Here is a 72,089-nt window from a genome sequence, read left to right on the forward strand (position 1 = left end):
GAGTAGCTAGAAAAGTGCTATAAAAGTGTAAGTAATTAATCAATTAACTGAACTTGGGTGGAAGCTTTATGGTGATCTTAACCAAAATTAAATATCTGCGGGTATCAGGAGCCTGTTCTTGTTGCATCAGGCACCAATTTAGAATCACCCCTAGAAAGTGGAAATTCATTCTAAAATCTGTTAGAATTCCAAAGTTATTAATATATTGAAGTTGTCAAAATCATCTGTTGCTTAGACCATGTTCCAGATCTCCACTTCTCTTTTTCATAGTCTGCTGTTTAGAATAGCTTTATTCAGTCGATTATATGGATTCCCTTTGCAAGCTTCAAATAAACTAAAAAGAACAAATATAAATATGCACAACTCAAAAATTCAGTGTTTATTCCTATACATGGCTGTGTTGCCATTTAATCTAACCAAACATACAGGCACTGTTTGACTCCCAGGACTGAGTTATTCGAGTTATTCTGTACTCCAACTCTCTACTTCCTTCAGAATTTATATTGTCTGATCCTTTCACTCCTTTCTGTACACATCCTTTTAAGCCATGAATATCTGTTTTACATTATGGAGATTACAATAGATTTTTCTTTGCAGAGCATCAACATTTTATTCTCAGACTAGCAAAATACCAGCGCTTCACAGCGGAGAAGCAGTGTGTTAAAGAGGTTATGAAAAAGAAAAGGAAACATTTTAAAATAACATAACATGATTGTCAATGTAATTGTGTTGTCATTGTTATGAGTGTTGCTGTCTTTTATATATATAATATACACACACCACACATAAACATATATATACATATATACATATATATACATATCTACATATACACATATCTACATATATATATACATATACACATCCACATATATATATACACATATCAACATATATATACACACATACATAAACACACACATATACATAGACACATACATACATACACACAAACATACATACATACACACCACACACATATATATATATAAACAGACACATATATATACATAAATATTTACATATCTACATATATACACATCTACATTATATATACACATATATATACATATCTACATATATAAATATATATCTAGACATACATACATACATAGATTGACACATATATATATATACATATCTACATATATATATATGTAATTGTGTTGTCATTGTTATAGTGTTGCTGTCATATATATATATATATATATACTGTATATAGCAAAATACCCGCGCTTCGCAGCGGAGAAGTAGTGTGTTAAAGAGGTTATGTAAACATATATTTATACATATACATATATACATATATATACATATCTACATATACAGATATCTACATATAGCAAAAAACCCGCGCTTCGCAGCGGAGAAGTAGTGTGTTAAAGAGGTTATGTAACCATATATATATACATAAACATATATACATATATATACATATCTACATAAACACATATCTACATATACAGTATATACATATACACATCCACGTATACATATATATATATACATATACAAATTTACATATCTACATATATACATATATATATAGATATAAATATAGACATACATATATACATACATACATTCACATATATATATATATATTGTGATTGACTAGAGGTCTCCGTGACCCCTTGAACCCTTGGATCAGACGTCAGACACCAGGTAAAAGTCCAAATATAATATTTATTAATATAAATAAGTGCACAAAGCACCCTCCTCTCCACAATACTCAATAATAAACAATAATCAATAATCCTCCACACTCCCAGACACTTTGCCACCCTTCCTCCCAGCTCAGCTCAAATGTCTGGGCTCACCCAGAGTCCTTTTAAAGCCCCTGACCCGGAAGTGGCTCTAAGCCAAACCCACAAGTCCGTTTTCCTTCCGGGTCAGGGCAAAGTCCTTTTCTTCATCCCGGGAGCACATCGCTTCTTCCAGTCACGTGACTGGGATGCACTCCCGGGTTATAGGGCACACAAGAGCTTACTAGCCCCCCTACAGCGACTCCTGGCGGCCCCCAAGGTATCCAGCAGGGCTGTGTCAAAACACTACAAAGTCCATGAGGCCCTGCTGGAACTCGGGGCGCAAATATGCTGTCCGGAGGGCTCCTCCTAGCGGCCTGGGGTTGACGACCGGAGTCCATAGGCGGTCGTCTGTCACAGTCCCTCCCCCTTAGCGACGACCAGTGGGGCGGAGCGTTGATTCCCGCGAGGGACGTCTTCCTCCAGGAGAACGCGAGATCCGGGCCGTGGTTCTGCTGTCTAGATCCCCCAGCGAACCTTGGGGGAACGGTGTATCTGATGTCTCTTCGCTCCCCTGTCCTCTGGGGAGAACTCCTCCACACGTGGCCCGGTTGCCGGCAGTTATAGCACCGCCGACGTCCTCCTGGTGGCCTCTCTTCCCGAGACCTGAAGCACCTCGGGAATTCTGTCAGCTCCACCCTGTCCTCCGCCAAGGAGGGGTTAACAGCCGCTTTGCTGCTCTTTGCCCTTGTCTTTTCCCTGTTAGGAGACCCGCATTTCTGTGTGGGGATCTCCTGCTTTCTCTGGGGCTTGTGCACAACGTGAGGCTCTCTATGGAAGAGAGAGAGCCTCTTTGCTGTTTGCACGCCCGTTGTCCTATATAAATTCGGAGGCGGCGTCATTAGTACCGTATCGCTCCGGGTAACAGCACTATTCAGCTGCCCCGGGACGATCGGTGCTTCCCCCGCCTCTTCATTAACCAACGGCAACCCCTTTATCACGCGGGTCGGGCTTTTAACGTCCGCCTTAGTCCCGAGCAGCGTCTGATACCGCTGCTCCGGTTCTAACGGACAATTACCCGACCACTCCGTCATCGTGCCACATTCCCTTGTCGGAGACACAGCGCTTTGACAACCGCAACTTATTAAACACGGTGCCGATTCACACTGCGTCCCCTTATTATATACGGCGCAGATATCCCTCACCTGCACCGCCGAATCAATCGAGGCCTGGGCTTCACGGCCTAACCGCCGAAGGTATTCATCCACCTTTTTTACCGGCGCTTCGGCCGTCGCTCCTAGGTCTCCGATGATCTTCTTTATCGCCTGTAGCATCTGTAAAATACTACGTACGGGTTCGATTAATTTTCGAGGTCCCGCACGTCTATAAAGTTATTTATTTCGGCCGGCGGTAAGCCCACTCCCTTGTTAGTCTTACCAGCCAGTCGGGAGCCAATGAGCACGTCCGCTGTCGGCACGTGCTCTGACGGGTCTCGCGGAGGCTTCTGGGAATTGGAGTCTTTTTTGTCTGAGGGCCGGGTTGCCTTCTTTGGCGAACTGCCGTCTGTCTTTATTAATTTCTCAACATCGGGAGCAGTCACTACTCGGCCCTCCTTACCTTTTTGCGGGGTGAGCGGTGCTTCGCTCGCCTCCCCCTTCCCTTTTGGAAAGTCCATGTCCGTTTTTTCTTCGGAGAAGGAGCAAACAGCGGGACGAGGACCACGTCCTTCCCGGAAAGCTTCGGGTTGGGTCACGTGTCCCTTATCGGCTGCCGACATGCGGAAGTCAGTCATCTCTCTCCCCGGCTCGAACAAGAGCTTGCCACCGTTTACAGGAGTCTCGTCTGCATCCCGCTGAGCCTCCGGATGATCTAGTCCGAGGTAGGTGCAAGGTACAAGATGCGTTATTATCAATTTATCCGCAATTATTTCCCCGGCACCTACCTCGTTGCAGTCTTCTTCCATAGGCTTCTCCCGCTCTGTGTGGTCGCTCCTACGCTCCTCCCGAGCGTCGGCCATTACGAAAAGAGCTTCTCCGCTGGCGCTGCCGCTCTGCTTGCCTCTCTTCTTCCCCATAACGGACCTGGTAAAGGTAGGTTCAGGCGATGTTTCTGCGTGTCTGGACGTTATCCTCTTAGGGTTCTGTCCACAATAAAATTTTGTAAATACAGGTCCTCTGCCAAATCGACAGCCAGAGAATCCTGCCGACTACGCCAATTGTGATTGACTAGAGGTCTCCGTGACCCCTTGAACCCTTGGATCAGACGTCAGACACCAGGTAAAAGTCCAAATATAATATTTATTAATATAAATAAGTGCACAAAGCACCCTCCTCTCCACAATACTCAATAATAAACAATAATCAATAATCCTCCACACTCCCAGACACTTTGCCACCCTTCCTCCCAGCTCAGCTCAAATGTCTGGGCTCACCCAGAGTCCTTTTAAAGCCCCTGACCCGGAAGTGGCTCTAAGCCAAACCCACAAGTCTGTTTTCCTTCCGGGTCAGGGCAAAGTCCTTTTCTTCATCCCGGGAGCACATCGCTTCTTCCAGTCACGTGACTGGGATGCACTCCCGGGTTATAGGGCACACAAGAGCTTACTAGCCCCCCTACAGCGACTCCTGGCGGCCCCCAAGGTATCCAGCAGGGCTGTGTCAAAACACTACAAAGTCCATGAGGCCCTGCTGGAACTCGGGGCGCAAATATGCTGTCCGGAGGGCTCCTCCTAGCGGCCTGAGGTTGACGACCGGAGTCCATAGGCGGTCGTCTGTCACAGTATATATATATATATATATATATATATATATATATATATATATATATATATATATATATATTATATATATATATATATATATATACTGTACTGCGGTGGGTTGGCACCCTGCCCGGGATTGGTTCCTGCCTTGTGCCCTGTGTTGGCTGGGTTTGGCTCCAGCAGACCCCCGTGACCCTGTGTTCGGATTCAGCGGGTTGGAGAATGGATGGATGGATATATACTGTATATATACATATCTACTTATTGGCTCCTATATTTAGGATATAGCGGGTTGGATAATGGATGGATGGACATCTGCATGCATAGCCCTATTTGCCCGTTTTCATTTTTTTTCTTTCTTCAGTAATATTTCAGTAAACCCGGAGCTTGTCAGTTCAAATCCTGGTACTGACACCACTGTGTGACTCTGAGGAAGTCACTTCAGGTGCCTGTGCTGCAAAAAACAAAAGAAATGTAAGAAATTGTACCTCAGATGTTGCAAGTTGCTGGAATAAAGGCATAAGTAAAATAGATAAATATGTACTGTATTATACACATAGGAACTATTCATTTATTTTCAGTTACGTCATCTGCAGCAAACTTTTATAAATGAGGGTTTCTCATTTTTAGATAGTGCAAACTGTTTCTTCTTCATTGACGTTTTCTCTTGGAGAGGTTTTTTCATTTCATTGAAAATTAAAGCAGCAGCTGCCAAAATATGTAGCTTTCTTATTAATTTTTCAACATTGTGTAAAATAAATTTATAAAGTAACATAAAAGGTTTAAATACTGGTTATCCTTTAACAGTAAAATATTACTAAAGAGATACAAAAAAAGTAAAACGGATATGTTCTTTTTCTTTAAGGAGATTAAATATTACTGAAGAAAGAAAAAAAAAAAAAACCAGCCAAATGGGGCTATGCATACGAACTTAAAAGATTTAAATAAAACAGAAATATATATTTTATTTTTACTTGCTTAACTTGTGGAGGGTGTATCCTGTAGCAAAGCCCTAACTTTTTTCGTGAAAGCCCGTTTCAGTCAATAAGTCTTAAAAAAAGGTGTAAAGATATTGACAATAAGCTAAGCAAACCCAGGAAGACATGGAATCGTTTAAATCAAGTATCATTACATCTTCCTTTCTTAAAGAGAAACAAGGCAGTACTTACAAGCTTACATATTTATATATAGACATACATACATATATATATATATCTATATCCGAAGCCGTGCAAGCACACTCTTGAGAATGCAACGTATAGTTGTACAGAAGAAAAGCAATCTTGCCTCAAATGAGTGGCAACCTTTTGTAGGTCTATGAACTTAATTTAAACTTTAGGTTTACACGGTGCTTTCTTTCCGAAGTACCTGCACTCATGAATATGTCTGTACAGTATGTGTCAGTCGGTCAAATCCACGCGCTTCGCACCGGCGAAGTACCGCTTTTAAATTTTTATTAAGAAGAAAAGAAAACCTTTTTAAATTGAGGGAAAATATACTAATAACAGTTTGTTAAGGATCTGTTTTTTTGTGAAGCTGCCTTCACTCGAGTGATCACTTCGAGCTGACTTGCTGGCCAACTATAAGCGTTACCTGGTAGGTAACCACCCATACAATCAGATTGTGAATCAGACTACGAATGCCGTGAATGTAATTACCCCAATCTACATGTTGTCAAATAAACGAACCACACGCCGTGGCGCAATTTTAGGGGCTTCGCTGTAGCGCTGACGTCCGAGGTTCGATTCCCATAAGGGAGTGAAGTGAGTGGCTGGTTACCTACCAGGTAACGCTTATGGTTGGCCAGCAAGTGAGGTAACATCAGCCACGGTGCCTTCAGTTGTGAGAAGCAGATCATAGAATGGTTGAAAATAGTTTACTGTCAAATAATGCAAAGAGTACGCGACACGTCTTTCCCCCTTATTCTTGGCTCATCAGGCGTACACACTCACTGCACTCGCTTACAGTAATCGAACCTCGGACGTCAGCGCTAGAGGGGCTTCGCAGCGGTGAAGTATTGCTTTTAAATTTTAATTAAGAAGAAAAGAAAACCTCCGAGGTTTGATTCCCGTAAGGGAGTGAAGTGAGTGGCTGGTTACCTACCAGGTAACGCTTATGGTTGGGCAGCAAGTGAGGTAACATCAGCTACGGTGCCTTCAGTTGTGAGAAGCAGATCATGGAATGATTGAGAATAGTTTACTGTCAAATAATGCAAAGAGTACGCGACACGTCTTTCCCCCTTATTCTTGGCTCATCAGGCGTACACGCTCACTGCACTCGCTTACGGTAATCGAACCTTGAACATCAGTGCTAGAGGGGCTTCGCAGCGGTGAAGTATTGCTTTTAAATTTTAATTAAGAAGAAAAGAAAACCTTTTTAAATTAAGTCTTAAAAAGAGGTGTAAAGATATTGACAATAAGCTACGCAAACCCACCAAGTAATGCAATCGTTTAAATCAAGGCGCGAGTCGAAAAACACCATCCCATAATATTAGTTAACGATTAACACATTTCTATATGTATTGTAAGCATACAATACAACTGATAATATGTTGCGCTTATTTATCTGGTGTACCGACATTTTTGCGCGTTTAACGTCTGAAATCTAACGTGGTTTGTGCCCTTCAGAATGAAAACAGTTTGCATTTACCTTTTTAATAAAAGGCGAGCTTTTAAGCCTGAGAAATCATCCCGTAAATGCACATGTTTAATTGCACATGTGTTAATATGTATGCTTACACAGTATTAAAAGACACTGAAGAACGTCATTTACCTTTGTTCCCGCGTTTGATAAAAGGCGAGCTTTTAAGCCTGGGAAATCACCCCGTAAATGCACACGTTTAATTGCACATGTGTTAATATGTATGCTTACACAGTATTAAAAGACAATCAAAAATTAACGTCATTTACCTTCGTTCCTGCATTTGACTCGTGCTGTAAATCTCTTCCTTGTTTTTAGTTCACGTGATTACGTAGGAGGCGTGATGACGCGATACGTGACTCCGCTTCCTCCATTAGAGTATATGGACAAAAAACAGGTTCCAGTTATGACCATTACGCATAGAATTTCGAAATGAAACCTGCCTAACTTTTGTAAGTAAGCTGTAAGGAATGACCCTGCCAAATTTCAGCCTTCCACCTACACGGGAAGTTCGAGAATTAGTGATGAGTGAGTGAGTGAGTGAGTCAGTCAGTCAGTCAGTCAGTCAGTCAGTCAGTGAGGGCTTTGCCTTTTATTAATGTATAGATATAGATTTTCATTTTCATGATCTTGCCTTCTATTGTACATTTAAAAGGCCTTGCCACCCTGCCATGACTGGAACTGTATCTACTTGTTTATTTTCATAAGGAGACACTTCAATGCCATTTGCTTCATTTTAGAAAAAAAATCTTTTCCATGGCTAAGACTACAATATCTGGACTCTTCTTGGTTGTAACTGTTGATGCTAGACAGGAAGTGGCTCCCAATGACAGAGTACTGAAAATGGACTGTTTAAAAATTAGATGGATGGACCAATGGCTCATCGGGCACATTCAAGGATGAAAACACTGTACAGTTTTCTCAATATCGTTCACTTTGTGCACAATATATTAGATTTCTGCTTGTAGTTTCTTTTTGACAGGTTCATACTTTTAAAAAGTTAGGTCAGGTTGGGGAGCATGCACTGGTACAGTTCATTGCCACACCCACCACACGACGAAACAGCTTGGGATCCTGGTTGGCAACCCACAGGCAGACACGCGGTCCAGTCCCACCCTCCGGAAATGACCCTCTATCTGCCACAGCCAGGTGTTACATGAGCGTCTCCTTGGCCTGGTCCACCCACTCGGGTCCCCAACAATGAGGATCCTGCGAGGCGGATCACCCTCGGGAATCGTGCCACATGGCCGTAGTGCCGTAACTGATGCTTCTTCACAATGCAGGTAATGTGCCTCATTCGGGACTTCATGAGCAACCGCTCATTCGACAAAACGTCAAACCAGCAGTACCCAAGGACTCTCCGAAGAGACACAGGACCAAAGGAGTCCAGTCTTCATCGCAGGTCACTGGATAAGCGTCCATGTCTCACAACCATATAGCAAGACAGGAAGCACCAGGACTCTAAAGACTTGGACCTTTGTCCTTTTGCAAAGATATCCACACACCCTTTTCCAGCGACCTCATGACCCCCCATGCTCTCGCAGTCCGTCTACTGATTTCATAGGAAGAGTCACCAGAGACATGAATGTCACTGCTGAGGTAAGTAAACCTCTCGACAAGGTCAACACTTTCTCCGCAGACAGAGACACTGCTAATGGCTGTGCTTAAGAGGTCATTAAAGGCCTGGATCTTGGTTTTTATCCAGGACACTCGCAAGCCCAGACACTCAGACTCCTTGCTCAGTCTCCCAAGCGCCCCGATCAGAGCCTCCATTGACTCCACAAAGAAAGTGAAATGAGTGTCTATTTAAAACATAGCCTTGTGTGTTTTATGTTTAGTTAAAGAAAGCTTCCTGAAATGTAATTATTACACATTAGACATTGCATAGTCTGAAATTTAGTTATCTTATTACAAAATGAAGAATTCAAGAGAAGGCAAGAAAATGCCATTGATCTCAACATATGCCATAATCACTCAGATTCAATGTATTTTTATAATGTGCACACCCAAATGAGGCTCAGGGTGCAGCACACATTTACTTAAAAAAGAGTAAAATCACATACAATAAAATTTCAAAAAAGCCTGCATGATGTGCAGCTATATTCAGTATATTTTTTAAAACACCTAATTGAAATAGATTAATTGTAAGTAAATAGAAATGTATAAACATATCATACTAAAGTCAGATGGCAACAGAGAATGGAAATCAAATCTTCTGTATACAAGGACTCTAGAGAAATAAACTCACGGGCCAGTAGTCATTTAGAGAGGTGACTTCTCATATCTTCCCAGTACATTGTACAATGTACCAAAAGGCATGGAAGGGTCTATGATTTATGAAAAACACGCACACATAACAAAGGTCTGATGTTTGTTCTGTCACTGATGCTGCTGAAGCCTTGTGAATTTCCCATCGGGATTAATAAAGTATCTATCTATCTATCTATCTATCTATCTATCTATCTATCTATCTATCTATCTATCTATCTATCTATCTATCTATCTATCTATCTATCTATCTATCTATCTATCTATCTATCTATCTATCTATCTATCTATCTATCTATCTATCTATCTAATATTGACTCTCAGATTCAATTTCAATGGCAGTAGAGGTATCTGGTTAAGGTGACAGCAATTGTAAGCATTACAGAAGGTCAATGACAGAACCAGGAACAGCTGATCACAACAAAAGCCAAAATTATGAAAACGCGATATGAAAAGCCACACTAATATGAGTAAACCATGCTAAAATAATTAATCTTTATCCTGGACTAAAAACTGAGACAGATTGGGACATCTCTTTAATTGACAATGAGATTAACAAAGTGAGCCAGAGAAAGGCTAACAAAAAGAGAGACAGCTGGAGAAATCTTCTCAGAACAAGACAGGAAGGGCATTTCAGTAAAAGAAATTTCTGACATTCAACCTGTAGAAATGTCCTGATTTCTTCAGGGCTCATGGAGACATTTTCACTGGCACATGTGGAAGGGTGCAGAGACTGCTTTGTATTTCATTGCCAGGTGCATTTTTCACTTTCTTAGATTTGGTCATACCGTCTGCTGTGGACAACCATTTTTCTATTATAGTCTTCAGGTTTCACACAGTGCTTCTTTTTAATAGCAATAATATGTCTGCTGAGAGTTGCTGATCAATCAACTTTTTGCTTCAGCAAGATGACTACATTGCTTTTATATATGGCCTCTACTGCTTGTGCAACTAGCTGTCCTTAAGCGAGGCTCAACTCAGTGTGGCACCAAAGTCCAAATCTTTTGCAGGCCAAGTTGTTCTGCTAAGCATTGCTCTTACGAATAGAAGGGTCTCGCCAACTCTTTGCTGTGGGCCACACCCTAAGCAATAAAAAATGTTTTTCTTCAGTCTGAGGAAAGGAAGAGCAAAGTTATTTACAAAATAAGGTATTAACTACAGGTCATAATTTGATTTGCACCATTTAAAAATTCAGCAGAGACAAACTAAGATCTTATCAATTAATGCTTTATAATGTATGTACTGCATATGTTACTGTCTAACATATGCTTAAGAGGACAAATATGCTGTAGCATTATCAAGCAAAAAAAAAAATTAGTAGCAACAAAACACAATTCCCCATGATAAACCTAACCCAAATGCATGCCTACATAAAGGTAAAACCAGCTTTGACAAAATCCAGTTTGGGCAAGAAGGTATCAATAATGTATTTATTTCTTACAGTAAAACATAATTTGTTACAGTTTTAAAATCCACACTTACTTTACAGCTTTACCGCAGGAGTATAAACGTGAGTCTTAAAGGTCATTTAATGCTAATTCCTAAACATTGATATTAGATAATGCGATCAATAATTCATCCAGAGTTCTGAGCTCACAGCCTGCCTTAGTCTGTTTATCTTTTTCTCCTTACAAATGTCAAAAATTGCAGCTTAGGTTATGAATGACCTAAAATTATCCCTGTATCAGTGTGCCCTGCTGTAGACAGTGTGCCCCTCTGTGGTGAACCTTGTGCTGCTGGGACAGGTTCTTATATTGGAATAAATAGGTTTTAGAAAATGAATGAATGAAAGAAAGAATGAATGAATGAATGTATAACTATAGCATTTATAGTCAACACAAATCTAGACATACTATACACAACAGTAGTCTGAATTCTTCAGTACCCTATTACACCAAACAGCCTGAAGAAAACTGAAGGAGTCTGACAGGTTACTATAGCATCAGCATGAAGGTAAAAACTTGAATTTTTAAAGGATTATACAATACTATTGATTTAACTGTGAAACACTACTACTGAGGGATTACACATGAAATTATCATGAATGAGGATATGTGTCCATTAGTAACAACAGCCAGAAATCAATCAAGAACAGTAACTTTTAACCCACCTTGCTACCCTAGAGCTCAGACCAATTCTAAACTTTTAATAAGTCAATAATCAGTGTTTCCTGATTTCAAAGACCTGAGCAATAACATTGAATACAAATGCAGCTGTGATAATAGAACTATGATGGGATGAAATGCCCAGCTTGGAATTGATTAAAAATGTTAAAACATGTACAGATACTCCAATTATGAATTGCCAGTCAAGCCAAGCACCACATCATTTGGGAATATGAGGGAAAAACTGAAGTACTACTGTATTTGGCAGTTTGTTTTTCCAGTATCCTTATGTTTTTTCAACATCCCAAAAATGTGCATGTTAGGTTAATTAGTGTCTTTGTTTGTTTTTTACCTTGTGCCTATTAAGCTCTGTGCCCCACAACCAAATACAGTAAGTGGATTTTGAAAATGCATAGATAAAAACCTAATTGCATATGAAGCAGCATATTCATACTACTGAATAACAACTTCAGGATACTATGTCAGAATCCCTGTATAGTCCCTGTCTGTGTGGACTTTGCAGGCTCTTCCTGTGTTTGATTGGATTTTTCATAAAAAGTTATGCTAGGATAAATGGCAGCCCAGTAAGAGTGAGTGTGGGGTGGATTCCTTTTAGTAAGACAGAAGACCATTAACATGCCATTCTTTGGATTCATTCAAAAACAAGCTGCTCACCTTGAATTATCTTTTTCTCTACTACAGTAGTTTTGATTCTCTCTGAGGGCTACAGGGTTTGCAGATTTTTGCTCGAACAAATCTCCACATTAGAACCCAGTTGCTGCTGTTAATTTTAATGCAAATTATTTAATTCTATGCCTCATTGACACACTCAGCCTGCCTTGCCTGGCATTCTTGACATTGTAGAATTTGCTATTCTGAGGATGGAATTAACATGAGGGCCACAGAGCCAGCTGGTTTTGATTACAGTTAATTTCTTTATTAGAAGCCAGTAACTGCTGAAAAATTTTACTTCACTTACCAAGATTCACAATTTTTCATTGCTTCTTTAACACTTAAATCTGATGAAATGTGCATCATGAAATGAGCTTTTCATTAGGGCAACTGAAAACAAAAAAGAAAACAAATAAATGAAGGACTGGGAAGTACTAATCTGCTTTATTAACAACATCCTCATATGCATTGGTGTGTCTAATGCCATAGACATAGAATTACTAGATGCTGCATGACCAGTAGCATCGTACGTCAATGTCGCCACCATATTGTGAGTGGCACTGCTGTGGAGTGAAGTAATGGATAAAGATGCCTCACGCATGTGTTGTTTGGGATCGTACAAACTGCTGTACGCTTCAAACCAGATCACAGGGATTACATTTCTTAGGTAAAGCTGAACAATTGTTTTGGTTATACTATATTTGGCCATTAGAAATCCCGTTTTATAATCTTAACTTTAGCTACGCCAGGCTAAGCTAACAAAGCTATGCATTTATGTGTTCAAGTGAGCCTCCAAACAGCGTTTTGGCTAAACATATTTAGTCAATAAATATGTAGATTGTTGTTAGCTGTTAACATTTCTCAAACTTTGAAGGTTTCCCAAAGAAATCCACCTCAGGAAGCAGTGGGAGGTAACCCTTAGACAGGATTTTGAGAAAGATGTCCTGTGATGTGTGCCGTGCTAGTTTGGTAACAGATGCTGTACCAACATCATATGATCAAAGCTACCACTTGCTCACATTAAAAAACAAAGGAGGTTTGATGATTCCTTCTGAGGGTACAGTCAAGGTGGTCAAAGTAGCTGAGCATGTTATCCAACAGTCGACATTAGGGCAAGCTGTCAGTGTATCTTTGATCAATCAGTTTGTTCGGGCTGAGATTGGTTCAGATGATGTGTTTTTTCTCAAGGAGCACATTGAGGAAACACAGTTTGAAATTGACAACCATCATTTTATGCTCATGTCTTTAGTTGTGTCTGTCTTCCACAAACTAAGGCTGCACCATATTGCCAGACTGAATACTCTTAAATTACAGAGTGGCAACACACGGAAAAAGCTATTTAAGACAGTTCTGTTTCAAGGATTTTAGATCCTATCCTGTATATATTTAAGTAACCACATTGTGTGTGTTTGCGCGTGTGTGTGAGAGAGAGAGAGATTGACAGAGGAATGAGTGAAATGTTTTCAGAAATTATTAAGCCAATTTGTATACAATAAAATTGCTTATTTTTGTCATTGAGTGTATCATTTCACTATTAAAAGAAAGACAAACAAAGATAACTGGCAGTAACAGTGCAAAATTCACAATTGGTATGCCAGATTGAAAAGATAAGTTTTGAGGGTAGTTTTAAAATGTGTTATTGAATCGAGCTGACGTATATGAGAGGAAAGAGAATTCCAGAGTTGAGGAGCACTATGAGAGACGCTCGCGCTCCCATAGAACAGAGTTTGATGTGTGGTACAGAAAGTAGAGCTGCAGATGAGGATCTGAGTGAGCGAGAGGGAGTGAAAGTCTGGAGGAGATCAGTGAGGTTGTGGAGAGCTTTAAATGTTAAGAGCAGTATTTTGTATTGCATTCTGTAGTTAACAGGGAGCCAGTAAAGTTGAGAGAGAATGCAATAGGTGCAAAATGTTCAGTGGATTTAGAACAGCAGGTTATTATCCTGGCAGCAGAATTTTGAAGAAGTTGTAAGTGATGGATACGTTTTTGTGGGATGCCAGATAGAATAGCATTACAGTAATTTATACGTGAGGTGACTAGGGCATTAACCAATACTTCAGTACTGTGTTGCATAAGAAATGTTTCGGAGATGGAAGAAGGCAGTCCGAGAAATGTTACTTATATGGGAGGAATTATTTCATAATATTATTATTATTTCATAATTGTCATTATTAGTGTATAAATGGATATAAATAATTGCATTTAAACAATTCACCAAAATCTGTTGTATGTAAACGATACTGTTTTAAACGTTATTGTTATTTCACCAGAAAACCCGGTTTCCAAATTTACCTGTATTAGTTTAAATGGCACTTTTGCCACTCGCAATATGGTGTACGCGCTGATGTATCGTGTCGACTGGGCAACACAGTGAATGCGGCGTCTATCTATATATGTCTATGGGCACAACCACTGTCACCAGGTAGTGACACACACCGCATGCACGTAATGAAAAAAACAAAAAAAATCCACTTTACAGCATGGCTCGATCTGAACTGTGCATGCCGATTCACACTTTGACATTACGGTATATACATTTTAGTTCCACATTAGTTTACCATAATGAAAATATTCATCCTGCAAAATGAACAAAGCAGCTTTTGTGGCGTAACGTTGACGTCCAAGGTTTGATCGCAGTAAGGGGAAGCATAGCTGTGCACACCTGATGAGCCCCAATTAGGGCGAAACACGTTGTGTACTCCTTGTATTATTTGGCAGGTACTGTGTGTGTGTATATATAAGTATGTAGTGTTTTTATTTTTCCACTCACGTAATAAATTATATAAAGTCCCCTTTCCGTTTTGATCTATTGTTGCAATTTCCTTCTATTGACAAATTGTATTTGTTTAAAAATATCTTTAGATATCAATTATTATTAATAAAATTGCCATTTGTCTTGAGGCATCAGGTTTACAAAACCTAATGTTGCCAACCAGTTTTATAGAAAGAAATGGTCCTTTTTCAACAAAAAGAATTAACACTGTGTTGCATTGCTTTGTGCTGACTGCCCCCCTTAGTGTTAACTGTGACAGTCCACTTGTTCAGTTTCTTTAATTCATTCTCAGTTGTGCAATCAGGTCAGATGCTGAAGGAATCAAGAGTATAAAGCCACTGGTTCAAATCCTCATTTATTCCAACGGCTATTAATCTTACAAAGAAGTTTAATTTTACATCCACAGACATAAGTGAGTGAGCTGTTATCACTTCAATTTTTTTACAGTAAGTTCTTGCTGCTGTAGTTCATATTTGTAATAAATTTGTTCTTAGTGGTGTTTTTAATATTATTTCAAGGTGTCTCTGTAAAAAACCCCTGAGAAACCAATCTTACCTATTAAGACAATAAAACTGAACTGAATTTAACAGCTGTAAAATAAAATATTCTGCAGTAACTAAGCAGAATTTAAACAGCATGAAATAGTTCAGTTTATGATGAACACCATGTGGACAGAGTGCAGTGACATTCTTTCTTACAAGTTTAATCAACATAACACACCATTGTCTGTGTGCAGATTCATCTCATGTGAATGGTTTTATTCACCCATATTGATACAGAGCCAGTTCATTTTTATAACTTTAAAAAAGGAAATACACTTTTTCATACATTTTTAATTGAATAAATATGTTTAAAAATACTGCGGTGGGTTGGCACCCTGCCCAGGATTGTTTCCTGCCTTGTGCCCTGTGTTGGCTGGGATTGGCTCCAGCAGACCCCCGTGACCCTGTGTTTGGATTCAGCGGGTTGGAAAATGGATGGATGGATGGATGTTTAAAAATAACAAAAGTGAAATATCTGTGAACAATGTTTGTCAAAATAAAAATTACACACAGAAATTACATTTTTATATATATATATATATATATATATTTAGTATATATATATATATATATATATATATATATATATATATATATATATATATACAGTATATATATATATATATATACAGTATATATATATATATATATACAGTATATATATATATATATATATATATATATATATATATATATATATATATATATATACACACACACACACACACACACACACACACACATACACACACACACACAGAGTACTGTGCAAAAGTTTTAGGCAGGTGTGAAAAAATGCTGTAAACAAAGAATGCTTTCAGAAATATAAATAATGATTGTTTATTGTTATCAATTTACAAAATGCAAAGTGAGGGAATAAAAGAAAAATCTAAATTAAATCAATATTTGGTGTTACTACCTTTTGCCTTCAAACCAGCATCAGTTCTTATAGGTACACTTGCACAAAGTCAGGGATTTTGTAGGATTATAGTCAGGTGTATGATCAACCAATTATACTATACAGGTGCTAATGATCATCAATGTCAAACGTAGGTTGAAACACAGTCATTAACTGAAACAGAAACAGCTGTGTAGGAGGCTTAACACTGGGTGAGGAATAGCCAAACTCTGCTACCAAGGTGAGGTTGTGGAAGACAGTTTCATGTCATGGCAAGATTGAGCACAGCAGCAAGACACAAGGTAGTTATACTGCATCAGCAAGGTCTCTCCCAGACAAAGATTTGAAAGCAGACTGGGGTTTCAAGATGTGCTGTTCAAGCTCTTTTGAAGAAGCACAAAGAAACGGGCATTGCGGATTGTAGACGCAGTGGTCGGCCAAGGAAACTTAGTGCAGCAGATGAAAGACACGTCAAGCTTATTACCCTTCGAAATCGGAAGATGTCCAGCAGTGCCATCAGCTCAGAACTGGCAGAAACCAGTGGGACCCAGGTACACCCATCTACTGTCCGGAGAAGTCTGGTCAGAAGTGGTCTTCATGGAAGAGTTGCAGCCAAAAAGCCATACCTCCGACGTGGAAACAAGGCCAAGCGACTCAAGTATGCACGAAAACATAGGAACTGGGGTGCAGAAAAATGGCAGCAGGTGCTCTGGACTGATGAGTCAAAATTTGAAATATTTGGCTGTAGCAGAAGGCAGTTTGTTCATCGAAGGGCTGGAGAGTGGTACAATAATGAGTGTCTGCAGGCAACAGTGAAGCATGGTGGAGGCTCCCTGAATGTTTGGGGCTGCATTTCTGCAAATGGAGTTGGAGATTTGGTTAGAATTAATGGTGTTCTGAATGCTGAGAAATACAGGCAGATACTTATCCATCATGCAATACCATCAGGGAGGCGTATGATTGCCCCAAATTTATTCTGCAGCAGGACAACGACCCCAAACATACAGTCAAAGACATTAAGAACTATCTTCAGCGTAAAGAAGAACAAGAAGTCCTGGAAATGATGGTATGGCCCCCACAGAGCCCTGATCTCAACATCATCAAGTGTGTCTGGGATTACATGAAGAGACAGAAGGATGCGAGGAAGCCTATATCCACAGAAGATCTGTGGTTAGTTCTCCAAGATGTTTGGAACAACCTACCAGCCGAGTTCCTTCAAAAACTGTGTGCAAGTGTACCTAGAATTGATGCTGTTTTGAAGGCAAAGGGTGGTCACACCAAATATTGATTTGATTTAGATTTCTCTTTTGTTCATTCACTGCATTTTGTTGATTGATGAAAATAAATGATTAACACTTCCATTTTTGAAAGCATTCTTTGTTTACAGCATTTTTTCACACCTGCCTAAAACTTTCGCACAGTACTGTATATATTAGTAGAAAATTCAGTAATCATAAAGATGTATAAATGGTAAATGCATTTTACTAGAACACAAATACAATGAAAATGGCCAACAATGGGGAGGTGTTAAAAACTATTAGAGAAAGGGAACACAAACATATTTACAGATTTTTACCTTGGTATTATAAAAATTTATTCTATTTAAACTGACATTTTTTCTGATCTGTCCCTTAACATTTATTCTATATCACCTTTGCTTACAAGTGTTGCTAAATTGCTCTACAAAAATATACAGTTACAAAGAAAACTGAAGGTATTATCAAAGTAAATAAGAAGAAAATTGATGGGTCCTTGCTTTGTGTAATAAATACACTGCATGAAGACAAACTTGCAGCTTTCAAGGTTGCCAGAGATAATAAACCTGTGGGGGTCCCAAGCCAAAGCCTGCACATCCCCCTCTGCATATTCCAGCATACATAATTGTGGTCATCTCAGTCCAATCACAATTCCATTCCAAGACGTCTTGTGAACTTTTCTTCTCTCCGGCATCACAGGCAGTTTCAGTTGATGTAACGGACAGTGGAGATGCAGGGGGCACCATTGCAATAAACTGGAAAAAGACAACAGAGAAACACAGCATAAGTTACTGCCCAGTGCAGATCTTACAAACTGTACACAGTACCATTTCTAATCTATTACAACCAATGCAAGTAATTAAGAAAAAGCCAAATTAGAAATTTTGAAATTATCAACATTTGTGGCCTGGCACTTCTCTATTGGGAAAGAATTCCAGATTTTGTTGCATGAGTACAGAAAGCTGCCAGTTTTTATGGTTGATCTTGGAATAAAAAGAAAAGCAACGTTTGAGAAAAGAAATGTTGGGAGCAGACACTCCAAAATACAGGCAGGATCTAAAATAATCAAAGCCTTCTAATTATTTAATAGAACCTTGAAATCAATTCTGTGTGAGACAGGCAGCCAGTGTAATGAGACTGAGACAGTTTTCAGAAGAAAAAAACCCCAAAATAGTCCAATACCTCGTGATCACTTGGCAAAGGCACAGCAGATCAGAGCAGAGGTTGAGATGGAGGATTCTAGAAGTGCGGGCAGGAGGACCAGCCACTACTTCAACAGGGCACAAATCTCTCCTTCCTTCTTCTTTAACTGCTGCCCCATAACACGGCCAGACTCTTCTACTTCACTGTAACTGTTAAAACATAAACACAGTAGATATTCACTCAAGGAGTTCAAACATTAATAAAGTGTAACCTTACTTCTTGTTCTGCCTCCTTCCTTGGTACAACTGCAGATCAATTATTACCAAACCATCACAATAGATAAAGTTCTGCTTACAGTGAAGTCCAACTAATAATAATTACTGTGGTTTTTTGTTGGATTTTGAAGGAATACCAACTTAACTGTCATTATATGTAGCATCATTTTTTTTTTTACATTATGCATACGGTAGACATCGTGTTACAATCTCTGTATATCTGAACTTCTAATGTGATGTGCTCAGGTGTCATTACTTACATGAAAACATCTTTGTTTTTCTCTCCTGCCTTAGTTTTGTTTTAATTTAAAAATTAACTCTCAGCTCTTCAAAATCCAACAACAAAGCACAGTAACTTAAGAAAATACATGTTATTTTGCAAAACGGAACAATATCCCTGTTCAGTGACTACTGGTACTGATGTGCCTCAGTCTCTGTGTTTGTGAGGATTCACACTCTGAGGCTTTACTGTCTAAAATTAAAAAGCCAGTGTTAATTACTAGACAGAGTGAGCAAGCATACAGTATTCAAGGCAGCAAAATATTACAGATCAAGTAATAAATATGGGGAGGCTTTGCAGGAATTGTGCACAAATTACTTCTGAAACTGAAAGCATCAGTAGTCTTACCTGTAGAAATAGCAAATCTAACATGAACTGCACATCATCTCGAATTGGAAATCTTAAAAGCAGAAGAAAAGAACATCCAGTTGTGTCTCAGAATTCAGGTACACTGGAATCTGTTCAGCCACTTGGAAGGCTGGTTACCACCAGGCATCCTGTAGGGTCAAGAAAAAAAAAATACAATGAAGGGGCATTGTATTTCTAACTACAGCAATAAGAAATGTTATTTCTTGTCCTCACAGGTGGTGCAGTGGTAGTGCTGCTGCTTTGCAGTAAGGAGACTGTGGAAGATTGTGGGTTCGCTTCCCAGTTCCTCCCTGTGTGGATAGCGCTTTGAGTACTGAGAAAAGCGCTATATAAATGTAATGAATTATTATGATTATTAAGGAGCAAGCCTTCTCCATTGTATTCAGTTAAAGGTACGTGTGTGTGTACTCCTCCTAAACCAACAGCTTAAATGATAAGCTAATGACAAATGACAACAGTAGGTGCCCAGCCTGACACACACCACACTTCTTTGATGGCTTTGGATATAAATTTTAAAATTGCCCGTTTTTCTGCCATATAATTTTTTTCTACCAAACAAGATTAAAGAAATCAATTTCAAAATTATGAATAGTAGTCAACTAACAAATTAATTCATAAGTATGACATTAATATATCGCCAAAATGTAGTTTATGTACAAATGAAGACAAATCCCCTCTCACATTTCTTTTACTTCTGCTCCTATTCCAAAATGTTTTATAAAGATTTATTTCTGTTACTGTCTTGAATGACAAACAAACATCTCACTGTTTAAGTATTGTTCTTCTTCTGTATACAGTTTTGAAGATTAAATATTAGAAAATGCAGTAACTGTGGTTTCCTTGCTTCATAAATTTCCGATACATAAGTGTAAAGTTCAGAACGTTAGACCCTCTGTTACAACTTTCTGTATGTACATTAATATGCTAGAAATAGCTTTTAAAAACTGAAAACACACTAAAATAATTAAAACGTGTAAGATTCTGATCTGCTTCATTAACAATTTGTAATGCTATTATCTGCATCTCGCTTTCTTGTAACAACTTAGTTGTTGCTACTCTGGTATGTAATTTAGCCTTCATTATTACAGTATATACTAGACAAAGAGCCCGTTTCGACAACGTAAGATGAAACGGGCACGAGTTTGTGTCAGCAGTGTATGAAGAACAAATGATAAGTAACAAAGAAGTTGTTTTGTAATGATTGTAGTCCGCTTTACTCATTACTGTGCAGGCTTGTACTGTTAGTTGTTGAATTTTCCAGGCCTATAGTATAATATTGAATAATGAATATTCCAGTATAATATGGAATAGTAATAAGTATAAGCACCACCAACCTGATATAGGTGTATTGAATGAATGCGTAATTGAATCAGAATGCGTAATTAGGCCTCGAGCTGTAGTCGAAATCGCCTTTCAGGCCTCTAGAGCTTTAATCGAAGTCGCCTTTCTCTTTGATTTTTTGCAGCCGTAAATCTGCTGCCTGCCGCGATGTTGGGGTTGGATGTCGGTCTCATAAGGTTTTTCGGGCAGCTGCCCAGAAGGCGACTGCGCATTCGGGTTCGGACGTGCGCAGAAGGTGACTGCGCATTCGGCTTCGGACAGACGTGAGTGAGTGAGTGAGGAGGTAGGCGAATTATGAATTAAGATTTGTTAACTTTATTATGGAAAAACTATTGTATTGATGTAATCGGATATCAACATAAAAAATACCGATGGCTTTGGAGGGCACACTTTATACCCGTCGAGTGTCAGTTGTGGATGAAGGTTCGAGGCAAACAGCAGGCAGACAGCAGATATAGAGTAAAAAAGCAATTTCTTTATTCTTGGTAAGCAGAGAGACCACTGCCAGCCCCTGTCAACTTTTGTCACTGACAGTTACCAGCAAATAGCCCAATCTTGGGGGGTGAGCTTCCTTTTTATAAAAGAGTCATACATCTCACAGAGACAGCTTGTCATGGGATAAGGTTACACAATTCTTTGGGGGAATTTAGTAATATTACAACACAAGTGTTCAAAACGATTGAAGAAGAAGTGAAAGAACCTATTACTGTTGATTAAACAAAAATCACAGACGTTTGGAAAATAAAAAAGATTAGATAGATAGATAGATAGATAGATAGATAGATAGATAGATAGATAGATAGATAGATAGATAGATAGATAGATAGATAGATAGATAGATAGATAGATAGATAGATAGATAGATAGATACTTTATTAATCCCAAGGGGAAATTCACATTCTTCAGTAGCAGCATACTGATACAATAAATAATATTAAATTAAAGAATGATAATAATGCAGGTGAAAAACAGACAATAACTATGTATAATGTTAAATGTTAACGTTTACCCCCCCGGGTGGAATTGAAGAGTCGCATAGTTTGGGGGAGGAACGATCTCCTCAATCTGTTAGTGGAGCAGGACAGTGACAGCAGTCTGTCGCTGAAGCTGCTCTTCTGTCTGGAGATGATACTATTAAGTGGATGCAGTGGATTCTCCATAATTGATAGGAGCCTGCTGAGCGCCCTTTGCTCTGCCACAGATGTTAAACTGTCCAGCTCCATGCCAACAATAGAGCTTGCCTTCCTCACCAGTCTGTCCAGACGTGAGGCGTCTTTCCTCTTAATGCTGCCTCCCCAGCACACCACTGCGTAGAAGAGGGCGCTCGCCACAACTGTTTGATAGAACATCTGCAGCATCTTATTGCAGATGTTGAAGGACGCCAGCCTTCTAAGGTAGTATAACCGGCTCTGTCCTTTCTTGCACAGCGCATCAGTATTGGCAGTCCAGTCTAATTTATCATCCAGCTGCACTCCCAGATATTTATAGGTCTGCACCATCTGCACACAGTCACCTTTGATGATCACTGGGTCTATGAGGGGTCTGGGCCTTCTGAAATCCACCACCAGCTCTTTGGTTTTGCTGGTGTTCAGGTGTAGGTGGTTTGAGTCGCACCATTTAACAAAGTCATTGATTAGGTCCCTATACTCCTCCTCCAGCCCATTCTTGATGTAGCCCACGATAGCAGTGTCATCAGCGAACTTTTGCACATGGCAGGACTCCGAGGTGTATTGGAAGTCCGATGTATATAGGCTGAACAGGACCGGAGAAAGTACAGTCCCCTGTGGCGCTCCTGTGTTGCTGACCACAATGTCAGACGTGCAGTTCCCAAGACGCACTTACTTAGATTAGCAGTTTTCCTGAGTACAGTCTAAGAGTCAGCAGTTTGACAGAAGTGTTGCAAGTTTGTTCTTTCAGCTTTCCGTACACAATAATCAATTAATCTTTAGTTCATTAGTTTAAGTAAGTCATATTATTAAACAATTAATCCATAGCTCATTAATACAAACTAGTAATATACTTATACTGTTAAAATGATTATACAGGTAATGGTTTTCCTCTTTTAACAATTTTAATGCATTCATATGGTTAACACAAAGAATTCTTATACTTGCAAATATACTGTATATACATATACATTTTCTTAGCATCAGCTGGTTTGCATAATAATATATTTTCCATCCACCCAAATGCACACAGATAATAATCATCAAGGCATTTTAGATTTGTTTATCTAAGTACAAAAATAGGTCAAAAGTTCCTCAGTCCAAGATTCTTTGTTCAACTATTATTTAATATATTGATTTTAAATTTTTTATTATTCCACACAGTCATGCACTCCTAATTCTATTCCTAATTCGACACCTCGATTACATTGTTTTGCTTAATTATTAGCATGCCGTTCACTCTTTAAGATAAAAAAATGTGAACAAATGTTAAAAGAAACACACTACCAAATGCTAATAGGGTGTTACAAAATAAATTAAATACATCCATTAACCCAAATACAGAAAAAGCTGCGACTTTCACATTTCACACGCACAAGATTACGAATGTCATATTGCAACTAAAAATGAAAGTCCTTATTGCCTTTTTCATCAATACGATGTACTTACAAAAAGCTATACGTATCCATTATAAAGTTCACAGATATACTTCGCATTTCATTTCTCTCACTTTCGTTCGAAAGGAGTTAAAATTGACTTTTTCCAGTTTATTGCAATGGTGCCCCCCTGCATCTCCACTGTATGTTACATCAACTCAAACTGCCTGTGTTGCGGGAGAGAAGAAAAGTTCACAAGACGTCCTGGAATGGAACTGTAATTGGACTGAGATGGCCACAATTATGTATGCTGGGATGTGCAGAGGGGCTGTGCAGGCTTTGGCTTGGGACCCCCAGAGGTTTATTGTCTCCGGCAACCTTGAAAGCTGCAAGTTTGTCTTTGTCCCTGGCCATTTGACCATGCAGTGTATTTATTACACTATTATTTGGATGGCATTAAATTTTCTAAATTTTAATGAGAACAAAACAGAAGTAATGCAATTTAGACCTAATAGCACCAGAGGGACCCCCTGCATCGACCTTTCCACTGTGGCTCAATTTGAGAAATCCATGATCACAAATTTAGGTGTGAAAATGGATTCCACTTTAAAACTTGATAGCCATGTGAACGCAGTGGTAAAATCTTGCTTTTTTCATATCTGTAAATATGTTTGTGTTCCCTTTCTCTAATAGTTTTTAACACCTCCCCATTGTTGACCATTTTCATTGTATTTGTGTTCTAGTTAAATCCATTTACCATTTATACTTCTTTATGATTACTGAATTTTCTACTCATATATATATTTGTGTGCAATTTTTTTTGACATTGTTCACAGATATTTCACTTTTGTTATTTTTAAACATACCATTTATTTATTCAATATATATATATATATATATATATATATATATTCCTCCACCAAAGCAACAATGCCATATATATTATATATATATATATATATATATACACACACACAATAAACCCTCCCTAGCCCTTGTAACATATAACAAACAACACAAATAACAAAAACCGAATGAGATACGGAACTGAATGGTCGTGAACTTGAGTCCAATAAATAATTGTCCTGAAATGCAGCTGACTGGTTAACCGATACGTGGAGTGTTTGTATTTCCCAGAACAAAATGGAGCAGCCTCACCGTGAATCCTCGGCGCGTGGCGGATGATGAAGTCCGACCCCGGGGTCTCTCGTGATGAGGGTATTGAAGTAAGTCCGGCGGATTGAAAAACAAACTGGATGAAAATGCGCGATGTGGAATACAGCAGGTACAGATGGCTCATGGTCGTGAAAATGAAAAGTCTCCTTCTCTCCTCTCCTTCCTCTTTTTTCTGTTCCCTCCTGATTACTTAAATATTCCTGTGATGGATGTAATTGATTAATAGCAAACAGGTGTTTTCCAGGATTGAGGCTGCGGTCTCCTCCCATTATCCGTCCCCCTTTAAAGGTGTCATTTTGCTTGGCTTTTCTCTCTATTCATAAGTGTAAAGTTCAGAACGTTAGACCCTCTGTTACATCTTTCTGTATGGACATTAATATGCTAGAAACAGCTTTTAAAAATGAAAAAAAAACTAAAATGATTAAAACGTGTAAGATTCTGATCTGCTTCATTAACAATTTGTAAAGCTATCATCTGCGTCTCGCTTTCTTTAAATAACTTAGCTGTTGCTACTCTTGTATGTAATTTAGCCTTCATTATTATATGTTAACTTTATTATGGAAAAACTATTGCAATGATGTAATCTGATATCAACATAATAAAAAATACCGATGCCTTTGGAGGGCACACTTTACACCCGTCGAGTGTCACACGTGCACTCCTAATTCTATTCCTAATTCGACACTTTGATTACATTGTTTTGCTTAATTATTAGCATGCCGTTCATTCTTTAAGATGAAAAATACGAACAAATGTTAAAAGAAACATACCACCAAATGCTAATAGGGTGTTATGAAATAAATGAAATGCATCCATTAACCCAAATACGGAAAATGCTGCGACTTTCACATTTAAACCACGAGATTACGAATGTCGTATTGCAACTAAAAATGAAAATCCTTATTGCCTTTTCATCAATACGATGTACTTACAAAAAGCTATATGTATCCATTATAAAGTTGACAGACAGACATCGCATTTCATTTCGCTCCCTCTTCATTTGAATGGAGTTAAAATTTTCAGGCGACAAATATTCTTCCAAGACGTTATAAAATTCAAAAGTTTCCATCTTTTCCAGCAAGAAGTCCACGTAAAGACGGAGATAAACGGCAAAACAAAAATGACTCGCAAGTACAATTCAAACCTGATGAGTGACGTGTGTCGTAAAACATTACACATGCGCAGAACAAATCGGGCAGCGTTGTGAAATGAATTTTAATTAAGCAGAGAGCGCGTGCGCAAGACAAATCGGATGGGGACTCGTGTCGCAAAGTAAAAAATGCAGATCGGGCAGGGTCGTAATAGCAAAGCTCTGCGCATGCGTGCATGGCTTGGGTTGTCTTTGTGCGCATGCGCATGCAAATCGGGCAGGCACTGCCATAGACATATATAGATAGACGCCGCATTCACTGTGTTGCCCAGTTGACACGATATGTCAGTGCGTCCGCCATATTGCGGGTGGCAAATTTGCCATTTACACTAATACAGGTAGACGTGGAAACCGGGTTTTCAGATGAAAAAACAATAATGTCTAAAACAGTATTGTTTACATACAAAAGATTTTGGCGAATCATTTAAATGCAATTATTTATATCCATTTATACACTAATAATGGCAATTACTAAATAATAATTATTATTATTATTAAATAATTCCTCTCATATAAGTAACATTTCTCGGACTGCCTTCTTCCATCTCCAAAACATTTCTAGACTTTGTCCTGTTCTTATGCAACACAGTACTGAAGTATTGGTTAATGCCCTAGTCACCTCACGTATAAATTACTGTAATGCTATTCTCTCTGGCATCCCACAAAAACGTATCCATCGCTTACAACTTCTTCAAAATTCTGCTGCCAGGATAATAACCTGCTGTTCTAAATCCACTGAATATTTTGCACCTATTGCGTTCTCTCCCAACTTCACTGGCTCCCTGTTAACTACAGAATACAATACAAAATACCGCTCTTAACATTTAAACCTCTCCACAACCTCACTGATCTACAGACTTACTCCCTCTCGCTCACTCAGATCCTCATCTGCAGCTCTACTTTCTGTACCACACATCAAACACGGTTCTATAGGAGCTCGAGCATCTCTCAATGTGCTCCTCGACTCTAGAATTCTCTTCCCTCTCATATACGTCAGCTCGATTCAATAACACATTTTACAACTACCCTCAAAACTTATCTTTTCAAACTGGCATACCAATTGTGAATTTTGCACTGTTACTGCCAGTTATCTTTGTTTGTCTTTCTTTTAACAGTGAAATGATACACTCAATGACAAAAATAAACAATTTTATTGTATACAAATTGGCTTAATAATTTCTGAAAATATTTCACTCATTCCTCTCTCAATCTCTCTCTCTCTCTCACACACACACACATACACACACAATGTGGTTACTTAAATATATACAGGATAGGATCTAAAATCCATGAAACAGAACTGTCGTACATAGCTTTTTCTGTGTGTTGCCACTCTGTAATTTGAGAGAAGACAGATACAACTAAACACATGAGCATAAAATGATGGTTGTCAATTTCAAACTGTGTTTCCTCAATGTGCTCCTTGAGAAAAAACACATCATCTGAACCAATCTCAGCCCGAACAAACTGATTGATTAAAGATACACTGACAACTTGTCCTATTGTCGACTGTCGGATAACACGCTCAGCTACTTTGACCACCTTGACTGTACAATCATAAGAAATCATCAAACCTCCTTTGCTTTTTAATGTGAGCAAGTGGTAGCTTTGATCATATGATGCCAGTACGGCATCTGTTACCAAACTAGCAGGGCACACATCACAGGACAGCTTTCTCAAAATCCCGTCTAAGGGCTACCTCCCACTGCTTCCTGAGGTGGATTTCTTTGGGAAACTTTTAAAGTTTGAGAAATGTTAACAGCTAACAATAATCTACATATTTAGTGACTAAATACATTTAGCCAAAACGTTGTTTGGAGGCTCACTTGAGCACATAAATGCATAGCTTTGTTATTTTAGCCTGGCGTAGCTAAAGTTTAGATTATAAAATGGGATTTTCTAATGGCCAAATATAACCAAGGCAATTGTTCAGCCTTACCTATGAAATGTAATCCCCGGGATCTGGTTTGGAATGTACAGCGGTTTGTACAATCCCAAGCAGCACATGCGTGAGGCATCTTTATCCATTACTTCACTCCACAGGAGTGCCACTCGCAATATGGCGGCGACGTTGACGTACGATGCTGCTGGTCATGCGGCGTCTAGAAATTCTATGTCTATGGTAGCGACAGTGCGTGAACACTGTACGGCAGTTAGGCTTTCAATACGCATGCGTGCGCAGATCGGGCAGGCACTGCGTCGCATTTTAAATACGTTAACGTGACGTAATTTAAATATGCCAGATTTGGAATCCTTTTGAGTTGTGTTCACGGTGGTAAGTTTTCAAAATCATTGTTTTAGTAGTGCATATATTAAAATCTGTATTATTGTAAAATATATGTAGGCAATAGTCGTTTGAATGTTTATGAATACTAAAGTCTTCAAAACTATTTCAATGCCGGTTGTTTTAGTATGACGATTATTTCAGTCTCTGTTTGGGCGCTACGTAAAATTAAATCTACGAGAAATTGTTATTTAATAAATGTGTAAAAGTGTATTTGACGTTTTTAGGAATGTCGTGTGAAGATACGGAATTAATTGTGTTTCGAAGAAGGATTGAAATTAGAAACAAAGTGAATGGGTCTGATGGTAAAATTCGTGGGGTGGAGTGATTTTGTCCTTGAACATTTTCAGTTAAATTGTGCACCAGTTTAAGCTGTTTCAGAGTATTACTACTGTACGATATCTTAAGACCCGAATCTTTTCTTCAGTTACCCGATTCATGGTTTTAAACCAAACTAGAACCTTGGCTCCCATATATCAATCCGTAACATGTAATTGCTGCCAGTTTGCGTTATCTATTAAGAATAAAAAGCCGTCAAGCAATTATTGGACATATAACTACTTTTCACTGAAATTTAAATATATCTCGTATTTGTAATAATCGTTTTCCTGTTCTTAGAAATATTTATATGTAGAATTTGCAATGGATTATCCCCTTTGTATCGATGAGATGATAGATCCTGTGTTTTGTTATCGTGAAATAGCCAGATTTCACCGTGATTGTGTTGAAGCCATTGCCCAGTTTGTGTAGTCTTACTAATATCATTTCCAGTGTAAAGTTCATTTTCTTAAGTTATAGCTAAGGAACGAGGTTGTCTAAACACAAGGTTGCTGCCCCTGTACCCACCTATGACCTGTTGTGCGACCCTATGCTGCTCGTTTAATTAGTCTTGTGCCTTAACAAAAGTCAAAGCGAACTGTATTGTCATCTCAACCATATACAAGTATACGTATGACGAAATTGCGAAGCTCAGGGTCCATACTGTAACAACATGAAGTGCAAATAAAAAATTTAAATTAGAATTAAAATTAAGATTTAAAATTAAAACACAAACAAGACAAGACAAAGAAGTAACAGCAATATTGACGTGTAGTAAGCAATCTAGAAACATAAATAAAGTCAATAAATATGTAATATAATAAATAAATAATAGATATAGATAATACAGAAATTATCAGTGTATGATAATAGTTGTTTAAGACATGTGTAAACAATGACAGGTCAGAATGTTTCACAGCAGAAGGATATCAAAGAATATCAAAGTGCAGTGTGCAAAATACTTAAATGTCAGTATGAGATTTTCAGTTCTTTTCTACATGCACATCAGTCTTTGCAGGAATGTGGCTTGCATGTATACAAGTTCTGTTTTTAGAGGTGTTTGAGGCAGTGTGGAAGATCCCAGGGCGCAGCATGGTGTTAAGGAGTCTGACAGCTTGGGGCTAAAAACTATCTTGCAGCCTGGTAGATCTGCCCCTGATGTTGCAGTATATTCTCTTGGATGGCAGAAGTGTGAAAAGTCCATGTGAGGGGTGTAAGGGGTCCTGCACAATGCTGCATGCCTCGAGGACACTGCGTTTGTAAAATAAAAATAAAATAAATAACAGTAAAAAGTATGTCAATAGTTATACTGTGCTTTTGTATTTGTAACATTCCCCAGGATGTTCTTTTCAGTCTTTGAAATAGAACTTGTTTATGTGTTTACTTGTGGTGTGAAAGTGAATAGTATTAACTAAATGATGACTTCTGGATGTACTGCTTTAAAACTTCAATCTGTCATTTTGTGAATGGACAGTTTGTGAAGTTTTTGTCAAAAAAGCATTACATTTTTATCTTGTAAGTGTTTATTATCTGATCATAGTCGCTACTTTTCCAAGTAGTAGGATATCCATTAATGTGAAATGATTTAAGATCATTTCTTAATATTTGTTTTAAGCTGCTGCTTGATATTGAGAAGAATATCTCGTTGAAGTTGTATAACAATGCAAAAAGCTGTACTGTATAAATGTCCTATTACAATAACATGTACCCTTTCTAAACCTTTTAGAAAAAACTGCACTGATGGTAAGCTTTTAGTTTTTCACAAAGGCAGAAATGAGATTAGCTTTATTTTACAGTATACCAGTTTCTTAAAGATGTGAACTTATCCATTCAATTTTTGGCAGTTATGTGCATAATTACCATTCAGTTTATTATGACACACTAGTTATTCTTATTAAGACCATAAACAAGATCATTAATTTTCTCACAAATACACCCTAAACAAGGAGAAGAAATTAAAAGTTTACTCATATGGATAGTCTGGATCCTGGTCTTTGAAATTCACTGCCTGTCAACTACACTGTGTACTGTGTGATAATTTCTAGAGTAATAGATTTTATTTAACACTGAGCATTAATTCTTCCTTTATTTACAAAGCCTTACTTATCCTTATCTTAGTGCCTTACCCTGGTGCTGTGCATTTATATCTAGTGATGAAATGCCTTTGTCTTGTATGTTGTGTGCTTTCAGTCAACATAGTAAATATATTAGTCTTATTAGAAATTGAGAAATTGGAATTGCATTCGATAGACTTGTATACCGACTCCACAACCATGATAAGTTAGACAGTTGTATACGGCATAGAGAGCCTACATTTATCAAAGCTTTATGTTGCTTAACCAATCTAATTACAGTACTATTTTCTGCAATTTTCGGTTGTCGGGGGTGGGGGTGGGGGGGGTGGAATTTTATGAATATTAAAAAGCAAGTAAATTAAAATTTAAGGAAAAAAGTATGTTCTATTAGCAACAGTTATTCATTAATTAAATTGGCTGCAGCCTGCAGCCACTCTAGCCCTTCAGAATCTCAGTTTTACTGTTCTACTTTAATATATGCCGCCACATGCTTATGTACTGCCCTATAATACCAGCAACACCAGTGTACAGATTGCTAAAACTGGTGTGGTTGTTTAAGGGCTCATTTACAGGTGCTGGTCATAAAATTAGAATATCATGACAAAGTTGATTTACAGTGGGTACGGAAAGTATTCAGACCCCCTTCAATTTTTCACTCTTTGTCATATTGCAGCCATTTGCTAAAATCATTTAAATTAATTTTTTCCGTCATTAATGTACACACAGCACCCCATATTGACAGACAAAAAAAAGAATTTTTGAAATTGTTGCAGATTTATTAAAAAAGAAAAACTGAAATATCACATGGTCCTAAGTATTCAGACCCTTTGCTCAGTATTTAGTAGAAGCACCCTTTTGAGCTAATACAGCCATGAGTCTTCTTGGGAAAGATGCAACAAGTTTTTCACACCTGGATTTGGGGATCCTCTGCCATTCCTCCTTGCAGATCCTCTCCAGTTCTGTCAGGTTGGATGGTAAACGTTGGTGGACAGCCATTTTTAGGTCTCTCCAGAGATGCTCAATTGGGTTTAAGTCAGGGCTCTGGCTGGGCCATTCAAGAACAGTCACAGAGTTGTTGTGAAGCCACTCCTTCGTTATTTTAGCTGTGTGCTTAGGGTCATTGTCTTGTTGGAAGGTAAACCTTCGGCCCAGTCTGAGGTCCTTAGCACTCTGGAGAAGGTTTTTGTCCAGGATATCCCTGTACTTGGCCGCATTCATCTTTCCCTCGATTGCAACCAGTCGTCCTGTCCCTGCAGCTGAAAAACACCCCCACAGCATGATGCTGCCACCGCCATGCTTCACTGTGGGGACTGTATTGGACAAGTGATGAGCAGTGCCTGGTTGTCTCCACACATACTGCTTAGAATTAAGGCTAAAAAGTTCTATCTTGGTCTCATCAGACCAGAGAATCTTATTTCTCACCATCTCAGAGTCCTTCAGGTGTCTCTTAGCAAACTCCATGCGGGCTGTCATGTGTCTTGCACTGAGGTATGTGTGGAGACAACCAGGCACTGCTCATCACTTTTCCAATACAGTCCCCACAGTGAAGCATGGCGGTGGCAGCATCATGCTGTGGGGGTGTTTTTCAGCTGCAGGGACAGGACGACTGGTTGCAATCGAGGGAAAGATGAATGCGGCCAAGTACAGGGATATCCTGGACAAAAACCTTCTCCAGAGTGCTAAGGACCTCAGACTGGGCCGAAGGTTTACCTTCCAACAAGACAATGACCCTAAGCACACAGCTAAAATAACGAAGGAGTGGCTTCACAACAACTCTGTGACTGTTCTTGAATGGCCCAGCCAGAGCCCTGACTTAAACCCAATTGAGCATCTCTGGAGAGACCTAAAAATGGCTGTCCACCAACGTTTACCATCCAACCTGACAGAACTGGAGAGGATCTGCAAGGAGGAATGGCAGAGGATCCCCAAATCCAGGTGTGAAAAACTTGTTGCATCTTTCCCAAGAAGACTCATGGCTGTATTAGCTCAAAAGGGTGCTTCTACTAAATACTGAGCAAAGGGTCTGAATACTTAGGACCATGTGATATTTCAGTTTTTCTTTTTTAATAAATCTGCAACAATTTTAAAAATTCTTTTTTTTGTCTGTCAATATGGGGTGCTGTGTGCACATTAATGAGGGAAAAAATTAATTTAAATGATTTTAGCAAATGGCTGCAATATGACAAAGAGTGAAAAATTGAAGGGGGTCTGAATACTTTCCATACCCACTGTATTTCAGTAATTCCATTCAAAAAGTGAAACTTGTATATTAGATGTATATTAGCACAGACTGATGTATTTCAAATGTTTATTTCTTTTAATGTTGATGATTATAACTGACAACTAATGAAAGTCCCAAATTCAGTATCTCGGAAAATTAGAATATTGTGAAAAGGTTCAATATTGAAGACACCTGGTGCCACACTCTAATCAGCTAATTAACTGAAAACCCCTGCAAAAGCCTTTAAGTGGTCTCTCAGTCTAGTTCTGTAGGCTACACAATCATAGGGAAGACTGCTGACTTGACAGTTGTCCAAAAGACGACCATTGACACCTTGCACAAGGAGGGCAAGACACAAAAGGTTATTGCTAAAGAGGCTGGCTGTTCACAGAGCTCTGTGTCCAAGCACATTAATAGAGAGGCGAAGGGAAGGACAAGATGTGGTAGAAAAAATTGTACAAGCAATAGGGATAACCGTACCCTGGAGAGGATTGTGAAACAAAACCCTTTCAAAAATGTGAGGGAGATTCACAAAGAGTGGACTGCAGCTGGAGTCAGTGCTTCAAGAACCACCACGCACAGACGTATGCAAGACATGGGTTTTAGCTGTCGCATTCCTTGTGTCAAGCCACTCTTGAACAAGAGACAGCGTCAGAAGCGTCTCGCCTTTGGACTGCTGCTGAGTGGTCCAAAGTTATGTTCTCTGATGAAAGTAAATTTTGCATTTCCTTTGGAAATCAAGGTCCCAGAGTCTGGAGGAAGAGAGGAGAGCCACAGAATCCACATTGCGTGAGGTCCAGTGTAAAGTTTCCACAGTCATTTCCTCTGCTAGTGTTGGTCCATTGTGTTTTCTGAGGTCCAAGGTCAACGCAGGTCAAGGTCAACGCAGCTGTCTACCAGGAAGTTTTAGAGCACTTCATGCTTCCTGCTTCTGATGAACTTTATGGAGATGCAAATTTCATTTTCCAACATGACCTGGCACCTGCACACAGTGCCAAAGCTACCAGTACATGGTTTAAGGACCATGGTATCCCTGTTCTTGATTGGCCAGCAAACTCACCTGACCTTAACCCCATAGAAAATCTATGTGGTATTGTGAAGAGGAAGATGCAATACACCAGACCCAACAATTCAGAAGAGCTGAAGGCCACTATCAGAGCAACATGGGCTCTCATAACTCCTGAGCAGTGCCACAGACTGATCGACTCCATGCCACGCCACATTGCTGCAGTAATCCAGGCCAAAGGAGCCCCAACTAAATATTGAGTGCTGTACATACTCATACTTTTCATGTTCATACCTTTCAGTTTGCCAACATTTCTAAAAATCCTTTTTTTGCATTGGTCTTAATTGATATTCTAATTTTCCGAGATACTGAATTTGGGACTTTCATTAGTTGTCAGTTATAATCATCAACATTAAAAGCAATAAACATTTGAAATATATCAGTCTGTGTAATGAATGAATCTAATATACAAGTTTCACTTTTTGAATGGAATTACTGAAGTAAATCAACTTTGTCATGATATTCTAATTTTATGACCAGCACCTGTATACTTCACGCTTAGAACGCATACGCACATGCATCATGGCTGCCACGCATTCCCAGCGTTCCTTTGATGCGTCCTCTGAGCAGGTCCTCAGAAATTAACGCGATGCGTGCACGAGTTACAGTACCAGCAAAAAGTCAGGGGGTGCAGTGTGAAAAGTTGGAATGTTTACTATCTACATGTGACAGAAAGCAGAGTCTATGTGATCCTACAGGATCGATGTGCGTGCTTCGATGTCTGATGAATGGTTTGATATGGTGAAGCAAAATGCCAACATACAGATGCATTTGTGGTGCTTTTATATTCAAGCGTCACATATTCCCGATCATAATGACACCATATATTTTAAAAGTCTCACATACCATCCTTTGTGACATCTTTTTTTTCTGGAGCTTCCTCCTGACTTGACAGCAGTGGCAAACAGCAATAGATCACCATGCAGAACACATTAAATGGATGATATTCCAACACTCTGCACAGTTAGAATCCTTAGATTTATACTTGATACCACTTTCATGATGAAATGCATTAAAGTATGTATGTTACATTTTACAGATAAATCGTTAATTTAATTTAAATAATGAATACTGTTAATAATTACACACATGGGGGTGACACTGTGGCGGAGCGGTAGCACTGCTGTCTTGCAGGGAGTCGCATCGCTGGTATTCCCTGCCTGGAGTTTACATGTTTTCCTGCTGGGTTTCCACAGTGTGCTCCGGTTGCCTTCCAAAGATATGCAGATTTGGTGACACTAAAATGACGCTAGTGTATGTGAGTGCTTGTATTCACCTTGTGATGAGCAGATGCCCCGTCCAGGGATTGCTTCTACTTCGTGACCAATGCTTGCTGGAATGGACACATCCCTGGATTGATGGATTTAATCATTAAACATTCTTTTCAGAGATATTGCGGTAAGGTGTCATCAGAATTTAATGGGTATTCCAGGCAATTCACAACACAGCGAAGCCAAACCTGTTCTCACCGTGATAATATCTCGCACTGCCACCTGGTGGATTCTTCGAGATTTACGTAAAGTACGCGTGCAAGTATAAACAGTAAAACGCGTGCGTAGCAGGAGCATCCCCTGGAGCATGCGTCGCATCACGTGAAGTATAAACCTGGCCTTAGACGGATCTGACCTTGGCCCTCAGCACTACCCAACACTCCTACTACAAGACAGGACCACTCGGTAGTCATCATTACTCCTGACTGTGATAAACTATGATTAATATTGAGTTGTGGGAGGGTTAAGGGTGTTTTATGAAAATGCCATGTGATAAAGAAGCAAGTGACGTGGCCTGTCTGGTAACTTGACTGATGCTGGAAATACTGCACAGTGCAGTTACACTCTTTTGAGTTTGTGTTTGGTACTAAGCATGACTGATATGTCGCCTAGCCACAGATGGACACTGTTGGCTAGTATACACTTTGCCTTGATTATTTAGCAGCACATATGTCAGGCAGTAGCCTATGTGTTATAAATACAGTACAATCCCTCTTAACTGGCGTCACATTAACTGGCCTGTTAAAAAAAAAAAATAAAAAAAATTTTAATCCTGAGTTCCTCTTTATATTATATGTATGCACTTCCTTCTTTCCTGGAAGGTGAGAGAGTGATTTCCGTTTACATATTCCTTTATGAATTTTCCACAGTGCCGCCTTCTTTCTACCTGGCGACTCCCCTGCTTCTCCCATCAGGCTTCGCAACAGGGAAGTCGCTCTACCTGCAGGTGCAGCTGCCTTCCACACTGGTCCGGTAGCTCTCCGATCCCTGGCTACGTTGGGCTCCATCCGGATCGAGACTTGGGTTCTTTCCACAGCGGCCAGGGCACTCATGCTGGGGCTAAACCAGCCCAAAGCCTCCATGACTGCCGCTGACTTTCGACGGCCAGTCGTCTTCAATACCGGTCATTCCAACTCCGTGATCGCTCAGCTGGAGCAACTGCTTTCTTCAGCCCCAGCGAGTGTCGGCCAAACACTCATCTGCAGGGGTTCACCTCCCAGCTGCCTGCCTTTGCTCCATTGAATCTGCTCTCGCTCGCTCGCTCTCCTGCACCGGCTTTCCTCTATCTGCTTCCTTCTCCATTAACCTCCCGTTCTTTCCTGTTCTCCCCCTAGCTGCCTTACGCTTCTATTTATCATGGGGACAATAACAGATGCGGACGACTCCTCACCTGTGCATTTAAGCTAGGATTGCCCGCATCACGAATTCCCCGGGAACTGATCAGCCACACATACTCGTTAAGCCACGAGTGCGGCGATTCTTTATTTAAAAAGTGGCCTTTTTGACTTGAGCTGTGGACCCGCTACACCACACTGTCCAGTCGTTGTACGAGAAAAAACCTGTGTGCGAAATCGTGGATGAAGCCTTGTGGATATGGTTTCTTCAGGAACGTCAAGGAGGTACAGTACATACCTTAGAAATATTTTTCTACATGAAAATAGGTATGCGTTGGATTAACCGGCCAAAACAGCAACCGGCCATGGGTCCAGTCCTGAGGTGGCTGGTTAAGAGGGATTGTACTGTAAATAACTAAGTGCATCTTATGTATAATGGATACCTATTAAATTTTTAATAATATTGTATGTTTTGATTAAAGTACCTAATCAAGTATTTGTTTTATTTTTTGGTAGATGGTGGATCCTGTAAGCATTTTGCAGAAGTGGGAGGGTGGTCACTCCACAACAGTTCTTTGCGTTGGTGCTGGGACTGATGGGCTGTTGGTATCGGGAGCAGAAAGAGGAGCACTCACCCTGTGGAATGATGAAGGTGTTAATCTTGGTCAGCTTAAATTGGTAGGGGAAGATGATGTTACTTGTGTAACATTTTCCCCTTTAGCCACCAATAAAGTATATGTTTCTCATGGAGAAAATGTTTCCCTCTTGGACACTAGATTTCTGAAGAATGTCTTAGCTTGCTATCACATCAGTGACGATGAAATTAACTGCTTGTCTGTGAATGAAACTGACAGTTTTTTAGCAGCTGCTGATGACTTGGGTGCAGTGAAAATTTTGGACTTGAGCAGTGGGAAAATAAGATGCTCCTTGCACAGACACAGCAATATCTGTTCATCAGTGGCTTTCCTTCACCATAGACCCCAAAGCTTGGTGTCATGTGGACTTGATATGCAGGTAAATATTGTGTGAATTCCTTAATTACTAGTTTCTAACAATAATCTTTGAATGTTATCACATGTTCAGAGTTTTTTGTATATTGCCACAAAATCTACACTACTTTAATTGAACATCATTTGCATGCTGCTGGGCTGTAAATGAATGTGAGAGGACTCTGGATCTGTCATAGTGTGCTCTTGGTTTGGTTATTATGTGCGCTCATTTTGGACTGCTGTGGATATGTTTGCACAGACGATCTGTATTTTCTTTCATAGTGGTGCAGCGGTAAGAACTGTTGACTCATAATCAAGAAGTCACGGGTTCGATTCATTTTGAGTAGTGAGGTGCTATTTTTATTACTATTATGTAATAAAACATTTATTTGATTTTAATCTGTAACAACTGGTGTAAATTTATGGCTCTTGTAAAAGTTAGTGTTTTTTTGTTTTTTTAAGTTCTCTGTCACGTTCACGCTAACCACCACCCCATCTGACGCTGTTAGTTTTCAAATAAAGACATGGTATTTATGCCACATCTTTATTTGAAAACAGTGTTAGATCTTGTGCGTGAATGAGACTGGGACTGGGAAAACTGTGGACGTGGGTGTGAGTGGTGTTTTGAGACAATGGAACTGGAAATTCTCTAATGTGGAGGGATAAAAGCTGACGCACAAATGCTGGCGAATCATGCCTTCTTGGTATCTTGTTGTCACTTGAATTTTTTTTTATTCAGTTTTATTCTTGAGTGTTCCTGTTCACGCTGAATTAGATAGATAGATAGATAGATAGATCGATACTTTAATCCCAAGAGGAAATTCACATACTCCAGCAGCAGCATACTGATAAAGAAAATGTTAAATGAAGGAGTGATAACAATGCAGGTATACAGACAGACAATAAATTTGAATAATGTTAACGTTTACCCCCAGGTGGAATTGCAGAGTCGCATAGTGTGGGGGAGGAACAATCTCTTCAGTCTGTCAGTGGAGCAGGACATTGACAGCAGTCTGTCACTGAAGCTGCTCCTCTGTCTGGAGATGATACTGTTTAGTGGATGCAGTGGATTCTGCATTATTGACAGGAGCCTGCTCAGTGCCCGTCGCTCTGCCACGGATGTCGAACTGTCTAGCTCCGTGCCTACAATAGAGCCTGCCTTCCTCACCAGTTTGTCCAGGCGTGAGGCATCCCTCTTTTTATGCTGCCTCCCCAGCACACCACCGCGTAGAAGAGGGCGCTCGCCACAACCATCTGATAGAACATCTGCAGCATCTTATTGCAGATGTTGAAGGACGCCAGCCTTCTAAGGAAGTATAGTCGGCTCTGTCCTTTCTTACACAGAGCATCAGTATTGGCAGTCCAGTCCAATTTATTATCCAGCTGTACTCCCAGGTATTTATATGTCTGCACCCTCTGCACACAGTCACCTCTGATGATCACGGGGTCCATGAGGGGCCTGGGCCTCCTAAAATCCACCACCAGCTCCTTTGTTTTGCTGGTGTTCAGGTATAGGTGGTTTGAGTCGCACCATTTAAAAAAACTCCTTGATTAGGTCCCTATACTCCTCCTCCTGCCCGCTCCTGATGCAGCCCACGATAGCAGTGTCGTCAGCGAACTTTTGCACGTGGCAGGACTCTGAGTTGTATTGGAAGTCCGATGTATATAGGCTGAACAGGACCGGAGAAAGTACAGTCCCCTGCGGCGCTTCTGTGTTGCTGACCACAATGTCAGACCTGCAGTTCCCGAGACGCACATACTGAGGTCTGTCTTTTAGTTAGTCCACAATCCATGCTACCATGTATGAATCTACTCCCATCTCTGTCAGCTTGTCCCTAAGGAGCAGAGGTTGGATGGTGTTGAAGGCGCTAGAGAAGTCCAGAAACATAATTCTTACAGCATTACATTCTGTAAATTTTACATTTTTTTAACACTCTGTCCATGCAATACAGAAGACCTGCAGCTTTGTGGTTTTTTTTTTTTTTTTTTTTTTTTTTTTTACCTCTATATTTCCAGTTTCTGTGGAGCCAATGTGTCCAAAGCATCTTTCAAGTTCATGTTATAATTTAATGTTAGCTGATCTAAATTATGTTTTAATCTGTGAATGTATTGGTAGGGATAGAACAAAATCAAAAGTAATTATTGATCAGAAATAATTTTATTTAATGGAGTAATATTTAAATTTTGAATTTCAACTCTTGAGTTATAATTAAGTCTAATGTGTGGTTATGATTGTGAGCTGGACCATTGACAATGTGACAAAATCCAGCTGAATTAACAAGTAAGTAAAACATTTGCTAAAAGTGTACATTAAAATCCCCCATCAGCACTACACGATTACAATTTATAACCAAATCAGATAAAAGGTTGCCAAATTCTGTCATGAACAATGAATATAGCCCTGGTGGTCTGTTGACTAGCACCACAGTTGTGCTGGAATCTGTTTTAATATTTAAAGGATCCTCAAAGGATGCAAATCCCCCAAACGTTTTAGAAGCAATGTACATTTTATCACTAATTATTCGAAGGCCACCTCCTCGAGCAGTATTTGTAGATTTATGATTTTATGAAGGAATGTTTATCCACTGGTGACTCCTTAGCTAGGGGAACAGTTTCAGATTTCCTAAGCCAGAGTTCAGGGAGAAGACGCCATTCAGAATTTGTACTTAATTTAATATTATTTACCAAAGCAGATTTACTTTAAAGAGAGTGAATATTTAACCTGCAGCATTTAAAACTGCATAGATGTTTCTGAATTGGTGATATATTATTTGTTTTAATATGAATTGAGTTAGTATTACAGGTGCCTCTTGTGGAAGATCTCGTTTTATGTCTTGGTCTTATTTATAAACCTTATTTTTCAGTTATCAGGTAATCTACATTTTGCATCAAGACTAAATTTATAAGATGCCCCACAACAGGGTTTATGGGTAACAGCTACAGGATAGTAACACGTGGGGTAAACAAGAGTCTGTCATTTAAGGTCACAAGACTATGGTCTGGAGGTGCTCTGATCAGTCAGCGAAGATGTTTTGCTACCGCATTTTGGGATAAAACAAAAGATTCCCTTCAGTCTGGATTTTCATCTTTCTTGAAAAATCTAGGCCTTTCCCAATTGTTGACAAAGGAGGAGGAGGAGAAGGAGGTTAGTAGCACACGCTGATACAGTGCATTGCCGCACCCACCACATGACGAATCAACTCAGGATCCTAGATTGGTACCCGAGTGCAGCCATGCAATGGGTGACACCTCAGCACCACACTAGTTCATATGGAATGGAACAGTGTGAGGTTTTTACGAAGGCTATGCTTTTATTTGCACACCAGGTTTCTAGCCAGCAGCGAAGGGAATGCTATGCTTTTCTGGTGCTTGTAAAATGTTATGTGCATGTGTGAGACCACACTCCCTTGATTTTGCTTGCTGCTGCTCCCATTGAAAGCGGTGGCAACTATGTTTGTGAAAATATGAATTGCAAAATATGTTTTCGATGTAAATGATGTCGCACCCCATCAGAAGGAGAGGAAAATAACTGTTGTTAAAAGAGTTGATAAAGAAGAGTCACTGTGCAGATTTCAGTAGTCAACACACCTGACCAAATAGAGATGTAATAGTCAAAATGGCACAATGATATCATAACACATAACAGACAGAAGCACTGCTCAAACTTGTGGAGACAAGTAGCTGTCTCTTCCATCACCGTGCTCATTAAAATGTACAAATGAATCATTAATTGATCAATTGATAGATCTTTATTTGTCCCCAGCAGGAAATTTGGCTTTGTTACAGAAGCTCAGTTACATTGTGCTACTGAGCTCCTGAATTTTAGATTTTTATTTTCTGTCAGTGTCTTCTTTTGCTCAGTTTCTTTTGCAATTTCTCTGAAATCCTGGTGGATTGAAGAAATTGGGGCAGATGTTTTAGGAAGAAGCCCTGTGGGATGAGACTTTATGGAAATCAGTTTTTCCGTTCTTAAGTACAAACTTTTGAACAAGTTGTCCCCAAATGTGTATTCTTGTTTGAGAAGCACATCTGGCCTAACAAGACTGGCATCAGTAAAAGACAACTGGCAGCATTACTGAATTTGCTTTTGTCACCAGTAGGCATCTCTGATCTCTGAGACACAGCATATTTTTCACATTTTGTGGCCAGTGTTCAGCTGAGGGTTTCACTAGTTAAATAGGGTATTAATTTAGCTTAGTGACCATGATCATAAGGCAACAGTTTCTAGAGAAATGCAAGTCATTTCATCTGAAGAACAGCAGCCCAGGATGGCATTTAGTTTTAACATGTCTGCCTGCATCTGAGTTCATACAAAGGCTTGGAGATTTAATTGCTTTTTTTCTGTGTTGTGCATCCAATAAAGAAGAAACCTAAATTACATGTCAACCATATAAGTTCATCGGTACTTAAACTTTACCTGATGTATGCCACAAGTATGATGCAGTTTGTGTTCAGTCTAGCTTCTCCTGCTGACATTAGACAAGTTTACATGCAAGGAAGGTTTAATTGATTTAGAGATAATAGGAAAAATGTGAAATAAAATGTGGCAAAGTTTCATATATTTAAGATAAATTGACATGTAAATTACAGATAATGAAGTTAGTTGATACTAAATATAGGCACTAATAGCATTTGTTATGTACAGTTCAATCAAAACTTCATATCTGTTTGCATACAAGTGGAAAGAAAATGTCTTGTGTGTAGTCCCCATACAAAGATTATTTTAAGGTGAGTCAGTGTATCATTATCATTCATGTTACACATTTTGTGGCAAAGGTCATGGAAGCATCCTCAACAAGAGATATCTCTCCAGCATGTCCTGGATCTGCCCCTCAGTCATCTCCCTGTGAGTCATGCCTTGTAAACTTTCAGAGGGAGGCATCTTAACTACAGAACCAAATGACTAATGACAATTTGGAAAAAATAGCTGTTCTACTTTTAGGTCCTTCTGTATTGCTGAGCTCTTCACTCTAGTACAGACAGGGAGCCAAGCAACCCTGTGCAAGATCACCTCTGTCTCACTTGTGAATAAGACCTCAATGTATCTGAACTCCTCAACTTGAGGCAGCCAGAGCATACTGGAGATAACTGTCAAAAGAGAACAACAGGACAAAACCTAGGAAAAGAAAGAAATTAAATCCTTAGATTCTTAGACTGGATAACCTGTATCCCTGAACTGCACCTTAATATTCTGCCTAAAAAAATCAAGAATAGAAAATTCAAGAATAGATAGGAAACACAACTGGCCTAGTCCAATGCCTATATTGAATGTTCTTATGTTAGTACAAAGTACACAAACACAGCTCTCACTCTCCCAATACAGGGACTAAATAGCTCACTCAGCAACAGTAAATATGGAACTCTTACACAATGTTCCACTACATACTGTGAGGTACATGGTCATAACGTTTCTCCAAATCCACAAGTCCCATGTAGACAGTTCAGGAGTCATGGGAGTTTGACAATCCTATCTATGTGGGGTAAAGAGACAGTCCACTATTTTATGGCCGGATGCTGTTATGTTTGCAGACTAACTTAGCTGGTTTGAAACTTGGAGCATTTTAAAGTCTGAGTGTCCAGGACTCGGAGTTTGGCTTGTTTGACTCCTTTTCTACAATGTAGTAGTGGTTATACAATTGGCTGATGGCCAGATATTGTTGTTGTTTCATTTATGTTAATTTCTACTTTGTTTTGTGACATTTGTGTATTTAGTGAGTGGTATAATCTGTTCTTGTATCATGCCATGAAAGTTGTTGCAGTTCTCTGCACATTTAGTGAGGAGCACTGTGCAAGAACAAAGTAGTCTCTAATATTGTATTTCTGAGGAGAAAATGATAGATTGGCATCTAGCTGTGTGAAGATGATTACTTGTGTTCTGTTTTGTGTGTTGTATTTACCCATTTTTTGGCACTCGCTGCATGCCCAACCGACATGGCATGGGGTCAGTCTCTGCCTTTCTTCCATTTTTTTTTTGTTGTTCTTGTGTTCTTAGGGAGTCAAGGGCGGGAATTGAGGCATTTCTTGTGTGATTTTGGGCTATACAAGAAATAAATTTGTTGTTGTTTCAACCTCACATCATCTCGGACACTATCATTGTAACTGAACAACAGAGTACACCGCGTCTGTGACAGTATATGATTCACTTTCACTACTGGTTCATTGATGTCTTTGAATGTCAATGTATAATCTAACTTCACAGAAAGGTTTTTCCTTTTCAAGCGGTTATTTTTATTTTTTAACGTGCAGTATGCTGTCTGGACATGCAACACACACATGTTTAATAGGGATCTTTTTAGGAGACTTTTCATCTGTTGACGGTTTATTGTAATCCGAAGCTTGCTGTCTATTTTGTCAAGTAAACAAAAGTGCAGCTGCTCTTTGCAGTTTAAAATCAATGCCCCTACTTTGAGCTCTGCTGTCATAAGCTGTTGGATTAGTTTAGAAATGTGACACTCGGTGAGCCTTCTAATTGTTCCAAACCACTTTTAAGCAAAATTCACTCATGCTTGTCACCAGACATACTGGATATATATTATACATCTGTTTTAATGAGACTATACTGATGCTGATTCAAACCTTTGACACTATATGGGATGCAGTAATGTGCCAAAGTATATGTTGTTTTGATTTTTACAGATTACCTCCTCCAAGAGACAGGGCAAAATGTCAACTTGAACAAAGGCTAGGTCTATTTTTGCATTTGTATTTTTTATAAAAAGAAAATTACAAATATAGGTATGCATAGTGGAGGACTGGACTTTAATTCTAATTTTGATCTTAATGGGGTACAGTTTTAATTTATAGTCGTACCAAATAAAGACATACAGAAAAAATATAAAATTAAATGTGGAAATAAAAACAGATTGTAATTTAACATCACAGAGCTGTGTCTTAAATTATTCTCTTATCAGTCAGTCTTGGTAGCATTGATCCTATTAGAACCCCTAGCTACCATCTGTCTTGTAAAATGTAGTTAGTTTTCCAAAACCTTCTCAACAAAAGGCTAAATTTATATATGTACTATGAGAGTTAACTAACAGAAGCTCAATTTCTTTGGCTGTTGAAAGGAAAAATATTCAAGCTAAAATTCAGAAATAAGGTGACAATTTCATCACAAACAGAAGGAGTCCAATTTAGTTTCAAAAGCAGATGATTCTGGCTGTAGAGAAGCGTTATGCTACTGGGTATACATAATCTGAAGTTCTAATCCATATTACTAACCGAGAATGCTAAACCGAATGGACGCAGGGACATCCGGCCATGGGCCGTAGCCGCAAAAAGACGTACTGCGCAGGCGCCCCAAGAAATGAGGCGGCGCGAGAGGCGGACAAGACCACAGAAAAAAGGAGTGAGCACAGAAAAAAGGAGTCAAACGCAGGCGACGCACACAGCGCCGCACGAGCAAATCACCCCCCCCAACCCCCCACACACACACACAAGCAACGGACGGGACACACACAAAGAGGACGATTCAACAAGCCCCTGGCACACAAAAAAAAAAGAGCCCGCAAACCCGCCCCCCGACACACACACACACACACAAGCAATGGACGGGACACACACAAAGAGTAGGATTTAATCCCATTGCACACGAAACGGGACGCACACAAAGAGGAGGATTCAACAAGCCACAAGCACACAAAAAAAAAAGGAGCCGCGAGCACCACACAAAGCCCATTGGACACGAAACGGGAAAGACTACGGACATAGCACACGAAACGTACACAAAAACGACGATTCAGACACACGACCACAGTAACATAAATAACAAATGACACACACAGCCCCATTTCTAAATGAACCGTCCGTATTAAACATACGTCATCTCAACACGTTCACAATATGCAGCATAGGTGGATCTCATTACAATGAGGCACTATTAACCGTTCAACCGCAGAAAAGGCTCCATATTAACAGTGAGTGCGATCCTCCTTATTACTTATCCATATTTCTCACGCTCAAGAACAAACAAGTCATGAATTCACGATTACAGGTACAAAACGATACCGCTCGGATAACGGGACCAAACACAATTCACACTATGCAGCATAGGTGGATCTCATTACAATGAGGCACTATTAACCGTTCAAACGCAGAAAAGGCTCCATATTAACAGTGAGTGCAATACTCCTTATTACTTATCCATATTTCTAGAAGAAAAAATGTCTCGGCTCCAAAAACGCAAAGCTCAACTAAAGCTTCTAACTAACGATGTACCTAAAAGTAAAAACTTTATGAACTGCATTAGATCCTACAATAGTTCATTTGCTTTTGCATCTACCGGAGTAAATATCAGGCCACCAAAAGGGAATGGCCCATACTGCTTTCGCATATGTGCACAAATACTGCATCGCATTGGAACAGTGCACCCTGAAACAAATCAACAATGCAAATATGCACATCCTATCTACATATATCTACATCCTAGATCCACATGACGCAATCTATCAATCAAAGTGCTGCATCGCAACAGGCACGGATTCAAAACGAAACACCTCCCGTCTCAGACATACGTTAACGGCAAGGAAGGCTACAACGGGCTTCTCACACAGCACAGGCGAATCGATTACAGCTCCAAAACAACACGTCCCAAATACTACACATGCAACAACGCGCCTCTCAAACGGCACAAGCAAAACATACACCAGGAAAATTCATTCGGATTAATGAATGTCATTTGCAATCATTGTCATTCAGTTCACTTCCCTGAAGAAACTACTGGCAATACAAGTAATACATTTACACGTTGTTGTCAAAAGGGTCAAATTAGACTGCCTCCTTTACATTCATATCCTGAATATCTACAGAAGCTTCTAACTAACGATGTACCTGAAAGTGAAATCTTTATCAACTGCATTAGATCCTACAAATCGGTATCCACTATGAACATTAACGGTGGCACTGCACGTGACATCCGTCTTGCAAAAATGTTAATTATTGATGAATGTACAATGGCATCCAGTCACTTACTCAACACCGTTCATAAACTTCTACAAACGTTCATGAATAATAATATTCGCTTTGGAGGAAAGGTACTTTTATTAGGAGGAGATTTTAGACAGTGCTTAGCTATTCTTCCACATGCCATGTGCTCAGCTATTGTTCAGTGCACCTTAAAATACGCAGACAATTGGCATTGCTTTCAAAAGATACAGTTAGTAAAAAAGATACGATGTCCAGAACCAGATCATAACAATTGCTTATTACAACTGGGAGATGGTACACTCACCAATACAGATGGACTTCACCCACATATTATTACAATTCCTAAAGCCTTTATCTGCGACGACTGAGTTACAGAGAGATTTGGAACAGCAATCTCATTAGACCAAATGCCCCTTTTAACACAACGCACTATATTATGTCCAAAAAATATTAATGTGGAAAACATAAATACCCAAGTCATTCCATTACTTCCTGGAGAGACACAACTCTTTCTAAGCTCTGACAAACTTGACTCTGATCACAACAATAACCATCTTCATTGACATTACAAGTTCTGACCTGGAATTACCTTTTACACTTAAACGGCGTGTACAAAGAAATTTTCAAATAAACCTTTACACTGTGCCACACACTTTATTGTTTGCTTTCTATTTGCATCATCTACACCTTCACACTATTCTATATCTCATTCATACATCACGCTCTTTGTCATTCCCAACACCAGGGGTTGGCGAGCGAAGCGAGCAGGGGGCGGAGCCCCCTAGTCCCAAACTAATGAATCACCATTGATGGTGGCTTTATTTTCATCAGCGGATGTGCTGAAGAGCTCTGCAGATCCAAAATTTAAATTCATAGACACCTGCAATACTGTTACCCCATTGTTTTGTGGCTAAGCTGGCACGTTAGTGTCTATTGGCATATGGATTTCAATTAATGCCTGTAGAGACTAAACCTGAATCAAATGTGCCTTTTTTCTCTAACCAAGCTGAGTCTGTCCAGTTGTCGGTTTGCCTGATGGTTATCTAGTTCAAAATGTGATATGCCAATGCACATATCTCCCCCCAAACCACTCTCCCCACCTAATGTTATTCTTCAGGGAGACAGAGAAATGGCAAAACTCATAAGTTGATATTTAGAACCAGAAGATGAATGCAAACCTAAAACATCATGGAGGGGCCAAAACCTGAATTAAAAAACATTTGTTGAAAAATCGCACACTAAATACTTTTAAAAGGTTATCCTGAGTCTTGGACATTGAGAAACTTGAGGCACCATTTTCTAAAGTTGTTTTGTGTTTGAAGACACAACACACTTTCAGGAACATACCCCCAGGAAAAAATGCCATATCGTGTAACAAAGCCAAAAAATGACAACACGCACAATAAACAAAATGGTGATGTGGTAATGACATTAACAGAAATTTACATTGTTTCAGAGCCAGTATACAGTAAAACTAATCTTCTTCTTTCAACTGCTCCTGTAAAGGGGTTGCCACAGTAAATCATCTTTTTCCATAAGTGTACAGAAAAATTAATAATGAATTAACATTCCTTAAAGTTCAGAACCCCTAAAAAACTAAAATATACACAAAAAAAAAAAATACAAAGTGAACAAAGTCATGTCCAATATGTTTAACTAACTTTTGTTATTGTTTTTGGTCTGCAGGTGACTCTAAACTGTACATTCTAAAAAAAGGCATAACTCATAAAACTTTACTTAAAAGACATGGAGAAATTGGAGCTTAATGTCATTGTTGTATTCATTATGTAACTGACCATGTCGCACAAGCTTTTAGGATGTATTTCAGATATTCAGTAGTACTTTTACCAGCAGTGGCTCTTGATTGGATACTAGATTTATAACATGTAGAGTTTTGGGAAAGACTGAAGTAGACACTGAGCAGCTTTGCATTTTGGCTTGGGTATTCACAGCTTAATAACTTGTTTAATCTCTTTAAGCTCCGTCACTCACTCAGTTAGGTTTTACATTCTACTGATCTCAGGATCTTGCACTCTGTTAACTGCCTTCTTGGCAAATGTAATCAAGGAGTTTCTTAATTATGACTTCACAGTCATGAGTGAATTTGGAAAAAAACAACATTGTTGTGTTGTGTGGTCTTTGCCGTACCAGCTCCTGCGTGCTAGAGAGCTAACAGCAAGAGGCCTGACCCTTTCAGTACAGTAAGTCAACATGCACTAAAGTGATATGTTTTTTTTTTTTATAATCACTATATCAGGTCTTCCTGTCAGGAGATCCTAATAAAATTAGATTATTATATAGCCTATGATCCTTGTGTTTTTATAGTTGGCTTCAAGTAAATGACAATGTTGATTGCCAAACAAAAGTCCTTGAGCAGATTTCTTGTGTTCTTTGTGGGTGCCTTTTGAAATTGGCCTTCAGTCCCTTCATGTTAACCAAACTGATATGCGTTTAGTGTGCCTGGCATGTGAGATTTGATATATGACAAGCTGTTACATTCACCCAAATTATTTTGTAGTGTTTCTAACAGGCTGGAAGTCATTCAGGCATGTAATTGTAGATTTCTGTAGCACTGGGATAACTGTGGTTGTCTTGAAGTGCATGAAAGCTGTAACTCCTGGCAAGAGTTTATTGACTTTTTAATGTTTTTTTCTTTCTCCAGATGTTTAATTTTTTTTCTTTCTACATCCAAAACGTTTGTTAGGAAAATTGGTGATGAGAATGTGGGAAGTACATGTGTTCAGTGGGTTCAATAATGGGCTGATAAACTGTAGTAGTTTCCATTTCTATGTAATTAGTATGTCTTGTACTTTGACTAAACATTTTAATTATTTTAATTAGATTGTTGTTTCACTCATTTTACAGGTTTAATTCTAACAATGCCTTTGCTTCTTTTTAATGTTTAATGACTGTCCATTTCTCTTTTACCCTAGGTAATGTTATGGAGTCTGCAAAAAACTCATCCTCTCTGGGTACTGAATATTCAGGAGCTTAATGACAAAAAACAGAGCCAGCAGCAGAATTCAAGTCAACTCTTTAACCCTCCACTAGTACATACTGTTAGTGTTGCAGACTGTGGCAGCAGGTTTGCCTGTGGCTCAGAAGATGGATGGGTCAATATCTTCAGAGTGACAGGAACTAGGTTTGAGCAACAATTGGGGTTCAAAGCGCACAGTCAGGGAGTGTCTCAAGTCCATTATGTCAGCTTTCTTAATAGTTCTTGTTGGCTCATTACTGGAGGAAATGATGGAAAGGTCAATCTGTGGGATGTCGGCAAGGAATATTTATTAAGTAATGAAGGCAAAAGCAAAATGGGCAAGAAAAAGGGCAAAAAAAAACATATTCATAAGAAAGACATTGATACCAAAAATGATAGAAAGCTGGAGGCAGGAAATGTTTCACCAACGATTTGTATAAACCATGGCAAAAAAGTAAATTGGCTTTGCCCGCTCCATGTTAAAGGAGAACTGAAGATTATTGTGACAGATGAAAGTAATTCATTATCTGTTTATCCTATAAGTATTTTAGATAAATAATGCCTCATTGTTGAATTGGTTGATTCATAGGCTTGTAATCTGGAAGAGAACAATTACAAAGAAGAGTTTTATTTACTTGTGCTACATTTGCCTTTATTTCATTTTATCCTTTCCCGGAAATATGCTAGTACTTTATGTATTGATTTCATTTTAGCTTAATATGTCATAAAAGATCTTCACTTTTAATTTCTGCATTTATGGCTGGCTCAACAACAAAATAATATGTCACTCCATGTAATCTGTGGTACATCTCAATAGTAAGTAGTGTACAAGTCACTAATCATTCATATTGTTGTTGTGAATGTTTGCAGGTGTGTAGTTTTGTAGATTGGTTTATGTTACAGAAGTTTGCCTTAGCTTAATATATTTCTTCAGTTAGATTCTTTAAATGTCTAAATAATAAACAGGTTTAAGTGTACAATTACTAATATGCCTCTGTTCCCAAGTTTTGACCACTTTTTATATGCCAGTATTCAGCTGTCCTAAAAGACAATAATAGAGGAAAAACTTGAACACTGCATCAAATGTGCAAGCACATCCTTCAGGAACATATGCCATATTTGAGAATCATGATTTCAAGGAGACCAAGATAATGTTCTATAAAGCCTTTGCATCAATAATCTACTGTGTAGTAGTGAGAAGTAGGTTGCCTGCCATTCTTACTTAAAAACCCTTGACAGATTTCATTAGCAGTGCCTCAGCAAAATTCTTTGTACCACCTTAAAGGATTCCAACCACCATTTTCTTACCAGTGCCAAGATAACCATCATCAAAATCATGATCTTGGAGAACAAATTGGATGTTACTACAATCAAACTATCTCTTAGGCCTCCTATAATTTCAAGAGATGAGTTTCCTAGTCATTTCTGAACATTGTACATATTTTTATAAATGCAATTTTAAATTTTAATCCACCATACACATTGAAATATAGGTGTCCCATGATGATCAAAGGTTAGTCATATGTACTCATGACAATGATACCTACCTGTATGTTTTTGTTAAGTCAAAGGTTAAGATGTATGTTGCCTGCCCAATTTTTTCTGTGGCAATATGTTGTTGTTGTTGTTATGCCCTCCACACCTTCCGGGGTGTGGGCTGCCAAAGGTAGATCTCCAGAGGTTTCTGTCCTGAGCCATTCTTTCTAGTTGACTCCAGGTGTAGCCCATCCTTGTGATGTCTGCCTCAAGGTCGCATCGCCAGGTGTTTCTTGGACGGCCTCTCTTCCGCTTTCCTTGGGGGTTCCATCTGAGAGTCTGTCTGGTGATGCTGGTTTGTGGTTTGCGTAGGGTGTGCCCTATCCATTCCCATCTTCTCTTCCAGATTTCTGCTTCTACTGAATGTTGGCAGGTCCTTTCCCATAGATTAGTGTTACTGATGGTGTCTGGCCAGCGAATGTGGAGGATCTTTCTGAGACAGGTGTTGATGAAAGTCTGGATTCTTCTGGTGGTGTTTTTGGTTGTCCTCCAGGTTTCGGCCCCGTACAACAATACTGACTTCATATTTGTATTGAACAGACGGATCTTGGTAGTCAAGGTCAGTTCTCTGGAAGCCCAGATGTTCTTGAGCTGGATAAAGGTGGCTCTTGCTTTGCCGATCCTTGCCTTGACGTCTGTATCTGTTCCACCCTGCTGGTCGATGATGCTGCCCAGGTAGGTGAAGAACTGTATCTCCTCCAGGGAACTTCCATTTAAAGTGACTGGGTTGTTGCTGTTGGAATTGATCTTGATAATCTTTGTCATCTCCGTGTGTATGTTGAGTCCAACCTGTGATGATGTGGCTGCCAACACATTTATCTTTTCTTGTATCTGCTGCTGACTGTGGGAAAGAAGTGCAAGATCCTCTGCAAACTCTGTCTTCCAATTGGCTCCACAAGGTCCACTGGATTCCATTCCTGCGTTCACTAGTGGATGTCTTCATGATCCAGTCGATAGCGATGAGGAAGAGGAACGGGGATAACAAGCATCCCTGTCGGACTCCTGTCTTCACTTGGAAGCTGTTGGTGAGCTGCCCTCCATGGATCACTCTGCAGGTTATTCCCTCGTATGAGCTCTTGATCAGATTGACCACCTTGGCTGGGATGCCGTAGTGCCGGAGGAGCTTCCACAGGGTCCCTCGATCCACACTGTCAAAACGCCTACTCATAGTCGACAAAGCTGATGTACAACGGTGAATTCCACTCCAAGGACTGCTCAACTATGATACGTAGCGTTGCAATCTGGTCTGTGCATGATCGATTCTGCCTGAAACCTGCTTGCTCATCTCGTAATTGTGGATCGACGACGTCCTTCATCCGCTCTAGGAGGATCCGGTTGAAGACCTTGCCTGCAACTGACAGGAGTGTGATGCCTCTGTAGTTGTTACAAGTACTTAGGTCCCCTTTTTTTGGAAGCTTGACTAGGTAACCCTCCTTCCAGTCAGTCGGTATCTCTTCCTCCTCCCAGATCTTCTCGAAAACGGGGTACAGCATCTCCACCGATGCTTCCAGGTCTGCTTTTAGGGCTTCTGCTGGTATGTCATCAGGTCAAGCTGCCTTCCCATTCTTCATCAGGGTGATGGCCTTCCTGATCTTTTCTCTGGTCGGCTTACCGCAGTTAATGGGGAGATCTTCGTTTGCTGGGTTGATGTCTGGAGGGTTTGGTGGTACTGGTCTGTTCAGAAGTTCCTCAAAATGTTCTGTGGCAATAAGTAGGCATAAAATAATACTGTTGTGCTATTACTGAAAGATTCATGATATTGTCAGAAAACTATATGCCTTTTTACCCTTCCATTGCAAAGACAATGGAAGTCACTAATCATAATAACAAGATAATAACATTGTTACAAGCTTTAAAAGAATGAGTCTTATATATGTACTGATTTCAAACTTCCCAGAATTCTCACTTTATAGTTTAGAGGACTCATGCTTCCATCATCTGTCTTTGGCACTTGCCTCAGAGGCGTGAGTCATTCAAGTAAAAGAACAAGAATCTCCTTATTTAAATCTGCACAATTTAATGGTTGAATGTGTTTTTAAATCTGTATATAAATGTATTTTTGCCAAAAACAGAATGTCCAGACAGTTTTCATAATCTTTTTTTACTTTATTTCCTCATTCCTTTTTACGTAATTCCTTTAAACCTTGTAGTTATATGCTTAATATTAGCTGGCTAAATTATTTTTGGGGGAGAGGGAAGGTTACAGACATTGTTTGTGCATTCTGTTATCACCATAATGTTCTGAAGGCAGTTATTTCTTTTTGGGAGTGGACCAAATATGTTCACTGCAGCCTTTTAAAAGGGACTTCATTAATTGACATTGGGATCAATAATGTACAAGGTGGGCTTTCAGTGAAAAGCACTTGAAAATTTGGACATGTATTTATAAATTTTCCTACATCATCATTTGCCACTGTATAACAAGTGGACATTGTCCATTCTGGTAGGCTTTAGTGACACACCAGGCCTTTTAAGACAGCAGATTTAATAGGAATGTACATGTCTTGCTGCATCAAATGCCCATTTACATTCTAAACTAAGTGGCTGAACTTTTCATACCAGTACTAGCCTGTACTTCATCTGATCAGGATAGAATTGAGGGTGTAGAGGGGATTAAACCACTAGGGTCAAGTGACCATAATGTAATACAATTCTCAGTATTTTGTAAGAGTGCAGATGCAAAGACTAAAATTGTTAATTTGATCTTTGGTAGGGATAATTTTGAGCATATGCAACAATGTCTAAGTAGGATACACTGGGATAAGCTTTTAAGTGTGGAGACAGCCGAGGAGCAGTGGAACAGGTTTAAAAATGTTTTACATGTAATGCAGGACAGATACATTCCTAAATTTGGAATTAATAGGAAACTTGAAAAAAACTCCACGGTGGATTAATAAAGATTTAAAAAAGAAGTTGCAAAGGAAAAAACTGCTTTATAAGGCATATAAGACTAATGACTGCAAAGTGAATCGTAGAGTGGATGAGAACATGAGGGCAACCATTAAGAAGGATATCAGGGAGGCTAAAAGACAGTTGGAGAGGAATATAGCAGATAAGGCGAAAGACGACCCTAAGAGATTCTGTCAGTATTTTAGTAGTAAAAGAACAGTCAAGGAGGAGATCAAGTGCATCAGAAATAATAAAGGGGAATTAAAAGATACAGCCAGTGAAATAGCGGATGCCCTAAACTTACATTTTTCTGAGGTGTTTACAACTGAGCAAGTGGATAACCTCCCAGAGGTAACAGGGACTACTAAGGAGGTACTAAGAGATTTGAAAATTGTAGAGGGAGAAGTGCTACTCAGATTAAATAAGCTGAAATCAAACAAATCACCAGGACCAGATAATATTTACCCTCGAGTTCTTAAGGAGGCTAGTGAGTACATATATAAACAATTGACACACATTTTTAGGAAGTCACTGCGCACTGGAAAGATTCCGAAGGACTGGGAAATGGCAAATATCATCCCATTATATAAAAAGGGTGACAGGGCAGATCCAATAGAGGCCAGTAAGCTTAACATGCATCACATGAAAATTAATGGAAGGAATTATTAAGGATAAGATTGAGCAACACTTGGCATGGACAGAAGTTACAGTGCATCACTTTTTCCACATTTTGTTATGTTACAGCCTTATTCCAAAATGGATTAAATTCATTTTTTTCCTCAGAATTCTACACAGAACACCCCATAATGACAATGTGAAAAAAGTTTACTTGAAGTTTTTGCAAATTTATTAAAAATAAAAAAAACTGAGAAATCACATGTACATAAGTATTCACAGCCTTTGCTCAATACTTTGTTGATGCACCTTTGACAGCAATTAGCCTCAAGACTTATTGAATGTGATGCCACAAGCTTGGCACACCTATCCTTGGCCAGTTTCGCCCATTCCTCTTTGCAGCACCTCTCAAGCTCCATCAGGTTGGATGGGAAGTGTCGGTGCACAGCCATTTTAAGATCTCTCCAGAGATGTTCAATCGGATTCAAGTCTGGGCTCTGGCTGGGCCATTCAAGGACATTCACAGAGTTGTCCAGAAGCCACTCCTTTGATATCTTGGCTGTGTGCTTAGGGTCGTTGTCCTGCTGAAAGATGAACCGTCGCCCCAGTCTGAGGTCAAGCCCTCTCTGGAGCAGGTTTTCATCCAGGATGTCTCTGTACATTGCTGCAGACATCTTTCTCTTTATCCTGACTAGTCTCCCAGTCTCTGCCGCTGAAAAACATCCCCACAGCATGATGCTGCCACCACCATGCTTCACTGTTGGGATGGTATTGGCCTGGTGATGAGTGGTGCCTGGTTTCCTCCAAACGTGACGCCTGGCATTCACATCAAAGAGTTCAATCTTTGTCTCATCAGACCAGAGAATTTTCTTTCTCATGGTCTAAGAGTCCTTCAGGTGCCTTTTGGCAAACTCCAGGCGGGCTGCCATGTGCCTTTTACTAAGGAGTGGCTTCCGTCTGGCCACTCTACCATACAGGCCTGATTGGTGGCTTGCTGCAGAGATGGTTGTCCTTCTGGAAGGTTCTCCTCTCTCCACAGAGGACATCTGGAGCTCTGACAGAGTGACCATCGGGTTCTTGGTCACCTCCCTGATTAAGGCCCTTCTCCCCCAATCGCTCAGTTTAGATGGCCGGCCAGCTCTAGGAAGAGTCCTGGTGGTTTTGAATTTCTTCCACTTATGGCTGATGGAGGCCACTGTGCTCATTGGGACCTTCAAAGCATCAGAAATTTTTCTGTAACCTTCCCCAGATTTGTGCCTCGAGACGATCCTGTCTGGGAGGTCTACAGACAATTCCTTTGACTTCATGCTTGGTTTGTGCTCTGACATGAACTGTCCACTGTGGGACCTTATATAGACAGGTGTGTGCCTTTCCAAATCATGTCGAATCAACTGAATTTACCACAGGATGATCAGGGGAAACAGGATGCACCTGAGCTCAATTTTGAGCTTCATGGCAAAGGCTGTGAATACTTCTGTACATGTGCTTTCTCAATTTTTTTATTTTTAATAAATTTGCAAAAGTCTCAAGTAAACTTTTTTCACGTTGTCATTATGGGGTGTTGTGTGTAGAATTCTGAGGGAAAAAAATGAATTTAATCCATTTTGGAATAAGGCTGTAACATAACAAAATGTGAAAAAAGTGATGTGCTGTGAATACTTTCCGGATGCACTGTATTCTGAACAGTCAGCATGGGTTCAGAAGAGGGAGGTCGTGTTTTACTAACATGCTGGAATTCTATGAGGAGACAACAAAAGGATACGATCAAAGTGGAGCATACAATATTATTTATTTGAACTTTTAGAAAGCATTTGATAAGGTGCCACATGAGAGGTTGGGCATCAAACTAAAAGAAGTGGGAGTTCAGGGTGGTGTTTTTAGATGGGTGCAGAATTGGCTCAGACACAGGAAGCAGAGGGTGATGGTGTGAGGAACCTCATCAGAACTGGCCGATGTTAAGAGTGGTGATCCACAGGGGTCAGTGCTAGGGCCGCTGCTATTTTTAATATATAAATGACTTAGATAGGAATATAACTAACAAGCTGGTTAAGTTTGCAGATGATACCATGATAGGTGGATTAGCAGATCATTTGGAATCTGTTATCATTACAGAAGGACTTGAATAGCATACAGGCTTGGGCAGATTTGTGGCAGATGAAATTTAATATCAGTAAATGTAAAGTATTACACACATGAAGTAAAAATGTTAGGTTTGAATACACAATGGGCGGTCAGAAAATCGAGAGTACACCTTATGAGAAGGATTTAGGAGTCATAGTGGACTCTTAAGTGCTCAGAAGCCATTAAGAAGGCTAACAGAATGTTAGGTTATATAGCACGGTGTGTGGAGTACAAGTCCAAGGAGGTTATGCTCAACCTTTATAATGCACTGGTGAGGTCTCATCTTGAGTACTGTGTGCACTTTTGGTCTCCCGGCTACAAAAAGGACATAGCAGCATTAGAAATGGTCCAGAGAAGAGCGACTAAGCTGATTCCAGGGCTGAATTATGAGGAAAGATTAAGAGAGCTGAGCCTATACAGTTTAAGCAAAAGAAGATTAAGAGGTGACATGATTGAAGTGTTTAAAATTATGAAGGGAATTAGTACAGTGGATCGAGACTGTTATTTTAAAATGAGTTCATCAAGAACATGGGGACACAGCTGGAAACTTGTTAAGGGTAAATTTCGCACAAACATTAGGAAGTTTTTCTTTACTCAAAGAACGATAGACACTTGGAATAAGCTACCAAGTAGTGTGGTAGACAGTAAGACATTGAGGACTTTCAAAACTCGACTTGATGTTTTTTTGGAAGAAATAAGCGGATAGGACTGGCGAGCTTTGTTGGGCTGAATGGCCTGTTCTCATCTAGAGTGTTCTAATGTTCTAATTGCTATGATAACAAAGGTGTAAATCGGAGCTGAACTGACATCTTTGCAGAGGCCTCTCTAAGTACAGAAATTATCATGACCCTCAAGTCCGAACAAACAACTATACAGTAGACCCCTGCGAAGTCGCAATTCAGAGTTCGCGGCCTCAGTCATTCGTGGATTTTTCCTTAGAACCTATCTAATAATTATTAGCAGAAACCGCAAATATCCTCCGCAATTTTTATGGCTTTTTTCGTGGCAATACTGTACTGTAGAGAGAACAGGAAGCAACTGTAGAGGAAAACACGACTTGGGATGGTGAAAGTAGCCAATAGAATTTGAAAGTGCAACTCCTAGCAGTCCCTGCAGTGGCTCCGATTGGTGGTCTGCTGAGGCTGTTGGGGTCAAAGGATGTCAGCACGGCTTTTAAAAAGGGGGCCGATGACCAAAAGCTAAAAAAAAAAAAAAGTTTTTTGAATTTGTGTTTCAAGTTCCTGTCTGTCTTCCTTCTGTTGGGTTACCTGTACTTATTCGTTTTGTCCTGGATTTTTTCGTGGTTGGTGTCTGGATTGTCTGCAGTCTGCCTGTGTACATGAAGACTGTAAGTGGATTCATGGCCATCCTGCAAAGAAAGGAGCGAGCGCTCCTGAACCTGTCCACCCGTCTTCACCATTTCAGGAACTAGCGGTAGGACTATCTTTACATTCCCATTCAACGTGCGGATCTCTGGACTATCTATTTTCATCATTACATTTCATCCGTTGCCGTTTTTCATGATTTACTGTGTATGTTTTGTTTGTGCTTTGTTGTATTTAATGTGAAATCACCGTAAGGGAAACAGGGGTGGTATCATTGTTTTCAGTTATTTCATTTGTTTTCATTGCATTCTTTATTTGCTGTTTGATTACCGGTCTGCTTTGTTTTTGTCTCTGTTTGTGAGTGTGTGTGGGTCAGGCCAAGGCTGGGTGCGTCCCTGGAATCTCCACCATAAAAATAAATAAATCGCCGTCTTCTCGATGGTGTGAATCTTGGCGGCACCAGACCGCTACAGCGTTATTAATTTCTCCTTGCTGCTGATTGACTGTGATGCATCTCCTGCTGAGTGTTCTTGTGTTTTCCGTTTTGTTCCTCTTAACCCTTAAACCGACACAACTGGCTACAGTCGTTTCCCAGTGCCATTTGCGAGCATGCAGGAGCTGATCAGTCAGTACCATACATTCGTTGAGCAGCCAGCTCATGACCACTGCCAGCCCCTTGTGAGTAGGGGGGCTGAACGCACCCCTAGAAGACATGGACGCTCCTCAGAAAAACCCTCTTAAAAAACGCTGATAGACTACCTTCACATTGCTCCTTTACCTGCAGCTGCTTTGTCGCATGATATGCTTACTTAAAAGCCTGAACAGCACCTGGCCTTTTTGGCTGATTGCTTTGTTTCTCTCTCCTCCCCCAGACATCCTCTGCTCCTGTTGGGGGTCCCGCTCCTGTTGTGCTCCCCTATGATGTTTGTCTATTCTTTAATCGAGAACTAACTGCATACTGAACTCGTTTTACTTCTAAAAGAGACATGTTTGTTTTAAGTGTTTGTAGAGACTGGAACTTTATTCAGTCCCCTGTGTTTCTGTGCAATTCTGTGACCCAAGCGTGACACCCTGGCGCACTGCATTCTCACTGCCGCTGGGATTGAGCCGCTGCACTAGACTAGCCTGCAAGCATCAGCACTTACCTCTGTGTGCTTGAGTGCAGCCAGTTCAAGCGCAGTTGGCTCGGTGATTTGCTGAATTTCATCCATGGCGTCAGTTGCACCTTGTACATATTGTTCCAGTAGTTTTTTAAATAGTTTTTACAGTTCATTAGCAGTGTGTAAAAAGATCAGTGTTGCAGTAACTGTGATGCTCTTTGCATGGGAAAAAAACGTGTTCCATTAAAATTTCACTTTTTCTTAGTGAATTTTTACTTAAAAAGTGCAGCAAAAAAGTATTTGGTGTCCAGGGATGCATTAACCCCCAAGCATGTGGCAGTTTAAGGGTTAAAGCCCCAAGATGCCGCCGAAACGCCCTGCACCTTTTATGGCTTCTGGCAATGAAAACGAGCTTACATGAGTTACAGTACATATAGCGGTAACAGTATTTTACATTCTAGCACTGCGGGAGACATAGCAGTACAATATACAGGTTTATCTTTACATTCTTTATTTTTAGGTAATGTATTAAGCTGAGTTTGAAATGAGTTTGTAAGTTTGAAGTGTTTTGGGGGCATAGTTAGGGGTTTAGACTATAAAAATAGGCATTTTTTTTTTAACCACATCCAAAATTTGCAGTTTTTCACAATTCGCGGGTGCTCTTGGAAGGTAACCCCTACGAATTTTGGGGGTGTACTGTAATTCAAGAAATGACAACTGTGATTGAAACAATAACGCACCTATAAGCAGGCACTGATTTTGTAACAGGAAGTGACTTGAATCCAATCACGACAGATCACACATTAATTCAAAGACTAGCTGCACTCATCTATCTTGACATGGTGCGCTCACACTCTCCAAAACAACCTCTTGCACCCTCTGAAGCTAAAAAACTGATGGGGCACTTCATCTTTGGGGATCTGAGAACTAAAAATCTTTACTGTTTGTCGACCTGAAAGCTGAGGCCGCTCTACCATGCCAAGCTGTGCCAGTAACTTTGTTAGCAGTTTGAGAAGAGTGAGAAGCACCTGTTACTTCAAGAAGGGAATTTCAGCATCTACAGCAAAGAGCTTAACTGAGAAAAGCACAGAACACCTGAACCAAGGTCCACATTACAAAGAGAAAGAGTACACTGCAATCCTCCACTTCACTTGAATATGTGACCGCAACATCAGCAACTAACTACTCCACACCACATTGCACGTCATCTTTAAAGACTTAGTATCGTAAGACTATTTATGCCAAATAAAGTAGAACTCTACATATCTGGTGAAGATCCAGCCTCTTCTGTGTTACATGTTTGTCTGTCTAGTCTGCCAGCATCCTTTCTCATATTTCAGTATAGATGCAGTTATCATGTTTCTGTCATTTTTGTGTTTATCAAAAAATTGTATTATTCTAATTCTTAAAAATGAGAGTGCTTCAATTATCGTGATAAGGTAATTAAAGCAGCAGCCTTACAGAATTATTTCATTAAATACTGGTATTGCTAAAGGCAAGATGGATAATTAATTAGCCAAGTTAATTTTAACCATTCCTACACCTCCCTCTCCAGGTGTACCCTGATATCGGGTACTGTAGTTCAGCTTTTTCTCCTTCCTTTAACATCTTAAACTCCAGGCAGTTTGACAAAGTATAACAACAGGCAGGAGGAAGTTGCTTACTTATTTATGTATTATAGATATGTTTTGTTATAACTAGTGTCATATACAAACAAAAAGAATGTGACTTTGGAAATAGACTTTTAGTTGGTCAGATCATTTCTGGTCAGTTGTCTTCAGGTAATCATTTAACCTGTCGTCTTCCGGTCACCATCTGAATAGGGCCAAGCAGCCTCTCCTTTCACACATGATGGACCAGTGGGGCGTTGTGGTACAGATGGAATAAGCGGACTCCTTACTTCATATCAGTTTCCGTTTTGGCACAAACCCATTCCATCTCCAGCCAAATTTCCCTTTCATCTCAAGCCAGTTGGTCATTTTCAAAGGTTTACCTGTCCCTTCATGATGTGATAGCCCATAGAATGTCCTGCACAGTGTTACAGCAGAACTCAACTTGTGAACCCTGTTAAAAGGGTTTACAACCAGCCTACCACAAATTACGTTCTTATTAGTGTATCATTAATGAAACAAGTTATTTTTTTGTATAGTGCTGAATAATACTCACTTAAAATACAAGTATACAGTAGATTATACTAACTACAGACTGGTAAGCATATGCAGGTTTGTTAAAACACAGAGAACAAGGTAGAAACATAGGTGAGGTGAGGGATTACTTGTAAACAAAAATGAAAACCAGCCATTAATTAATTGGTGAACTCTGGCCAGTTGTAAAAGTCAAAAACAAAGGCACAGTCTTGGAGACCTCGAACCAACTATGCCTACTTCCTCCTGGGTTTTGTATAGTGGAGTCCGGTCTGGCTGTCCAATCTGTTGACAGAATCTTTCTATTCAAGGATTCCAATTCTCCTTTAGCTGAAATGGCTTTTCCATTAGGAGAAGAGTGGCCTGGCAGCAGAGTAATGGCAGCAAGGGAGACACCCAGATACAAAGAAGAGAAATGGAATAGAGGAGGGTTAGTAATGGTTTAAAAATATTGTGATACATACATTTTAGTACATACTAAAAAACAGAAGTGCAGTATGCACTGCTAATCAGCAGCTGAAATCAGGGTATGCTAGACTAAAGTAGTAAGTCTTCAGATTTAAAAACAAAAGGGGCATCTCTTATATTAGCAGGCAAATCATTCCACAGCTTTGGGGCCCTGTAACCAAAAACGTGTACACCCACTTTTACTTTATTAATCCTTGGAACCTTAAGTAATCTGACATCTTGAGACTTCAATATGCGCAATGGTTTTTAAGTAATGATAAAATCAGATAAGTAAGGAAGGTCTCCAATGTGAACTGTAGGGCATTTGAGAACATGAGGGCAACCATTAAGAAAGATATTAGTGAGGCAAAAACAGTTGGAGAGGAATATTAGCAGGTAAAGTGACATATGACCCAAAGAGATTCTTCTAGTATTTTAGTAGTAAAAGGACACTCAAGGAGGAAGTGAAGTGCTTCAGGAACAGTAAAGGGAAACTAAAAAATATAGAAAGTAAAATAGCAGATGCTCTAACTAGTTTTCAGTTCTGTTTGGTTTAAAGCTTTTCACTTGTAACCTCCTGTAACAGTTGTTTCTAAACAGACCCCCAACCTGATGTTTACTTCATAATTTTTAACTTTTTTGTAAACCAATTAAGATAAAAACATCTGCTAAGCAAATAAATGTAAAATTATGAATGTAATGGTCTGATTTATAAAACTGTTGAGAATTCAAAGGTACCTATTTGTGCTAGTTAGAACACCTGTTTGATTGATCTGTCCCTATACATCACAAAAACAAAACATTTGGTTTAAATGATTGTAGCCACTGTAACTGCAGCTTCACGTGGTTAAAAATATTTTGCTTTCAGGGTTTGTATATCATAAATACTTAAAAATACGTAATTAAATTGATTCAGGAACTTTCCAACTAGATATTGCTGCATTGGAGACATTATGGGCAGATCTAGGTGTGGGGTAACTGACGATCAAAGTCAGCTTTAGCAAATCATGTTGTTAGTATTTGGACAAATGAACTTCTCATTGACATGCTAACGGTCCAAAGTTGTCCATCTAGTTAAACTTCAAAAATGTTTTTGTGGTTCCACCTTAGAGGTCTCTCTAAACCGCTATCATGAGGCCTGTTCACACTTGAGCATTTTTCTAGAAGTTTAGTGCTAGACCGGAACACTTGTAAACCATAGTTATTTTCAGTGAGACTATCACATCTTAGAGTTTTTGTAGTGAGTGGTTTAGAAAACTCCTGTCTGCAGCAGTCTAAGATATATTTTAGATAATGAGTAATTAGATTTATACACTACAGTACAGATGCAAATAATTGTGTTACTTTTAATAATTCTGCTGATCTATTTGTTATCTTTTACTTGATTGCTTTTTCCTGGCACAGTGTAAATGTATTAGAGAGAGAATGAGGTCAGGAACAGGTGGGAAAGTTATGTATGCTCAGTGCACTAAAATAGTAAAGATTTAAAAGAAGCTGAGAACCCATGGCTTCAGTGTCTTTAGTCTTTATTCTTCCTTTTACAAACATTAAACGGGTAGCAATAATGAAGAAATAAGTCTGTAAAACTCACTGAACTGTCAGCTAAGCATCGGTGGACACACGTCATAAAACCTGAATAGTGAGTGAACGTCTTCATTCATTCAATATAAAAAAATAAAAATGTAACAATAATGTAAATAAATATCAAATAGAAAAGCAATAGGGGGCAGCACGGTGGCGCAGTGGTAGCGCTGCTGCCTCGCAGTTAGGAGACCCGGGTTCGCTTCCCGGGTCCTCCCTGCGTGGAGTTTGCATGTTCTCCCCGTGTCTGCGTGGGTTTCCTCCGGGCGCTCCGGTTTCCTCCCACAGTCCAAAGACATGCAGGTTAGGTGGATTGGCGATTCTAAATTGGCCCTAGTGTGTGCTTGGTGTGTGGGTGTGTTTGTGTGTGTCCTGTGGTGGGTTGGCACCCTGCCCAGGATTGGTTCCCTGCCTTGTGCCCTGTGTTGGCTGGGATTGGCTCCAGCAGACCCCCGTGACCCTGTGTTCGGATTCAGCGGGTTGGAAAATGGATGGATGGATAGAAAAGCAATAGGAAAATGTTAAACAACAAAAGCTCTACATCCTCGCAAGCTTCAGTTGAACCTCTCCACTTCCAAACAAAGCCAACAGTTATTCCATTACATCCACCATTTCTTAACAAGAGCATGGACTTGTGTCAGCAGTGGGCACGCTGGATAGGTGCAGGGATGCAGACATTAATATTGAGGCAGTGCTTGCTGTGGAGGTCCCTATGCAAATTGATACATTTCTTTTTATTGTACTGGATAATTTACCAGAAGCCACTCAGTGTAACAGGCATTTGCAGGAAGCTTTTGAATATAAAGACTCTGCATGGTGGCTGTCTGGCTAAAGGAACCCAAAGGTTGCCGGTTTGAATCCTGGCAGTGGTAGAAGGAATGCTACTCTGTTGGACCCTTCAGCCAGGCCATTAACCTGCAATTGCTTCAGGGGTGCTGTACAGATAGCTGACACTGCACTCGGACTCCAAAACCCTTTGGAGAGTAAGTTTGGCTATATGAAAAATGAAAAATCCCTAATATAGGAAATCGTATATGGTGAATAAAAGATTAAAAATAACTAAAAACAAAAAATCCATTACATTTCTTCAGACATTCCCTAACTCTTGCAACATATTGCCCAGCAAACTGATTGTGCTTTATTTTGCTGAGGTTTGTCAACTAATGCTTTATGAATGCATTTCCTTACTTTGCAAATTGAGGAAATAGTGTGTGAATATACAAAGCTAACTAGATTTTTGGGGGGGGCTGGACCAGGAGTTGCAAATTAATATGTTATGAGAGGGAAGTGATAAAATTTGAGCAGACACTGAAGATTGCTACTCAGGCAGAAAGAGCCCTTCAGCCTGTAAAACTGATGCACAGTTTGCATCATAAAGACAATAAAATTGCACGAACAGTGAATTCTGGGAGGTTCCAGAAAAGTGAATAAAAAGCTGACCCATCTCCTTCATTCAGCTACAAGGGTGCCAAAGAACCCATGGTGTCAATCGGGTCTTACGGATCTTCTCCTTACAGGTGTGTGTCTTCTCACAGTCCTTCACCGGAACACCATTGTAGATACAGCGCTAACAGAGGTAAAGACTGGCATTCTCCAAATAGAAGGCACAATTGCTGCTGCCTACCAGTAGAAAGAGAATTCACATATGCACTCAAAACTTCATTGATCTAGCTCAGGGGTGGGCAGATTCAGTCCTGGAGGGCCGCAGTGGCTGCAGTTTTTTGTTCCAACCCAGTTGCTTAATTAATAAACAATACTTCTCAATCATTTAATTTCATGGCTTGCTAGTGCTTTAACTCTGCTATGTCAAGTCATTCTCATATCTTAGATTTTGTTTCCTTTCTAAGGATATCATCCAAATGATTTGAAGTCTAAAATAAATGAGTAATTCTCAGTTCTTCACTTTTTTCTCTTCACTTTCCTTCCAAGTATTTAATTAAACCTAATAGTGCATGATAAATACACACAGGTGTAAATGGAAACAAGCTAAATGGAGAAATGTTGGTTTCTTTTGTCATTTGCATCTTATTGCTAATAAGGAGCAATTAAAAACCAAGACTACAGCTGTTTAAGACTAAAATAAGCAATAAGGGTTCAAAATCTTAATGAGCGAGACAACTAAAGTGAAGTAGAAGTGTTACTTGAGCAATAAGTGCTTCTTATTAATTAATTGGGTTGGAGCAAAAACCTGTAGCCACTGCGGCCCTCCAGGACTGAATCTGCCCACCCCTGATCTAGCTCATCAGCACCCTACATGTCTTCATGATGACGAACCCCATTCTCACAAATCTTGTAATATGCAGTCAAGACCATAGTAAATATTTTGACAGTCCTGGGACTCCTCAGCAAATTTGTGTTTCTTTCAGTGATAGTCATTCTCTGTCAGATTTTTATAAAGGAAAGTGCTAGTAGCTTCTAGCATGGGGCATTCACCTGCTGTTTTTTCGGAAGCCCTCAGCTATGTTCCCAAAATAACCAAGAAAATGTTACCAATCTAGTGCCTACCGTTGACAACCTACATCACAGTAAGTACTTTGCATCAAGTGGGACGAAATTTAAATTATCAACATAGACCTCAGTGTTAATGTTTGCAGTGCACCATTCAATGCATATTTTTCTGAAATATGCCATTTACCATGAGATTTGAAAAAACTGTTAATTTCTGTAATGTGTCATCTATTGGGATAACAAATGCAATGCATTTTATTACTAAAAATGTTTGTGATGCACCATCTTTTGTAATGAAAGAGACATAGCAACCAGATGGACACACAAACTCCTTCTTCTTCTGACTGCTCCCATTAGGGGTTGCCACAGCAGATCATCTTTTTCCATATCTTCCTGTCCTCTGCATCTTGCTCTGTTACACCCATCACCTGCATGTCCTCTCTTACCACAATCATAAACCTTCTCTTAAGCCTTCCTCTTGCCTGAAAGCTCTATTCTTAACATTCTCTCAATATACCCAGCATCTCTCCTCTGCACATGTCCAAACCAACGTAATCTCGCCTCTCTGACTTTGTCTCCCAACCGTCCAACATGAGCCGACCCTCTAATGTACTTCTAATCTTGTCCATCCTCGTCACACCCAATGCAAATCTTAGCAGCTTTAACTCTGCCACCTCCAGCTCGGTCTCCTACTTTCTGGTCTGTGCCACCATTTGTAACCCATATAACAAAGCTGGTCTCACTACCAGCTGTAGATCTTCCCTTTCACTCTTGCTGATAATCGTCTGTAACAAATTACTCCAGACACTCATCTCCACTCCTTCCACCTTGCCTGCACTCTTTTTCACCTCTCTTCCACAATCCCTCTTATTCTGTACTGTTGATCCCAAGTATTTAAACTCATCCTCCTTCACCAGCTCTACTCCCTGCATCCTCACCATTCCACGGACCTCCCTTTCATTCACACACATGTATTCTGTCTTGTTCCTACTGACCTTCATTCCTCTCTTCTCTAGACACATCTCCATCCCTCCAGGGTCTCCTCAACCTGCTCCCTACTCTCGCTACAGATCACAATGTCATCGGCAAACATCATAGTCCAAGGGGATTCCTGTCTAATCTTATCTGTCAACCTGTCCATCACCACTGCAAATAAGAAAGGGCTCAGAGACAATCCCTGATGTAATCCCACCTCCACCTTGAATGCATCTGTCACTCCTACTGCAGACCTCACCACTGTCACACTTCCCTCGTACATATCCTGTACAAGTCTTACATACTTCTCTGCCACTCCCGACTTCCTCATACAATACCACAACTCATCTCGAGGCACCCTGTCTTTGTGGATCTCCAGATCCACAAAAACGCAATGCAGCTGCTTCTGGCCTTCCCAATACTTCATCAACATGCTCCGAGCAAACATTGCATCTGTGGTGCTCTTTCTTGGCATGAAACCATACTGCTACTCGCTAATCATCTCCTCCCTTTTTAACCTAGCTTCCACTACTCTTTCCCATAACTTCATGCTGTGGCTCATCAATGTTATCTCCCTGTAGTTACTACAGTCCTGCATATCCCCCTTATTCTTAAATATCGGCACAAGTACACTTCTTCTCCACTCCTCGGGCATCCTCTCACTTTCCAAGATTCCATTAAACAAACAATCTGGTTAAAGACTCCGCTGCCCTCTCTCCTAAACATCTCCATGCTTCCACAGGTATGTCATCTGGACCAACGCCCTTTCCATTCTTCATCCTCTTCATAGCTGTCCTTACTTCCTCCTTGCTAATCCACTGCACTTCCTGATTCACTATCTCTACATCATCCAACCTTCTCTTTCTCTCCTTCTCTTCATTCATCAGCCTTTCAAAGTACTCTTTCCATCTGCTCAACACACCCTCCTCGCTTGTGAGTATGTTTCCATCTTTATCCTTTATCACCCTAACCTGCTGCACATCTTTCCCAGCTCGGCCCCTCTGTCTAGCCAATCGGTACAGGTCCTTTTCTCCGTCCTTAGTGTTCAACCTCTCGTACAACTCATCATACGCCTTTTCTTTAGCCTTTGCCACCTCTCTCTTCACCTTACGCTTTATCTCCTTGAACTCGTCTTTTTTCTGTATCTCTGACTATGCCACTTCTTCTTTGCCCCTACTCCATTTCTCCTCCCATCCATTCCATGATAGAACAATTTGAATCCATTTAGTCTCTTGCATGCACAATATACCAACCTTCTTTCTCTCCATCACATCAGCTAACTCTCTCCTCTTACCAGTCATACTGCTAACATTCAAAGTTTCTACCCTCTGTGCCGCTCTCTTTACCTTCCTCCTCTCCTCCTGCCTCCAGACACGTCTCTCCCCTCTTCTTCTCCTTCTTCGGCCAACAGTAGCCCAGTTTCCACCAGCACCCTGTTGGCTAACAGTACTGGTGGCGGCCATTGTTAACCCAGGCCTTGACCGATCCAGTATGGAAATTTGTGGTGTTGTCCGCATATTGATCTGCTAAAATTTTACACTACATTCCCTCCCTGACATAACCATAATTATGGTGGGATTTATCCGGGCTTGGGACTGGCACAAAGAAATACACTGGTTTGTGCATCCCCTGTGGCTGGGTTAGACACAGACACATCATTTTTTAAGGTCGACGTGAATACAGAGGTTTTTACTGCATATATTAATGGTATTGTAGAAGGTAATGAAATGCATTTACTTTTGGCCATGGCGGTAATTTCTGTAAAATTAGTGAGCTCCCAACTTTCACTTTCATCACAATATACTGTAAAATCTTGCATATAATGTATGCAATTTTTATAAATTTTAGTTTGCTAAAAATAGGGGTGCGCATTATACATGAGACAATTTTACTTAGGTATTTTCAATAAGCCTGCACAGTAGGAATGTAGGTACTTGAATTTTTTATTTGTCTAAATCTTTGGTACCGATTCACTGTTAGGTGGAGCTGCGTTACAGTTTTCCCCTCCCACTTAAGATATTGGCGCTCATCTTGTGCTAACCATTCAGTCCACACGCGCATTATAGTCATTAATTTTGACTTTATCAACAGACTTAATAGTAGTGGGTAGGTGGTCATCATGTTCCTTCAAGTACTGGTTGGTTAATAATTTTAATACCATCTGGTATTTTAAGCCCCTAAAATGAAATCAAGGAGAAGTTATACTGTAGCAGAAAAGCTGTTAGTAATAAAATATGAAGAAACTAGTAGCAATTGGGCAGCAAGTTGCCATTTTTGTATTCCTGAGTCAAGCATCCAATTATAGTTCAAAAATAAAATGTTGCAAGCATCACCTATTTAAAAAAAAAAAAAAGGGGAAATCGTGAGGCCTTACCAAGTTTCCTAGACCTTTTGTGTTGGCAACAGATTTTAAAGTGTCTTATGGATGGGCAGTTCATTTTCAGTTCATTGAAGAACTACCATAAGACAATGTCTTCCATATGGCTATGAAAGAAAGCTCCTAGAGTTCCAAAAGTACATTATCAAATTTTAAAATGAATAATGTATGATCTTGCACAGAAATGCCAATCAGACACCCTTGATTTTTATATGCTTTACAATGGAACTGTAAATGAAAATAGCACAATAACTGTCTATACATACAACTGATCATAAGACGTCTCACTTTAACGTTATGTTAGCGTGTACTGCAGATGGAGGAAAGTTTTTGCCTTTCATAATTTTTAAGAGAAAACCACTACCCTAAAGAGAAAAATTTCCAAGTGTTGTACACATTTGTGTCCACTGTAAAGGATGGATGGATGAAGCATTAACTTTTGACTGGCAAAAAATGTGTTTGGGCAAAATGTCCTTGAAGTCTAAGGACACAACCTTCTATGTTGGTGCTCAACTCATTTTGTGTACATCGAAAGTCTTCTATAAAGGAGGAACTTAAGAAACTAAAATCTGATCTTGTTATTTATTCCAGGAGGCATAACCTGTCTATTACAACCTTTAGATATTTCTGTCAACCCGATGAAGGATACTATCTGTCATAAATGGAAGGCATAGTTATGTGACAGTATTCACACATTTACTGTTTGTGTCCGTATGTGTCAACTAACCGAATGGTTACTTGCAGCCTGGAATGTATTAGATGTGCCTATAATTCAACATGGTTTCCTCCGGTGTTCTATTTCTACTCATCTTGATGGCAGCGAGGATGATGTTTTGTGGGAGGATAAACAGGTGTCATCAGACGAAGATAAAGATGGCGATATTTGTTATAATGGTATCAATGACAATGCATTGACTTGACAGCATTAGATGAACTTCTCAATAGTAGCAGCGATGATAACTGTTCTTCCATTTAGGTATACCTATATTTAGAGTTACATATTTTTGATGGGGGTAATAATTATTACCTATAGGTAGATTACTGGTATGTAAAAAAAAAAAAAAAAAATCATACAATTTAAAATAAAATCTTGCAAATTAAGGAACTGTTACCTAATAGGTACTTATCTTCTTGGTATTATAAGTGTTGTTAAAAGTTTAATGTACTAATTTGAATAAAAAAATTATAATACATTTTATTTATATAGCGCCTTTCTCATGCTCAAGGCACTTCACAGAGTTTAAGATAAAACGGCAGGGTATACAGTATATAGCATTGTACAAACCAGATAAATAAATAAAGAAGATTAAGACAGTAAATTCAGAGGAAAAAAAAAAAGCCTAACAGACAACATACAGTAATTGATGTTCTAGCACACACACAGAGGTTACATGAGCATCTTGACATAAAGGTAAACTGAGAGAAGGGTAGTAAAGTCAAGTAGAGCTAAAAGCCTTCCTGAACAGATGAGTTTTGAGTTGTTTTTTAAAAGAATTCATGGAATCAGCTGACCTGATTAATTTCAGTAGGTCATTCCAGAGTCTGGGCGCTATACAGCTGAAGGCCTTGTCACCCATGGAGTGTAGATTAGTGTGGGATACAACAAGATTGCCAGAATCAGAGGACCTTAGTGGGCGGACAGGCACATAGTGATGAAGAAGTCACTGATGTTTGACGCAAGGTCGTTTAAGGCTTTGTAGGTTATTAGTAGGATTTTATATTTGATTCTGTAAGACACAGGGAGCCAGTGAAGGTGGAGCAGGATGGGTGTTATGTGCTCGCTGCTGCTGGTCCGTGTAAGGACTCTTGCAGCCGAGTTTTGAATAAGCTAGAGGTGTGAGAAGATTAGAAGGGGCACCTGCCAGCAGCAAGTTACAATAATCGATGTGGGATGTGATAAAAGCATGGACAAGTTTCTCAGCATTAGAAAAAGGAGAGGAAGGAGCGAACACGGGATATGTTACGGACGTGAAAGTAAGAAAGTTTCTTAATGTGGCTTATGTGGGCAGAATAAGAAAGTGAGGAATCAAAAATGACACCAAAATTCTTTGCATTAGAGGCAAGTCTGATGAGATCACCGCCTAAATGGACTGGGAAAGAGCTCATTTTATGAAGTATCATCATATGCGCCGGAACCGGAGGTGAATTCATTGGGACTGGAAGTGACATCATCTTATGCACCGGAAAAATGACATGATAGGCACAAGAAATGGAAGTGACTACATCATAAGTGATATTATAATAATTGTTATATACTTTAAATTGTTTAAAAAAATGACTGCAATTTTAATAAAATTTTGAAAAGTTAAGGGTGTGCATTATAGATTAATTTCTTTTTTTACCTGAAAATTTTAGGCTAAATTAGCCATGCAATTTTATACACGAGTGTGCATTGTACATGAGATTTTACAGTAATCACCCTTTGCAAAAGAATTGTATTCTATTAAAACTTGATATAGGGTATACGGTATTTGGACTGTGTTTGAACTCTGAGCATAATAATTACACTGGGAATGCATGGTCTTTGCTTGCACTCTCACCTTGGCTGAAAATGGATTTATACCTGTGCTTGTAACGAACCCCACAAATTCTCTCATTAAGTTTCAGCCCAGTGCACAATTTGGCTATTTCTCTCCCATTCACGGAAGAACATAAGGAATCTTCCAAAGAATGCGATGTGACCACTTTAAAAGTGCAGTCACTTATAGTATCTTTTAACATTAATGTAGACACAGCAATCTGACACCTCAGAAAGTGCTCCAGTTAAAGACTTTATTGTTGTCTTACGCTGATATATTTAGCTCAAGCTCCACAGACTTTGAAGCATAAGATTCCAGCTTGCAATTTGCCACCTATTAGGAAAAGAGCATATTGTACATCACAACAAATGCAAGATGCAATCCAGTCACAAGTTAATACAGTACTGAATATTTGATAAGGTATGGTATCATTTGGCGTGGTCTGTCATGTCCTTGAATGACACGAGCCCCTCAATCTGTGTTCTTTCATATCTTTGCAGCTCTTTCACCAGAAGATGGCACCTGGTAGCACATGTGACAGATAGCCAGAGCCATTACCCAGCCTGGATGGAAGGACAAGGGGAGAGAGCATCCACAAGGCATTACCTTCCCTGGGACA

At 39.6% G+C, this 72,089-nt stretch overlaps 1 protein-coding gene and 1 long non-coding RNA gene across 3 annotated transcripts; one reads left to right on the top strand and one right to left on the bottom strand.

Annotated features, from left to right (window-relative positions):
- Window positions 1-18,308: 18,308 nt before the first annotated feature.
- Window positions 18,309-25,875, bottom strand: LOC114643985 (uncharacterized). 2 transcript variants are annotated; one of them, XR_003714860.2, is made up of 4 exons: window positions 25,756-25,875; window positions 19,704-19,852; window positions 18,840-19,009; window positions 18,309-18,412 (listed from the first exon to the last, which is right to left on the bottom strand). It is a non-coding gene; the product is annotated as an uncharacterized LOC114643985 (long non-coding RNA). The 2 variants fall into 2 exon arrangements; XR_007934003.1 differs by lacking the exon at window positions 25,756-25,875 and adding an exon at window positions 23,681-23,730.
- A 2,258-nt stretch (window positions 25,876-28,133) lies between these two features.
- wdr53 (WD repeat domain 53) lies at window positions 28,134-50,376 on the top strand. The gene is made up of 3 exons (XM_028794909.2): window positions 28,134-28,208; window positions 37,019-37,516; window positions 49,350-50,376. The coding sequence occupies exons 2-3, from the start codon at window positions 37,019-37,021 to the stop codon at window positions 49,950-49,952; spliced, it is 1,101 nt and encodes a 366-aa protein (XP_028650742.1). The 5' UTR covers window positions 28,134-28,208; the 3' UTR covers window positions 49,953-50,376.
- The last annotated feature ends 21,713 nt before the right edge of the window (window positions 50,377-72,089 follow it).

Source organism: Erpetoichthys calabaricus, chromosome 2 (genome assembly GCF_900747795.2).
Source record: "Erpetoichthys calabaricus chromosome 2, fErpCal1.3, whole genome shotgun sequence".
Classification (NCBI taxonomy): Eukaryota; Metazoa; Chordata; class Cladistia; order Polypteriformes; family Polypteridae; genus Erpetoichthys; species Erpetoichthys calabaricus.

Excerpts from the sequence above, each read along its gene's own strand:
- wdr53 (XM_028794909.2), top strand. The coding sequence starts at position 37,019 with ATGGTGGATCCTGTAAGCATTTTGCAGAAGTGGGAGGGTGGTCACTCC. Across the intron at positions 37,517-49,349 it reads CATGTGGACTTGATATGCAG|GTAATGTTATGGAGTCTGCA; the intron begins GTAAATATTGTG and ends CTTTTACCCTAG.